Consider the following 72,089-nt stretch of genomic DNA (forward strand, 5'->3'; position numbering starts at 1 on the left):
CTCAGCAGCACCATCGGTGGCTGGCTGTGGTGCGTGAGGCTCGCTGGCCAGAGGTGTGCTGTGAGTGTCTATTCTTGTTTGTTATGCCCTTGATTTTCCTACTTTTTCCTTTCACGCCCTCCCCTTGCAGCTGGGTGGTCGAATAGACATTCCCTGATACTGGCAAAAACGTCTTTGCGGTGTCGTGCGGCCAGCGATGGCAACTGGCTGCGCACCGTGCATGAGCTCAGCCACGTCAGGTCATCCTGGCTGCTCACCGAGGCCTCGTGGACTCTCTTCGCATTTGGCGGCAATTTCTCCTCAGCCACTTGCGATTTTCAGCCAGCTGTTTTTGTGATAACTGAGTTCCACGATCTGCTCCCTGGTCACCTGCTGCAGTGGAAGCCTGATCGAGCCTTCGGATTTTTAGCAAAATGAGAATTCTTTGGGCACACGTTAAAACATTCCCAAGTAAACATCTACGTCCTTTCGGATTTCTGTCAGCATGACTGAGAGGCTTGCATTCATGGCAGGCTTTCGCGGTTCCTCCCTCTCTTTCCTGTCTGGGGCTTCTGCTTTTCTAACGAGCTCTTGAGCTGTGCTCTTTTGTGATTAGGGTTGTGTTTTGCCACGTCTCTGTTACCGTAGCCTTTGTCTGGGCAATTTTATTAGGTCACTGCTATCCTATGAATGACAATTTTGTTAACGTATCCTTTGCAGAAAGGCACTTGTAATTTACAGTTTGTGTGAGTTTGTGTGGCTGTGGTTTGCTACTGTCCTCTGCTGTGTGGTCATGTTGTGGTCATGTTGTGTTACTGTGTCCTTTGAGAGATGGTTGGAGTGTGGTACTGTACTCATTTAGGTGTTGTATTATCGTGTCACTTCTAAGATGGGGTAACTTCAGTGTACGGCAGTATTGTTTTACTGTGTGATTTATGTGCATTGCTGTGTTTTGCTAAAGGCTGTCCTGTATTACAATGCCATTCGTAAAAGTCTGGTTGTGTTTTGCTGCTTGCTTGCTTTTGTGGGCCGTGGAGACTGTGCCCTTTGAGAGGGGGTTGTTTATCTTTCTGAGTTCCTTTTTGGGCAGTGTTCTTTCTAGCGCAGTTTGGGCGGGTGTTTTCTTTGGTACACTAGAACAGTATTCCTGTCGGCTTTGCTAATTGTTAACCTTACATCATTGTACACATTTTTTAAATAAACGTGTGCACCATTGCAACATTTCCTAACCGTAACTACAAAACCATCAAAGGAAAGAAGGAAACCACACACCCCCAACACTGCCATCGCCACCGAAAGAAAGTTGGAGCTAGGGGATGGCCCAAACTACTTATGTGTTTATTTATATATTGCAGACCTATAATTAACGATTTATTAAGGACAGTTCTTATAAGGTCCCAAAGGCGAGACCTGTTGGCTATGCCAATGCTTGTTCTTTTTAGAGGGGGGCTTGGTGAGGGGCACAGTGCCTCTTAAGTTGCTCTCGGCAGGTTGCCCCGCCCCCTCCTCACACTGGGGCATCAATTTGTAATCTGGCAGATATGCCTGAGTTTTTAAGGAACCTTTTTTTCTACAAAGGCAACATCATTTGGAGAGCTGAATTCTGTCACTCTGAGATGCGGAGCTCTCATGCACAAAATTATTGAAAGTTTGTTTGCTTCATTGAAGTTTGGGCCTTTCGGACAAAGTTGAAATCCACAACTTTCCTATAGTAATTATCCTCACTGCCTTCCCTGTTTTATCTTGGGAAGCATGAACAAGATTGTGAGCGCCATATTGGTGCAGGATATACAAGCCTTTTGGCCCTATTTAGAGTTCAGCGGACAGAGCGTTCCGTCAAACGTGGACAATGTCCCATATGAAGTTATGCTACGTGTATCTGTAAAGCGCACTATCATCTGTAAGGGTACCCTGGCGCTGTGCAGGTTTTGACCTTAGTTACACTATTCTTGTTACACCCCAGGGCCCTCTGACAGCGGGTGGGCCTGGCCGCGTTGTGCAGTGTGGCGGCAGCAAAGAACGGGACACAGACACGGTGGTTGTCTGGGCACGGACTGCCATGCGCGGCTCCGCCTATGTTTATAAATACAGGAGTGCTCCGCCTTTCGGCACCAGCCTGAGGGCAAACCTTTCCGGAGCGTGCGCCGGAAAACAAACTAGCACGCTAACTGTCACATCTCATCCCAACTGCGCTCCCAAATGTCTCATGGTTCACTCACGTGGCAGGCGAAGTCCTTCAGGTGAGTGCTCAGCCGGGGGTTGTCTCTCAGGGCATACAGAGACTGGCCTCTGCTGGAGCCGGGTTCAGCAGCTGGGGCTTGTGGCGAAGGGCCCGCTGTCGGGGACTTCTGGATGACTTCTAGAGTCCTCGGTGATGCAGCTGGATCAGGGTGGCATACGTCTACATCTCCGGGCTCGGCTGGGCTGGCCCGTGGCTCCTCTGTGTCATTGGTCCTATCAGCGTACTGAGACGGGTTCTCTACATGCTTAAACCATGATATGATGCGGGTCATGGTCTCCCTTTATTAACAGTCACCATGGCTCTGTTCACATCGATCACTGTCCAGTACCCATGCTCATAGCGAGTCGGGAACTTTCCTCCTGGCCTCCGGTCCCGCATGATGACGGTATCTCTGCGGTGCAGTTGGGGAGACATGGCCCTCCTGGCTTGGCTGGCTGTTTTGTTGCGTTTCTTTCTCCTCCGGAAGGCGCTACCTTCATCGAAAGGAGGGGGTGTCTCTCAGGAACCTTTGGAGGTATTGTTCTGGGCCGGCTTGTTCAGCCACAGCGATGCGAAGGGCTTTGTTGATGGTTCTCATAAAGCATTCGATCTCGCCATTGGCTTGAGGCCATTGCGGGGTGATTCGCCGGTGCCTGATACCATGGCATTGCAGGAACTCCTTGAACACATGTCCTTGAAACGGAGGCCTGTTGTCGCTCCTGAGTTCCTCTGGATACCCAAACATTGCGAATATCTTTTCCGACGCTGGGACGACATGCGAGAAGGCCTTTGAATTGACAACCTCTACGACAGGGTACTTGGAGTAGCTGTTGATCAGGGCTAGGGTGAGTCGGCCATGGGGTAAGTTTCCAAAGTCCACACTCAACTTCTCCCAAGGACACCTCCCTTGCTCTTCCGTGTGGATTGGTGCGGGCCTCTCGGGCCACTCGTCACTTGGCAGGATGGGCATCCGCAGGCTATTTCGTCGATCTGCTCCCCCATCCCCAGGAACCGGACTTTTTCTCGCATGCAGGCTGTTCATCTTCTCCACACCTTGGTGCCTCCCCCATGGGCGAGTTGGGGCGCTCGTAACTGGAGAGATGCGGGGATCACGATCCGGGACCCCCTTAGCCAGATCCCCTCTCGGGTAGCGCTCAATTCATCTCTGACTCTCCACATATGTATCAGGCTCTCTTTCTCGGGGTCAGACCACGAGTTGGCAGATTGTAGGATTTGATGCCAGTGCCCTCCTTGAACGGCCATTCGGACCTTGGCCAGAACTGAGTCCGCTTCAGCGGTGACTGCCACCTCCTCAAGGGTCAGCAGCGCTCGGGGGCACGTGAGTGCTGAGATCATGTTCAGATGTGCCTCTGTGGTGTCAGTCCCCGGTTCCTCTCTTGTGTCTTCTCCTGCAAGTAGATGTCTTGAGAGAAAATCAGCGGGATTTTTGGCGGCCGGCTGATAGGCTATGCCCATATCATACGGTTGGAGTCCAATGGCCCACCGTTCTATGCGTGGTGGTGGTTGGGGTGCCGAGCCTTTAAACAGCGGTACTAGGGGTTGATGGTACGTGATGACCGTGAATGGGGTCCGCACATGTACAGATGAAAATGCCTGCATGCCCAGCGGATGGCTAGGACTTCCCTCTCAATCTGAGCGTATCTCTTTTCAGTCAGGGAGAGCGCCTTGCTGGCATAGGCTAGAGCAGCCCATCATCTGGGCTCTTGCTCTTGGGTGTGGACGGCCCGAGGCCTACTGGGCTGGCATCCATGAGGATGTCTGTCCGCTTAGCGGGATTAAAGTACACCAGCGTGGTGTGGTCAAGGAGCGCGTGCTTCACGGGTTGGAAGGCGGCTTCTTTGCTCTGGCCCCATTGCCACATGGCATCTGTCCAGGTGAGATTCCGAAGTGGCTCTGCGATGGTAGCCAAGTCCGGGATGAACCGGCCGCAGTATGTGGCCATCCCGAGAAAACTGCACACTTCCGCTAGTTTGGGGTGCTGCTGCGTTCTTGATAGCTTGGGACTTCCTGCGGTCGACCTGGATCCCTTCCTGTGTGAAAGTGTAGCAGAAGAATTCTATGCGTTGCTGGAACAGTGAACATTTCTCCCTGTGTAGGGTGATTCCGTGGTCCCGGAGCCTTTTCAACATCGCCCTCGTGTGCTGATAGTGTTCTTCTGGGAGTGGATGAGGATATCATCACTTACGTTCAGTACGCCTAGGAGGCCGACCAGGATCTCCTTGACTGCATTCTGGAAGATTTCAGCTGCTGATGATATGCCGAAATTGAGGTGCTTGTACCTCCTCAGTCCCAGATGCGTGCTGAGCGTGGTTATGCACCGGCCCTCCTTTGCCAGCACTAATTGGTGGTATCCAGCGTTCAGATCCAACTTAGAAAACCACCTGGACTCATTTAGGTTGGCCACGATGTCATCCATGGTTATGTGGCGTTCCAGCCGAATGGCCTTGTTGGGGAGGCGCATGTCAATACAAAGTCTTATTTTCCCTGGTTGCCTGGGTTGTTCCGCTATCACCATGGGAGACACCCAGGGTGTAGGTCCAGATACCTTTTCGATGGCTCCTGGTCCTCTAGCTTCTGCAGCTCTTCTTCCACTAATGGTCGAAGGTGGAAGGGAATCCTCCTGTGCCTCGGTGCTGTTGGTGTGACTGTCGGGTCTATATGTAGTTTGATTGGGGCTTTCTTGATCCCGCCTAAACCCTTTGAACAGATACTCAAACTGATTGAGCAATTCTTTGGTCCAGTCCGCTTGTACACTCCTGGAGAATGTTACCAGTCCTAGGTCTTCTGCTGCATGGCTGCTCAGTAGAGTGTCAGCCTGCTGGTTGATGACGTGAATGTCAATTGTGATCTCGGTGCCTTCCGACCTCACTGGTACGGTCATCTTGCCTTGGAGGGGGCAGAGGCGTATCGCTCCCGTAGGTGAAGATCTTGGTCTTTGACGGCTGGAACTCGGGTTATGGTTTTAATTTGTTATATTGGTGTATCCCCATTACGGTGACTGACGCCCCTGTGTCGATCACAGCGTTGACTTCTGAACTGGCTATGTGTGCTGTGCATCAGGGCTGAGGACTTCGTCGCCTCTTCAGAGCTTGAGTGAAAGAGACTAGGTATGTCTCCCCTTCCTCGTCCGACGATGAGTTGCCTGCGTGGTATACGATTTGTTCTTTCCTTTTCCCCTCTGACGAGGATGACAGCAAGATGTTTGACAGTTGGCGGACCATCCTTCGTACCTGCTTGGGTCCTTTCCCCTCTCTCCGCTGTGCCTTTTTCCTGCACACTGAGGTGAAGTGGTTCGCGATTAAGGGTGGGCGTAGTGGGGTTACGTGAAGCAGCACGTAGTGTGCCCAAATCTACGCACACTACGCGCTTCGCGTAGCCCCACTACGCGCCACCCGCCCGCCCTCCTTTTAAAAGATAACATAAATTTATAATAAAGCAAATTAAAAGGCACTTACCTGAAGCGCGGCGTCTCCGGGGCTCCCTCTTCCTGGTTTCCAACTTTTCTGACAAATGCGCATGCGCGGACGCCCGCGCATGTGCATTTCTTGCGAGAAATGCGCATGCGCGGGCGTCCGCGCATGCGCATTCGTCAGAAAAGTTGGAAACCAGGAAGAGGGAGCCCCGGAGATGCCGCGCTTCAGGTAAGTGCCTTTTAATTTGCGTTATTATAAATTTATGTTATCTTTTAAAAGAAGGGCGGGCGGGAGGCGGGTGGTGGGCGGCAGGCAGCTACGCTTCGCCCTTGCGTGTGCGTAGGCGCTGCCTGCTTCGCCTACTTCGTAAACTGCGAAGCAGGCAGCGCTACGTACACTACGTGTGCGAAGCGTAGTGTCGCGCCCAGGGTTATTCGCGATACCAGAGTTGGTGCACGTCTTTCCTTGCGCCGGGCATGATTGCGGGGGTGTTCTTCATTCCCGCAATACCCACACTGGCCTTTTGGGTGTGGCGGTGGGCAGTCTCTTGAGCGATAGGCCTTGTCTGGCGGCCTGACCGCATCAGAGCGTTCAGTTTTGACGGTGACGCTTTTCTCCGTGTTGTGCATCAGGGCAAGGTCCATCTCTTCTGCCCGCGCAGCCGACAGGTCGTGGGATCGTGCTAGCACTAGTATGTCGTTCATCGGTATATTCGGCTGCCTTAGAATGAGGTCTCGCAGGACTTTGCTGTGGATTCCAAGTATTAGCTGAGCTCTGATTTCCTCTGCGGCTCTGTCTCCCACGAGGTGAGTGCTGGCCAGCTCCCTCAGTCTCGCATGAAATGAGTCAACTGATTCTCCTTCCTTCTGTTTGGTCTGCCTCAGTTTAAAGTTCTCAAAGTCCTGATTCAGTTGAGGGTCGAAATGAGCGTTTAGGGCAGTCACCGCTGCCGCATAGTCCTCAGGGGACCCGGTGTTGGGGAGATGTTTGAATAGCAAATATATCTCCTCTCCTGCATAGTGGAGGAGCAGGGAGCACTTGAGGGCGTCGTCTGTCTCTCGGGTGGCAACGAAGTAGTTCTCTAAGCGGCATAGCCAGACCTGCCATCTTGGAGACGCTGTAGCGGGGTCCGCCGACTCACTGAAAGGAGGCAGGACTCCTGTGAGGGGGTGTTGAATTGCGGCCCTCACTGGGGCTGGAGCCCCTCCGTCCTGATCACCCATGGCGCTGACGGAGCGTTGTGGTCACAGCGCGTGGAAGCGCGGTGCGTAAGCACATGTTCAGGCCTTGTTGAGCAGATGTGGGCTGGGGTTGTGCCACCGCACCTTGTGCACAACTCACCCATAGTGATGAGGGTGTTGTAAGCTGGGGCGTGTCTCTGCAGGGTGCTGTGTGGCGAAATCTACCTCTTCTTGATGGTCTTGTGCCCCAGGAGACCTCCCCGCCGTGTAGCAAAACTCAGCACCGCCCTTGGTGACGGATCTTTTGGCCTCCTGCTGTGCCGCCGGGTCTGCCGCTCATGCAGCTTGCGTGGGCACGGGGTGTGCAGCGGCACCGTGTATCAGGTGTATTGAGGGGCGGGGGTTTCTCCGTCCCTCGTTGCCAGTGTTACACCCCAGGGCCCTCCGACAGCGGGTGGGCCCGTCCGCGTTACGCATCGTCGCGGCAGCAAAGAACGGGACGGAGACACAGTGGTTGTCTGGGCGCGGACTGCCTTGCGCGGCTCCGCCTATGCTTATTTATACAGGCACGCTCCGCCTTCCGGCGCGAGGGCAAACCTTTCCAGAGCGTGCGCCGGAAAACAAACTAGCATGCTAACTGTCACAATTATTATGGCGGGCGTTTTTAACAGACCACCCCTTCCAACAACCCCTAAAAAGGCAGTATTATCACTAATAAAAACAACTAATGAAAAGAGCTCGATGTGAGGGTCTTTTCAAAGCCTTCAGTAAACCCTTCCATATTTAGCTCCTCGGGGTCTAGACCAGACACTAGCTAAGCACCGAAGCCGGCGACGCAAGAAGTCAAAAGTAAACTCCTTAACCCGGAGCAACGGCCCAAAGAAACAATTCCAGCAACTCACAGAAACATCCCTATATCTCAACAAAAGACAGGCTTTGAAAAGAGACATGAAACGAAACTCCCAGCCCCTGTTTCTTACCAGGTTTTCTCCGCTGCTCTCCTGGGGCTTCGCCTGTCACAGATTTGCCTGTGCTGGCGCCGCGGTTGCTAGGTTATTACATGCGCAACTCAAAAAGTACGTCATAATGGCGGCAGTGACGCCTCTCAGCTCATGACGACATGAGGCACCAAACAATCGCCAGGGACGATGGCCTGTCGGGAAATATGAAACCGGGGCATTTTGCAGCAAAGTCATCCTCATTGCTTTAAATGTCTAGGTAGGAACAGTTTTAGTGAAGGTATTAAAAAAAGAATACTTGTATTGTGTATATCTATTTTAGTGTCTCTGCCTTTGGGACACTTTGACCCAATTCAAACGAAGAATGAGAGAACTATGGGGACAGTCAGCAATATCACAAACCCACAGAAAGTATGACTAGTTTGTTTCGATAAAAAGCATATAGTCCATACAATAGTTAGTTAAAGGTGCAGGAACATTGGTTAGTACCGCTACATTTGCCAAACTATTGGTTGCTGTTCAGATTAACACATATTGCAACATAATCTTGTCTGTTTTTTATTAGCCATCCCGAATTCAGAAGTCATAGCTATTTAAAATAATTTGTATAGTAAAACAGATGCAAATAAACGGGAACCAGCAGAGAAATAAAGCCAAGGTGAAAAAACGCTAATGACCCCTTATTGATTAATTGTAAATTCGAAATGGAGGGCAAACATTTGCATCTGATCTCAGATTCTGAGCTGAACTGACCCACGGTCTTCTCACCTCGCACATTTATCCAAACTTGAACTGTAGAAATTCTGAAGGAGGATGTCAGAAATGTGGAAAATATGACATTTTTACAATTCTTTAGCCCCTGTGCTGACGAACTCAGAATAGAGTGACCACCTCACACCAGGACCTTACGGACAGGACACTCTCTACAGTCCTGACTGAACTCCTCACCTACAAATCATTGACTTCAGATATTAGTCTAATACTTCAGTGGAAGCAAAACATGACTACCACACCCAGACTGCATTAGTTTGCCACACAAAATTCCAGGACTGGAAGCAATTTCCATAATGGCCTGGAGGGAGATGGTCAACCTATCTCGGAATAGGGTGGTAAAATAGACATAGAAAATGATTCCACAGCGTGCTGCAGCCGTGTGTCTCTAAGCGCTTTGCGGACCTCAGTTCATGCCAAACTCACAATTAAGGGCTGATTATCCAGGCCAAATAAAAACATCATGAAAAAATACACGCAGAGTTCCCAGTAAAAGCCATCATCAACCAAGAGTAAAATTAATCTTGCCAGGCTCCATGTCGAGATAAGATGATGACTGTAAGAATGTGGTGCACCAATGTGGTAGCAAGTTTCCTAAAGTTCCTGCATTTCATATGGATAAGAAAGAGCACAAGCAGCATAATGGGGTCAAAAAGGAGGTGTCAGGAGGGTACTCAGGTCCGGCTTTGGGGCTGTGCGACCGGTGCAGCTGCACCAGGCTCTAAGGTCGGGGGGGGGGGGCGCTGTGTTTAGAATTAACGTAAGGGTTTAAAAGCACCTGCTGCAGGGTTCCTTGTGGGTTCAGCAGTTTTCACACAACGATGCAAATGCCAAGATAACTCTGATGATTAAAGTTCCTGCTGCACAAAGATCAGAGTTTTGTCAAATGGCAGTTTTGACTCATCATACATTAGCGCAGTGTGTTAATATGCCTGTTGCAAAGGACATGCATCATGCAGATCACAGAACTGTATTATATGTGGATAGCTCAGTCAGTTACTGCTTTTATCACACAGATCATTTTGTTATTTGCAGTTCATAAGTTACAATCCTAATATAGCAAAGTGACCTATGAACTGTCATCAAAGCGCTGCATGCAAACTGCATGGTATAGGTTACAACGTTTTGTTTCTTTCCCCAGTCTTTCATTATCCTAATGTTGCTAATAATAGTTAGTTTGGGTAGATATTAGGCCTGGGCAGAAAAATTCACCCAGCTTGCGGAGCTAGCGGAATTCGGGAAATACCTTCTTATAAGTAAAGCCAGCCTTAACCACTGTAGCCCGTTTTAAATCCTGAGTTTCTTCTTCTCCAGAACAAACACTCTTAAAATATACTGGCTACTGGTATGGATGACATGTGACTCCCACACCTTGAAATCCTCAATGCCTTATGTAACATTTCCTACAGACTGATTTACACCCGCATAATTCATTGTCTCTGTATAATGTGTGTGTGACATAAAGTGCTCTGACTCCCTACACTGATATGAATAATGCTATAAAACAAATGAAATGCACACAAGAGAGGCTATGGATGGATGAGGGGCACTGTTGGAGGGTGATATTGAAAGAATCTGTGGAGGAGGTAATCGGGGTGGCCCTAAAAATATTGTTGCACCAGCTGCCACCAGCGCTGAAAAGCGGTCCTGTGGGTACTGTAATGACCTCAGCACTGCGAGAGTGGTGCCAAAGTGACCTGGAAGCAGCACCCTGTAACACCCTCTGGCCAGGCGTGGCCAGTGGCTATAAATAAAGGCGGCAAAGACCACTCAGTGTCTTCCGCCCATAATAATTCACTGAGCATGTGTGTCCATCATTGTAGCTGTGGTGCGTGACACCCACACATTGGCGAACAACTCCACACTGGCGACGAGGGTGGTGATTCCACACCACCACCAGCCGCAACTAATGACCAACCCTACAGGCAAAGCCAGTGCTCACCTACCATCGGATGCCACTGCGCGGTAGGCATTGTGTCATCAGCCGCACTATCGGTGCAGTCTCCGCTGCGTGGTGTCGGCCTCTATCCGCCGGAGCTCCATTTCACCAACCCAGGGCAGCCTTATCCAGATCTGCAAAGGCGCGCAGCCTGAACCCGCAGGAGTGCCTGCCGGTTGTCGTGGAGCCTCCCCCCAGCTACACGGGCGTGGTCGGCCGCCCCCTCCCTGAGGCTCTGGGGCCTACTGCCTGCCACATGACGGTAAGCCTTCACCTCTGCCAGGGCGAGGCCTGCCAATCATACAGAGGCACACAGACAGTAGCAGGAGAGTGAGACATAAGACAAGTAGCAAACTACCATCAGACAAAAGAAAAAATAAATAATAAAGGTAAAAGGAAGGGGACTTTACACTAAATAACAAAGACCGATCTGCTTACCTGCCAGGCAGCTGCCTGGAACACCATACCCTCTCCACACTCCAAGCACCAGAAGCCAGTCAGCCCTGAAAGTACAAGAAAAAAATAAACCAAGCACGAGCTGCCACAAGTGACAAGTGGGGAGACCCCCGCTGTGCGGAAGCTGCAACAAGTCTCCTACCTCAGCAGGGTGAATAAGTCACTCCACCCTTTCCTCTATATCTGCTTTGTCTTGCAGCCTTGGCGGATGAAGCAGTCAACACCGGTCCTCAGCAGGCACAGCCTCCTGCCCTGCAAGCGATTTTCAAAGGGCGGCCTAGACCTTAGATACCACGCCTATCACAGTATGGGAGTAGTAACAAAGAGTGGTGCTCCGATCAGGGGGGAATAGCCTCCTAATCCCCCATAAATGGAAATTATCCACAAGCTTATGCACTAGAAAGGTCAACACTCACTGTCATTAATTTTCTCTGACTATATGTTTTGATTAAGGCAGTATTTACAAATACCAATATCAAATGCAAAACTATTTGTTCAAAGTGGTTCATGTTCACATCACACAGGTTCGAATCAAATGTATAGAGGCGTGTTGACGGTGGCAAAATTCTTTATTCATATTAGTACAAAAGTGCTCAGCCAATGTAGCCAAAGTGTTTTGTCCCTTTCTCAAGACTTCTTCAGGGCTTAGTCCTTGTCTACTAGTTTTCTCACGTCACTTGTATATATACAAATTCCCAAGATAGATATTGTCCTTAGTTATTTGGCTGATAGTCGCCGGTCTTAAGGAGCAGTCGTGTTCACCAAAGGTACATTCTGGCCCATGTTGGCAGCCAAACCTGGCAGTAGGCTGGCATGTGTGCACCGTCTCGCGACTTGAAGTCAAACAGCCTCCGGCCCCACCCACCATACAACACACACAGGTGAGCATGCTGCCACCTTTCAGCGAACTCGCGGACCCTGCCTCTGCCTCTCCTCGCTAGAAAAAATGGATTGGACAGCTGGACAACTATTTTGTCGTGACCCGGGAGACAGACGGCACAGTAAAAAGATCCCTGCTGCCCCATTACACTGGGGAGGAGATCTACAAACGTTTCGCACACCTACCCAACACAGGAGCATCATACAACTATGATGCTGCTGTCATAGCCCCCAATGCACACTTTGACCCACAAATCAAGGGCGTAACACAGGTCCCCGCATCCCCCGCAGTGCGGGGGGGTCCCAAGCTCCAGTGGGCCCCCTCGGCACTGCACTTCGGCCGGGGAGCTCCTGATAAAGTCCGGAGCAACAGAAATGGACATCGCCATCACACAGCAACCGGAAAGACCTCCCACTATTAAAATTGAACATGCTGATGCACTCCGGGTACGTGGAAGAGGGAACAGGCCGTGACAGACAATCAGTCCCTCGCCCAGATCCCGTTGCGGATACTGTGGTAGAGAAGAAGTCCCCCTCGAAGAATGCCCAGTGCAAGGATGAAGATGCTTCAAGTGTGGCACCCTCAACCCCTTTGTCACTGCATGCAGAGGGGGACAATGAAATAGGAGCACCCGAGGCAGACGGCCACCTTCGAAGTCAGTGCGACAACTGTTTCTGGAACACCCAGAACTCCAGGGAGCATCCAAATTGTCACAACGTCATCGCCACCGCCTAAAGGATTCATCCCCCAATGACGAAGAAGAAATATTCCTCATCTCATTTGCAGGAAACCTCAAGAGACGCAGGCGTCCTTAACCAACATGCATGGTTAAAGTAGCAGGGTCCAGTGTCAAAGCCCTGATTGACACAGGCTCCTCTGTCAATGTGATGGGGATCCAGCAATACTGGCAACTCCATCCATGCCCTTTGTTATCCCTAACTGATGTCAAGATATTCACGTATGGAAGCCAAGCACCTCTACCACTAAAAGGCAAGATGACCGTCCAACGAAGAGCAGAAGGCCAGGAAATCACAAGCACCTTCCACATGGTCGACAGAGAGGCAGACACCCTTGTGGGAAGCCATACCCCAGAAGACCTAGGCCTGGTCACCTTTGCATTTGCCATGAAAACGTTCCAGACAGCTGAGATATTAGACCTATTTCCTCACATGTTCACAGGACTCGGGTGCTTGAAGGCACCCCCGGTCAAACTGCATATTGATAAATCTGTCAAGCCAGTAGCCCTCTGGCAGTGACGAATACCATTTCACCTGAGACCCCTAGTCGAACAAGAGTTACGCAAACTCGAACAACAAGGGGTAATATAAAAAGTTTCTGGTCCTACATAACCCTGGGCGTAGTTGGCGAAGTAGCACTTCGCGAAGCTACGCAAAGTGCAGTTCGCACTACGCGAGCTACGCGTAGCACTTCGCGAACTGCGTAGTACCTTGTTCGCACTGTGCCAGATGTCGTTTTCAATGATTGCACAGTGCGGACAAGCAACCGGCACTGTGCAATCATTGAAAATGGCATCTTGCACAGTGCGAGCTGTAATTTTCTGCTGCTCGAGTAGATTTTTACTCGAGCGGCAGCTTTCTCAACGCGAACTGGTAGTTTCTCATCGCGAGCGGTCGCGAGCATCCGCGACCACTCGCAATGAGAAACCTGACCTCCTCGCATTGGGAATCTCGCCGGGAGGTTTATTTTCCATGCTCGCGATCGCCAACTTGATGTTGCTGATCGCGAACAAGGAAAAAGTCTCGCCGGGATGTCATTTTGCTTGCTCGCGGTCGCCAACTTGACGTTGAGGACCGCGAGCAAGCAAAAAATGACCGCAGCACTACGCAACACTACGCTACGTATGTTCGCACTGTGCTACGTGCAGTTCGCGTAGTGCGAAGTAGCGCGAACTTCGCAAACTACGCGAGCGTAGCGTAGTGCTTTGCCCAGGCTTATCCTGCACCATGGGTATCAGCTATGGTGGTCACCTAAAGGCCCAAACAGCCCGGCAAAATATGATTGTGCATGGACTTGCATCTCCCCAACCAACTGATTAAAAGAGAGAGACATATAATGCCCCGATGGATCACATAATAGCTGATCTCGTTGGCTCATGATGGTTTCTCGAAGTTGAACCTCAACGCAGGATATCCCCAACTAATGCTAGCAGAGGAAAGCCATTACATTGCACCGTTTTTCACGCATTTAGGACTACGCTGGTAGAAACGGCTGAACTTCGGAACCTCATTAGCGGCAGAAGTTTTCCAAGATGCAATCCGAGAGACACTGTCGGGCCTGCAAGGAGTGCTGAATGTCAGTGATGACATCCTAAATCGCTCATCATCCATCGAAGAACATCCCCGGCACCTCAAAACAGCATTGAAACGACTGTCCGACCATGGCGTTACGCTTCACAAAGACAAGTGCTCATTTTTTCAGAACTCCATTGAGTTTTCTGGCTACGTGTTCAGTCAGGAAGGAGTTCAAGTAGATCCTCGCAAGTCCCAAGCCATCAAGCAAGTACCTGCTCCGACCAAAGTATCCAAAGTACGCAGCTGCCTGGCAATGGCCACATACTGCGGCCAATTCATACCCATTCTTGCTACCGTGGCCAGTCCTCTCTGACCCCTGATGAAGAAGATGCCGCATGGAAGTGGGGCGGCGAAAAAGATGAAGCCTTCCGTAAAATCAAAGAGGCCCTGCTCAGGAATACCACCATAGCATATTTTGATGCAAAGAAAAACACAGAACTCCTAGTTGACACCAGCCCGGCAGGCTTAGGAGCAGTAATCACCCACAAAGTAGAACCAGGGAAATGGGCACCCCTTGCATTCACCAGCAAAGACCTCATGCCAATGGAAGCAGGATACTCTCAAATTGAAAGGGAGGCTCTTGCAATTAAGTGGGCAAGCGGCCACTTAGATTCTACATCAGGAGACACCCATTCCGTGTAGTCACCGACCACCAGCTTGTTCCCCTATTCTGAGCCACTGCACCACATCCTCTGCCACAAAATGAAGGCTGGGCAATTCAGTTGCAACACTACCAAATGGAACCAATATGTAGACCAGGATCGAAGAACCCCGCTGACTTTCTTTCCCGGCACTCGCCGATTCCAACAGAAGGGGGCACAGACATCGCCTCCTCCACCGAAGATTATGTAAACATGGTGTCCCAAGGAGCATATCCTCACGCTTTTACCATCAAGGAAATCAGCGAGGTGATCAGGAGAAATCTGGTCCTGATGATTGTCATGGAGGCCTTACAACAAGACTCATGGCACAACTTCCTGCGAGATGACAGCAACTTGTGTGGTCCAGCTAAAGAGCACCTTGGGAAAATGTGGAGAATACGTGATGACTTAAATGCCACGGCAGGCGGTCTTGTTCTACGGGGGTCTCGCATCGTTATCCCTGAAAATCTACAAACCCATGTGACGAACCTCGCCCACGGAGGCCATCAAGGGACTGTTTGAATAAAGTCTCAGATGCGAGAGAAAATCTGGTTCCCGGGGCTGGAAGACTTTGACGTGGATGACTTTGTATGACGATGTCCATCCTGCCAGTTAAGTACTCAAGAACCTCCAGCGCCCATCATCACCGAGGAGCCATGCACCACCACCTGGTCCCAGATAAGCCTAGACATTGGGAGCTTCCCAGACTGAAAAATCACAGCAGTGATGATAAACAGTTATTCCAAATGCCTGATAATTGAGGTTAATGAGTTGACAGCGTTCACAAATGTTACCCCAGTGCTGGAAAAGACTTTCACCTTGTTGGGACTCCCTCAAGAGATAAAGACCGACAACGAACCACCATTCCAAGGGGCAGACCTCGGAGATCTACTTATGTCTCTTGGCATAAGACATTGCCGCATCACCTTGCAGTGGCCCCAAGCCAATGGCGAAGCAGAGTGCTTTATGCTGAACAAGGCACTACGAATCGCGGTGGTGGAGGGTACCAATCCTGAGACAAGTCTGCACCAGTTCCTGCAAGAGTACAGAGGAACACCGCACTGCACTATGCAACGGTCCCCTTGGTCTCTAATGCTCAATGGACATTGCCGAGATACCATCCCTTAGTCCAGCCAGTGGGCACCTATGCAATACAAACCAGCATATACCCAAGCCCAGCGCACTGGGACCAATGAATGCGTCAGCCTGAAACGATGAGCCAAGTCCCGACAGCTCCTCACAGGGGATCTGGTGTTAATTCGAAACCGACTAACTGGTTGGAAATACCGGACGCCCTTCGAGCCAGGCACTTGAACAGTCTCACATGTGAACGGCACCATGGTCACTGCCAAGCAGGGAGGAGCTGTTGTCACCAGGAATGTGTCGTGGATTGCCCTAGCCAAGAACTCACCCTTTCGGAAGAGACGGAAGCTGACTGGGGTGGCCTGAGCCCGCAGCCAGACTTGGAAGGATCTTCCTCTGCTAGCTCTCAGGTTGAGTCACCAGAGGGCAGTGATATGGTTGGTAACAGTTGCTCCGACCCTCAGCGTTAAAACCTGAGGCCGAATCCACCGCTGAGTGAGAGACTGAGGGACTTTGCTTGCTGAACATTCAGGCACAGGTCACCGCCAAGCTGGGAAGGGATGTAATGACCTCAGCACCACGAGAGTGGTGCCAAAGTGACCCGGAAGAGGCACCTTGTAGCACCCTCTGGTCAGGCGTGACCAGAGGCTATAAATAAAGGGGGCGAAGCCTGCCCGGGTTCTACTACCCAAAGTAATTCACTGAGTGTGTCTCCATCATTGCTGCTGCGGCGCGTGACATTCACACATTGGCGAACGGCTCCACGGGTACTAGGAAATTACATGGCAGGCAATGGGATAAAATCAGTCTGTGCCTTTAAATTAAATATCTAGTTTGGACCTAAGCTATTGGGCAAGTTCTTATATCTTACCACAGACACACAGGTCCTTTGTATTACCTTGCATTGAGTTTTGCCCAGGCGTGACTATGGCATTTGATAACTTATGTCAAAAAAGTTTTTGTTACTGTTTGTATTGTTGCGACTTTTTCAGGAAAAATCCAATTTTCTTCATCACATGATCAAACTTTTAATTCAGAAAGTATGGAGCCTCCTTCTAGTTTTAATGGATGTTAAGGTGCTCAAGCCACCCTCTTGTTCGAATGGCTGTTAGGGTGTTCCATGGCCCTCCTGTGATGTTTATTCCTGTTACATTGTTAAATCATAGTTGCCTCAGAATATGGCTGTGCGAACTGTTTTTGAACTTCAGAGACACATCTCCTGGCTTAGGATTCAGATTCATTGGCTAACAATTGCTAAATGGATCCTCTTTGAGGAGCTTTACTTTACTCACTGCATGTCCTATCAGGTCAGTCCTAGTTATCTTCAAGACGCATTCAACTTGGCTATTCTGCTATGCCCTCGTCGCTATCCTTAATGTTCCCCGCTATTAAATAGATGGCACTCTTTTGCCGCGCACACGGCCAGGGAGTAGAATGTTCCTCTCCTTCCCCTTGGGTTGATCTCCATCCGAGTTTCAGGAAAGCATTGAATACTCTGCCTTTTCAAAAGAGCTTTTCTACTGGCAGTTCTTTCATCGTATTCCACATCCCTTGGCTCAATGATTAGAGCGCCAGACCCTGATGCAGAGGTCTAGCCCGGGACCAGGGTTCAATTCCCCGCCTCGGCGGGTCTTGGGCTAAAAAATTCCACGGACCTGATAATTCTTGCCTCGGTGCCTATTCCAATCATGGAGTCCCACTCTGCAACTCCGGGCAATAGCTTGCTTAATCTCCACAACGGCCCCCACAACGCTAAGGATGCCTGGCCTCCACCTTGGGGGTGCCCAGGAGTGGATGCCTCACAGGGAAAGCCAGGATGGGTTCCACAGCGGTATTCGTACAAGCGCCTTGAGACCCTTGCGGGTGAGTAGTGCGCTACACAAGTATCAATTTAAATTTACATCCCTCTGCCACCAAGATACATAACTGGGTAACAGATGCCCTTGAAAAACATTTTAACATTCCATTTCACATATTTGAAATTTGGACACAGAAGGCAGGGCAATACACTCTTTCAATTGGCAGTGTCAGCTCTTTCCCTAATAAAAATGTTTGATACACAAGATCGGGGTGATGTGAGTCTCTAAGAATGGCGACCTTAGAATTAGAATTGGAAATCATACCGTTGCGAGACATGGTTCAAAGTCAAAACCATAAGGGTTTAATAAAATTTTAGAATCATTACAGGAGGCAAAAATGGTTAATTAGACTCATAGCAAAACAAATAATAAATCACAATGTGCAAAATGAAAGGATTAGCATAGGTTTCACCTCTGAGCAAAATATCAACTAGAACCAAAGTATAGTTCAGAAAATAGTCGAACATAGAATCTGCTAAGAGAAGTGAGGAAAATTATAAAATCAATAGACAGACTGATGTGAAGTCTGCTCTCAGGAAAACGCTTAGGAACACATCCCAAAAAGGGCACATTTGAAAAGTAGTTCGAGCAGAGAAACCACACTGTCAACACAGTGTGAGGCAAAACCAATAAACAATCGGAAAATTATGATACTTTTAATTAGAACCACGTACATTAATATTCAGGGCAACCTGTACCCTAGAAACAAGGGAATGACACTGCACTACTGAACACAATGAAAACAATAAGACATTGAGATGACTAAATGAACATCCATTGTCCAACAGGAAATAGCCTTGGAAATGCTGCACAATATGAAACAGTAGGAACATTGCTCATTCCTTCATGGCACACAAGAACATACATTTCAAGATAGGAAATAAACAGCAGCCTAGCATTAAATTCAATTTTACCCATGTTATGCAAATGGTAAAGAACACTAGTTCCCAAACGGGTGCATGTAAAACCCATTCCTGCAAATGTTAAAGTGCAAGTCAGTGTGAGTAAACTGAGGTTTACTCATATCAACTTTGAGGCCTTGTTATGTTAATTGCGGTGGATACATGGTGGCTAAATAAGCCTCCTTTTCTTATTAACAACAAGCACTCTGTCAGCCGCAGTCTAGCTGTATTGTTTTGTTTTCCAATGTTAATTTGACTTTATATGACTTATGAGATTACCATAACAAATACCATCATGTAATTTATGTGCTGAGTATACATTATCAAGGGGCTAAGGTGAGGGTCCGCACATATATGTATGTATGTAAATGTTCCCCTGCAGATAAATCTTTTTCTGGTAGGGTTTTCTGACTCATAACACTCTGGATCTGGATCAGCCTAACTCATCATACAGAATAGTGAGAGACATTTGACTGTTCTCCCTTTTTCAGAAGGGGGTGCAACGGCATTGTGCCCTCGGAGCTGCAGATATCTAATCAGGTCTACCCCACCAAACTGGGAGGTTCATGGCACATGCTTATGCTGCAATTTAAGGTATTGTCAATTTCTTGTATGAAATTATGATGAGACTCTCTTGCAATCATGATCCTGCAGGCTCTCAAGACACTACTTACTTTCAGGACTCTACACTTCGATCCTCAGGTGGTGTGGGGCCGACATGCATACATTAGAGCACTTCACTTCTCAGCCCTGGTTTGCCTAAAGTTCTTGTAGAAGAATTATACGCATCTCTGTCAGGTCACAGTCATTTGATGGCTGTCCTTTCCGAGTACCTTTTTGAGCCATTTGGCTCACCACCTGGGTGATTTTTACTGGATGGTTACTAGTTAGTTGCATTTGGTACAGGACTAATGTAACCACAATATCTGGAGTTGCTGCTTGGCCCCAGAGCTGCTGAACTGATTTTCTACTCCTTCCTTTCATTTCCCTATTTACTGGAGCACTGTCTTCCTTCATCTCTGCTCGTGGTGCTCACCCACAGAAGAAGTAAAGATAAAGAAGATGGCCTAAAGGAAGGACTTTCCTGCCAAGAAAGTGACAAGTGACAAGAAGACACCACCACTGACATCAAGCACTCATCCTTTTTCCAGCTACATGTTTTACCTGTTAACCCTCTTCTGGGCAGGAGCAGGGTGAGAGAGGGATCATACCTAGATCAACAACAGTAGCACCACCACCAAAATCAAAGCCAGTGTTTTTCAGCGCTGCAGTGACTGTAGTCGTGACTGAGAGTTGAGCGTTTCAAACAGATTTTTTTTCAGCAGCAATCCAAACCACAGTCTGCTACACCTTATCTTCCGTTGGTAGGAGCAAACCAGGAAGGTGATTTTGCTGCCAAGGAAGATGCTGTTGTGCCTGCACTTCCATAGGACACATCATATTCACAATCTCTTGCAAGGAAAAGAAAGATCACTTCCTCATCTTCTCCAAGCCCCTTCCGATGATCTTGATATGAATTGGACCCCAACCTAGACTTGCACCCAGAGGCAAGGAAAAAGGAAGGTTGATGAAAGCTTCAGAAATGAAGAAGATAATTGACCAGTGATTGTCTAGGTGGAGCATGCAACAGAGGAAGTGCAGATCACTTCTATTCAACCTACTCTGAGTCATGTATTACCACTAGACACCATTGCTTCCATTTTTTTCAAGAACCCAAAAGCCTGCACTAATCACCGCCACCACTACCGCAGTCACAGCCTGCTTCAGAGAAAGGCGAACAACTTCCTTGCTCCACCTCAGCAAGTTCGTCAGGCAATGACTCAATAATAAAGCTTTCTTCCCCAGATTGGGACTTCTTTGCAGTTAGGCTGCATGAGAAACACATCTCAAAATGCTCACTTTGCCACATGTCAGTGGACATTGCACCGTTTTGGATTAATACTGAGCATTCCCGTGCTTTTCCTGTGGTGCAGAGCAGCGCAGCAAAGTAACTTGCGGCACTGCCCTGCGCCACAATTATCGTAAATACGCCCTTGTATCTGATGGGTTCATATTGCCCTGGCCCGCTGTAGGAGAGTAGGGTCTGCTATCCTATGGTCACCCCAAATTTTTGCTTTTTGCTTCACTGGTTTTTGACATATTGAGGCTGTGGGCCTGCCAATCAGACCCCCAGCCTGCTGTTCTCTCTACTAAATTAAAACTATGCACCCTAGGTGCATAACCAATTGGAAGTGGATCACCCTGTCAGCCCCTGTACCAGTGTACACTAGGTACCCAGGGCATTGGTGTACCCAAGGCCTGCCAGGGGCTGAAGCATGTATTATGCCACCCCAGGCTTGGCCTAACAATTTGACACAACTGGCTGATCACTCAGCTGGGGTAAGTTGGTGTAATCACCTCTTACTTAGGTGTAGTATACCTATACCTAACCTTAAATGTGAGACACATGGTAACCTATAAGTCACTCCTATGGCAGGCCTTAACAATCCTGAAGGCAGAGTGCTTGGTTCCATGTGAGATGGTGCTCTGGCATGAGCTGAGCCTGTCTGCAGTGGTCGGAACAACTTCCTTCTACTGTTTCCAGATATCGTCATACCATATACTCTTAAGTGCATTATGAACCTCGCGGTTAAATGCTATCTTTGGTTTGGCTTTATCAAAACATGTCGAGTAAGGTGTCATACGAATTGGAAAACTAACCCCTCGCCAATTCTGGCGACGGGGTTAGCATTCCACCCTTCTAGAGGGACACGACATGTACAGTACCTGAAACCCGGGTAAAATCAGACATAGCCTCAGCTCCACAAAATGGATGCTGCCACCACAGACACAAGTCTGCCCTCCTGCTGCTGGGAGTCCTTCCAGCTTGGGAGGTGTGGACAAAGGGTTTCCTGCCAGGGGAGGTGCATGCACCACCCCAGACAGGATTTTGTGTATTGGTCAGGTAGGGCTTGAAAGAAACCAGACATGCCTGTGGCTCACAAGGAGCCTCGGTGCATATGCCAGTTCAAACCGGTCCTGGGGCACACCAGTCCCGGGCCTGGGGCGAGCTGGACAAAGGATTGGGGGTGTAACCACCCCCCTTCCTGGTCCCACCCATAGGGAGGGACCTAGCAGGTAGTCCGGCCCCTAGAATCCGCTTAAAGGTAGGAGCTGTGTCCTAAGACTTCAGACATCCTGGAATCAACTTGAAACTAAGAAGAAGACGGGAACTTCGACGCTCTGCTGCACAGAGGACTGAAGCCAATCTCCCCTGTGGTCAGGGAGTGACCACCTTGCTAACGCAAGCACCATCCAGCGAATCAACGTCTGCTTTGCCGCCGCCTCCCGCCGGAGCCCGAGCCCAGAGACTGACAAGACCTGGACCTCCAGACCTCTCACCGCCCGATCCACAGTCCCTGAAAAGAGGAGACCCGTGGAGGCACCGAGACACGTGGAGCCAGCCATCTTGAAACGACCACGACAAGCTGACAAGTGCAACAACCGAGGCTCCCTCCAAGTTGTGCTTTGGGATCTGAGAAGCCCAACTCTCGAGCAGCATCTGCACCAAAGGTGAGCCCTCCAGCATCTCCACGATCTGCGTGGGGCCCTTCTGCATTTTGCCACTCGACGCGCCTAACCGGTTGCTGGCCCGCTGGCTAGTAGCCATCTTGGCGACGAACTTTACAAAATACACCGCTGGTCTGGTTGCTCCAGACTGGCCCTTGCTCCCCTCCAAAGGAGCAGTCCCTCTGACCTTGCTGGTCAGAACCATCAGCTTATTTCATCTCCTACAACAATTGCTTTTGCCAAGGCTTGTTTGCTTTGATCAAGTCGCCGACACCGCCGACAGCGAGAGCCTGCGTGGGACAGCTCGTGAACCGACTCCTGGACATCGTCGACCTCCAGGGACCACGTGGCTGCAGAGACAAGCTACACCTTTCTTCCTGTTTGCACCCGACATTGCCTGGTACCCACCTAGTGCCACGCTGGTCACTGGCTAGTGACTGTGAACACTGTCTCCTCTGCTTACAGGTCTTCAACATCTCCGATCCACCCTTGGATCCACTGCATCTCTCCCGGACCGACCGCCTGCAGCATCTTTGTCTTCAAGCTCCACGGAACAGATAGAAGAAACCCGACGCACTTCGAGGCCTATGCACCCGCTTCCTGTGGGTGAGGTAAAGCTGGCACACCTGTGCCCAAGTGTAGTATTACATCTCTAGTGCCTGTGTTCCAAATCTTGAGTTCCTAGTCCATCCGGAAGATCCTCTTTGCAGTAACTTTGTACTTTTTACGCACCCATTGAAACCTATGGGAGCACGCGTGTGACTATTTGCTCTGCACACGCCACCCGTGGACCTCCTGGTCACTAACTGACGTTAGCTCCTTGTAGGCCCAGTGATTCTAGAGGCCCTAGGCCTTTTCCCTTTTCTGTTCGTGGTACTTATACCACTATTTTAGTATATGGTTTGAGCGGCCACCAGGGCCTATCCATATAAAGTGCAACTTCTGTGTATTCTACTGTAATCTTGTTTGACGATTTGTGCTCCTGTGCTCATAAAGAGACTAGGGGTTACTTTGAGAAATAAATACATATATATTTTGAATATATATCTGTGTGGTGTCCTTTCATTGGTATAAAAGGGGGTTACATTTGGTAAAACAGCTGGCTTAACACGCTTCACGAGTTTAGCCTCAAAGACTGCTTAGCCTACGCTACCACTAGGGCAGCTAGTCCAAAAAGGTTGACTTACAACCACACCATAAGGGTTGCTTGGCATGGTACAAGGTGATCACTTTAACTAGTGAGCATCATATACCAGGCCAACTTCTCACATTGGTGAGCAGCGGTTGGATTTGAGCTTGCTGTGTTTTACCATTGTAATCTCTTGGTTACCAATTGAAAGATCACATAGGTACCTGTAGGTACATATAAAACAAGATTAGATATACATAAGTTCTACTGAACTTAGTTGTTGTAGAGCAAAGGGAGTAGCACACCCTGACTACAACTACTAGATAGGTTTAGTAGGTAAACCCAAGTGTAGGTAGATTGCAACACATCCACCCACACTTAAGAGCAATGGCCGGGGCAGAGGGGTCCACTGTACCCATCTCTGTTGAGAGTGACCCCCAGAGGGCACCATCCAGCTTTGCTACCCTTAACCAGAATGAGCTCAGGCATTTGTCAACTCTTAGAGGCCTTAAACAGCCCAAGAACCCTACCTCTGCTGAGCTCAGAGAACTCTTGCAAAATGATGAGAATCAGAGAGAACTCAAGAAAGCTTCCCAGTTAGCCCCCTTAGGGTCAGGAACAGGAGGCCCCCCTTCTGAAGATGCTACAGAGGTACCCAGCTCCAATAGCCATCCCTTAGATGAGAATCATACTACAGGGGAGGAAAGTGGTGAGGATACAGAAAGTAGTGAGGATGAAGGGAGAACTAGCCCAGTGCCAAGTGTTATACTTGGCCCAGCTAAACTAAGGCTATTGGGGATTGACAGTGGGTTTACCCCATTGGATCTCCCCAGTGGACTTAACACAGGGCTTGGGAGGCAAAGGAATCGCTCAGGTGACTCCAATGCTTCCCATGTCTCTAGAGGCTCTCAAGGTCACTCCAGGAAAAGGATGACCACCCCTCAGAGGAGGGAACATGAGGCCAGAATGCAGGAAGCCCAGCTGAGGATCAGGAAGCAGGAGCTAGAAGTAGCCCTGATGGAAGAAAAACTGAACAAGGCTAGGCAACCTAGAGAGAGTGGATCTATACCCACTGGTGGCAGCACTGTCCCTAAGGACAAAGATAGGGTCTTTGACAATAGGAACCTGTCTAAGGTTGTGCCCCCCTACAAAAGTGGGGATGACATCCACAAATGGATAACTGCTCTTGAGAGAGCCTGCAAGGTACAGCAGGTTCCTGAAGACCAGTGGGCAGCAATCCTCTGGCTCTCCTTTGAAGGAAGAGGCAGAGACAGACTCCTCACTGTTAGAGAAGAGGATGTCAGAAATTACAGAGTCCTGAAGAGTGTTCTGGTAGATGGGTTAGGCTTAACCACTGAACAGTACAGGTTAATGTTCAGAGACACCCAAAAGACACAGACTCAGGACTGGTCTGAATATGTTGAATGTGCCACTAAGGCTTTGGAGGGTTGGTTGCTGGGAAGTAAGGTATCTGATTTTACAGGATTGTATAATTTGATGATGAGAGAACAGATTTTAAATAACTGTCAAAACCAGCAACTGCATCAACACTTGGTTGACTCTGATCTGACCTCTCCCCAAGAATTGGGAAAGAAGGCAGACAAATAGGTCAGAACCAGGGTTAAGCAAAAGAACCAGAACCAGGGCCAAGGGGGTGATCAGAAGAAAACAGACCAAAAGGGTGGAGATCAGAAATCTAAAGACCAGAAGTCTTCAACAGGGCCCCAAACTACTGCTAAGGAGGGTGGGTCCCAACAACAGTCCAAAAAGAAGAAAGAAGGTCAAAAGAAACCCTGGTGCAATCATTGCAAAAATACAACTCACTGGACTAGTGATTGCAAAAAGGGTGGAGCCCCCAACACTGTTGCCCCTAAGGCACCTGCTCCCAGTACTACTGTTAGCAGTGTTGGTCCCCAGACAAAGGGTGTAGTGGGAATCACTATGGGAACTGAAGGAGATTCTGACTTAGACAGAACCCTGACACAGGCAGTCTTGATCTGTGATGGGGACATTGATTTGTCCCTGACTGTGAGCCCCAGTAACCTGGGCAAGTACAGACAGACTCCTTTAATAAATGAAAAAGTGGCTCAAGCCTACAGGGACACATGTGCCAGTGTCACTATGGTGACTCCAGGCTTTGTGGACCCTGGACAGTACATACCAGGTGAGAACTACCTGGTGACCAATGCCAGCAATGCCACTACTTCACATAGTGTGGCAGTTGTTAACTTCTCATGGGGAGGGGTAACTGGCCTCAAAAGGGTTGTGGTTAGTGCAGACCTCCCAGTAGAATGTTTGTTGGGCAATGACCTAGAGAGTTCTCTATGGTCAGAAGTGGAGTACAGGACTCATGCAGAGATGTTAGGTATATCATCACATGTCCTTGCTGTGACCAGGTCACAGGCCAAAAAGTGCCTCACTGAACCTCAGGTCTTGGATCCTGGAACAATGGACCAAGCACCTACCAAGAAGAAGAACAGGAGGGTCACGGCTGTGCCTTCCCCCCTGCCTCAGAGTGATGATCAGCCTTCCCAGGAAGCTGATCTAGAGGACCCTGAAGGAACTGTCCCTGAAGAGCTTGTACCTGATCAAGTTGAGTTTCTGGGGACAGGGGGACCTTCAAGGGCTGACTTGAGGCAGGCTCAGTTATCCTGGCCCTCTCTTGAACCCCTCAGACAGCTGGCTGCTGCTGAGGCTGCTGGGAATGCTCAAGGTACCCATAAAGTGTATTGGGATGAAGGGCTCCTTTATTCAGAGGCTAGAGACCCCAAGCCTGGTGCTACCAGGAGGTTGGTTATACCTCTGCAATTTAGGGGCTTCCTTCTTACCTTGGCCCATGATATTCCTTTAGCAGGACACTTAGGCCAGAACAAGACTTGGGACAGGCTTGTCCCTCACTTTCACTGGCCTCATATGAATGAAGATACAAAGGAGTTTTGTCGCTCCTGTGTGACCTGCCAAGCCAGTGGTAAATCAGGTGGCACAACAAAGGCCCCCCTAATACCACTACCTGTGGTGGGGGTCCCCTTTGAAAGAGTGGGAATAGACATAGTGGGTCCCATGGATCCTCCCACTGCATCTGGGCACAGATTTATACTGGTGGTAGTAGATCATGCCACCAGGTATCCAGAGGCAATTCCCCTTAGGACCACTACAGCTCCTGTTGTGGCCAGGGCCCTGCTGGGAGTATTCTCCAGAGTGGGGTTTCCTAAGGAGGTAGTATCTGACAGAGGTACCAACTTTATGTCAGGATACTTGACAGCTATGTGGAAGGAATGTGGTGTCAACTACAAGTTCACCACCCCTTATCACCAACAATGCAATGGGCTTGTTGAGAGATTCAACAAGGCCCTAAAGGGTATGATCAAAGGATTACCTGAAAAGCTCAGGCGAAGATGGGACATCCTTCTACCCTGCCTTCTGTTTGCTTACAGAGAGGTCCCACAAAAAGGAGTTGGCTACAGCCCTTTGAATTGTTGTTTGGGCACCCTGTAAGAGGCCCACTGTGTTTGGTGAAGGAAGGATGGGAGTTACCTCTCAAAAAGCCCAAGCTAGACATAGTGGACTATGTACTTGGTCTCCGCTCCAGGATGGCTGAGTATATGGAGAAGGCATCCAAAAACCTTGAGGCAAGCCAGGCCTTACAGAAAGCTTGGCATGACCAAAGGGCTGTCTTGGTTGAGTTTCAGCCAGGACAGAAGGTATGGGTGTTGGAGCCAGTGGCCCCAGCAGCACTCCAAGACAAATGGTCTGGACCCCATACAATCCTGGAAAAGAAGGGAGAGGTCACCTACTTGGTCGACCAAGGAACTCCCAGGAGTCCCCACAGGGTACTCCATGTTAACAGGCTTAAAGCATATGTTGACAGGGCAGACATGGGCTTGCTCATGGCTACAGATGAGGGACAGGAGGAAGAGAGTGACCCTCTCCCAGACCTGTTGTCTCAGAACCCTGAAGATGGCTCAGTTGAAGGAGTGACCCTTGGAGGCAACCTCACTGCCCATCAGCAGACTGAATGTAGACAGGTTCTACAATCATTTTCACATATGTTTTCCTTGATACCTAGTCAAACTGACTGGTGTACCCATGTGGTGGACACTGGTGACAGTCTGCCTGTAAAGAACAAGCTTTACAGGCAACCTGACCACGTCAGGGACTGTATAAAGGCTGAGGTACATAAAATGCTGGAATTAGGTGTCATTGAACCCTCAGAGAGCCCCTGGGCTAGCCCAGTGGTTCTGGTCCCCAAACCTCACACCAAAGATGGCAAGAGAGAGATGAGGTTCTGTGTGGATTACAGAGGACTCAATGCTGTCACCAGGACAGATGCACACCCTATTCCAAGGGCAGATGAGCTCATAGACAAACTAGCTTCTGCAAAGTTTTTGAGCACATTTGACTTAACAGCTGGCTATTGGCAAATCAGATTAGCTGAGGAGTCTAAGGCCAAAACAGCATTCTCAACCCCGGGTGGGCACTACCAGTTTGTGGTGATGCCCTTTGGTCTGAAGAATGCACCTGCCACCTTCCAAAGGCTGGTGAACCAAGTCCTTACTGGGTTGGATGACTTTTGCGCAGCATATCTTGATGACATTGCTGTCTTTAGCTCCACCTGGGAGGATCACCTGATCCACCTGAAGAAGGCTCTTGAGGCTCTGCAAAGGGCAGGCCTCACTATCAAGGCTACTAAGTGCCAGATAGGGCAGAGTAAGGTTGTATATTTGGGCCACCTTGTAGGTAGAGGCCAAGTTCAACCACTGGAGAGTAAGATACAATCCATCAAGGACTGGTCCCCTCCAACCACCCAGACTCAAGTTCAAGCTTTCTCGGGCTTGACTGGGTACTACAGGAAGTTTGTTAAGAACTATGGGTCCATTGTGACTCCTCTTAATGATCTGACATCCAAGAAGATGCCCAAAAAGGTTCAGTGGACAGTAAGCTGTCAAAAGGCATTTGATGACCTGAAGGAGGCCATGTGCTCTGCACCTATCCTGAAAAGTCCTGACTACTCCAAAGAGTTTATTGTCCAAACAGATGCTTCTGAGTTGGGAGTGGGAGCTGTGCTGTCACAACTTAATGTAGATGGTCAAGACCAACCCATTGCTTTTATTAGCAGAAGGTTGACCCCCAGAGACAAGAATTGGTCAGCTATTGAGAGGGAGGCCTTTGCTGTGGTGTGGGCCCTGAAGAAGCTGAGGCCATACTTGTTTGGCACTCACTTCAAGATTCAGACCGACCATAAGCCCCTCTTGTGGCTAAATCAGATGAAGGGTGAAAACCCCAAACTGCTTAGGTGGTCCATTTCCCTACAGGGGATGGACTTTACAGTGGAGCACCGGCCAGGTACTGACCATGGGAATGCAGATGGTCTCTCCAGGTACTTCCACTTAGGACATGAAGACGAGACTGGTCAAGGCTAGTTTAATGTCCCAGCGTTTGGGGGGGGGGTTGTGTAGGAGAGTAGGGTCTGCTATCCTATGGTCACCCCAAATTTTTGCTTTTTGCTTCACTGGTTTTTGACATATTGAGGCTGTGGGCCTGCCAATCAGACCCCCAGCCTGCTGTTCTCTCTACTAAATTAAAACTATGCACCCTAGGTGCATAACTAATTGGAAGTGGATCACCCTGTCCGCCCCTGTACCAGTGTACACTAGGTACCCAGGGCATTGGTGTACCCAAGGCCTGCCAGGGGCTGAAGCATGTATTATGCCACCCCAGGCTTGGCCTAACAATTTGACACAACTGGCTGATCACTCAGCTGGGGTAAGTTGGTGTAATCACCTCTTACTTAGGTGTAGTATACCTATACCTAACCTTAAATGGGACACATGGTAACCTATAAGTCACTCCTATGGCAGGCCTTAACAATCCTGAAAGCAGAGTGCTTGGTTCCATGTGAGATGGTGCTCTGGCATGAGCTGAGCCTGTCTGCAGTGGTCGGAACAACTTCCTTCTACTGTTTCCAGATATCGTCATACCATATACTCTTAAGTGCATTATGAACCTCGCGGTTAAATGCTATCTTTGGTTTGGCTTTATCAAAACATGTCGAGTAAGGTGTCATACGAATTGGAATACTAACCCCTCGCCAATTCTGGCGACGGGGTTAGCATTCCACCCTTCTAGAGGGACACGACATGTACAGTACCTGAAACCCGGGTAAAATCAGACATAGCCTCAGCTCCACAAAATGGATGCTGCCACCACAGACACAAGTCTGCCCTCCTGCTGCTGGGAGTCCTTCCAGCTTGGGAGGTGTGGACAAAGGGTTTCCTGCCAGGGGAGGTGCATGCACCAACCCAGACAGGATTTTGTGTATTGGTCAGGTAGGGCTTGAAAGAAACCAGACATGCCTGTGGCTCACAAGGAGCCTCGGTGCATATGCCAGTTCAAACCGGTCCTGGGGCACACCAGTCCCGGGCCTGGGGCGAGCTGGACAAAGGATTGGGGGTGTAACCACCCCCCTTCCTGGTCCCACCCATAGGGAGGGACCTAGCAGGTAGTCCGGCCCCTAGAATCCGCTTAAAGGTAGGAGCTGTGTCCTAAGACTTCAGACATCCTGGAATCAACTTGAAACTAAGAAGAAGACGGGAACTTCGACGCTCTGCTGCACAGAGGACTGAAGCCAATCTCCCCTGTGGTCAGGGAGTGACCACCTTGCTAACGCAAGCACCATCCAGCGAATCAACGTCTGCTTTGCCGCCGCCTCCCGCCGGAGCCCGAGCCCAGAGACTGACAAGACCTGGACCTCCAGACCTCTCACCGCCCGATCCACAGTCCCTGAAAAGAGGAGACCCGTGGAGGCACCGAGACACGTGGAGCCAGCCATCTTGAAACGACCACGACAAGCTGACAAGTGCAACAACCAAGACTCCCTCCAAGTTGTGCTTTGGGATCTGAGAAGCCCAACTCTCGAGCAGCATCTGCACCAAAGGTGAGCCCTCCAGCATCTCCACGATCTGCGTGGGGCCCTTCTGCATTTTGCCACTCGACGTGCCTAACCGGTTGCTGGCCCGCTGGCTAGTAGCCATCTTGGCGACGAACTTTACAAAATACACCGCTGGTCTGGTTGCTCCAGACTGGCCCTTGCTCCCCTCCAAAGGAGCAGTCCCTCTGACCTTGCTGGTCAGAACCATCAGCTTATTTCATCTCCTACAACAATTGCTTTTGCCAAGGCTTGTTTGCTTCGATCAAGTCGCCGACACCGCCGACAGCGAGAGCCTGCGTGGGACAGCTCGTGAACCGACTTCTGGACGTCGTCGACCTCCAGGGACCACGTGGCTGCAGAGACAAGCTACACCTTTCTTCCTGTTTGCACCCGACATTGCCTGGTACCCACCTAGTGCCACGCTGGTCACTGGCTAGTGACTGTGAACACTGTCCCCTCTGCTTACAGGTCTTCAACATCTCCGATCCACCCTTGGATCCACTGCATCTCTCCCGGACCGACCGCCTGCAGCATCTTTGTCTTCAAGCTCCACGGAACAGATAGAAGAAACCCGACGCACTTCGAGGCCTATGCACCCGCTTCCTGTGGGTGAGGTAAAGCTGGCACACCTGTGCCCAAGTGTAGTATTACATCTCTAGTGCCTGTGTTCCAAATCTTGAGTTCCTAGTCCATCCGGAAGATCCTCTTTGCAGTAACTTTGTACTTTTTACGCACCCATTGAAACCTATGGGAGCACGCGTGTGACTATTTGCTCTGCACACGCCACCCGTGGACCTCCTGGTCACTAACTGACGTTAGCTCCTTGTAGGCCCAGCGATTCTAGAGGCCCTAGGCCTTTTCCCTTTTCTGTTCGTGGTACTTATACCACTATTTTAGTATATGGTTTGAGCGGCCACCAGGGCCTATCCATATAAAGTGCAACTTCTGTGTATTCTACTGTAATCTTGTTTGACGATTTGTGCTCCTGTGCTCATAAAGAGACTAGGGGTTACTTTGAGAAATAAATACATATATATTTTGAATATATATCTGTGTGGTGTCCTTTCATTGGTATAAAAGGGGGTTACATTTGGTAAAACAGCTGGCTTAACACGCTTCACGAGTTTAGCCTCAAAGACTGCTTAGCCTACGCTAACACTAGGGCAGCTAGTCCGAAAAGGTTGACTTACAACCACACCATAAGGGTTGCTTGGCATGGTACAAGGTGATCACTTTAACTAGTGAGCATCATATACCAGGCCAACTTCTCACACCCGCTTCCAGACATTGTAGTGCTCCACAGCCCTTATGCTTCTCAATTTTGAAAAGGCCTTTCTCACTGTCGATTGGGCCTTTTTTAAGCCTGGGCGTGGTTCGCGGAGTGGTTTCTCAACGTGAGCGGACGCAAGCACACGCAACCACTCGCAATGAGAAATCCGACTGCCCGCGTTGAGAAATCTCGCCGGGAGGTTGATTTTCCACACTTGTGATCGCCAACTTGACATTGAAGATCGCGAACGAGGAAAAATCTCTCCGGCAGGTGAATTTTCCTCGCTTGCACTCACCAACTTGATGTTGATATGTGCAAGCGAGGAAAAAAACTCTGCGAGCTTCGTGTCACACGGAGTGCGGGAAACTCCACGAGCGGAGGGCAGTTCACCGCCCAGGGTTAGCCTTTTTACATGAGGTACTAAGCAAAGCGGGCCTCTGCAAACGCATTCAATCCTGATGGTTCGTCCTCGTCTGTTGTATGACTCCCAGAATTTTTCCTTCTATATCCCGAACCAATAGTTTGCATCTATCACCTCCAAAGCGCGTACATTCTATGGGCCGGCAAACCACCCATGACCTCCTTTGACGACTACTTTTAGGGCCATCGTGCAGGGGTAGGTGTGCTATATTTGGCGCAGGAGAGAGAAATCATTTTATTGTCTAATGGTTTCGGCCCATAGTTGGGCATTTGATACACAGGGGTGTGATTCTGGGTTAAGCACATGAGTTGAAAAAGTTTTTTGTGCCTTATCTGAGTGAGCTTAGAAAGCAAAAGTGAAATTTGATTTGAATATCAGACCTAAGACAGATTGTGAGCAAAGATGTTTCCTAGGATTCAGGTGAGATCCCTCTAAGTTGAACAAGGCTTTTGGTAGTTGTACTGGCCTTTTAAAACAAACGAACAACAACTAGAAATATAGAAAACGTGTATAACCGGGTGATTGTGAGATGCTTTACAAGAAACTGTAACTTTCTGCTGGGACTTGTTTATGTAGCTGATAAAGGGGGAGAGCTTAGCAATGGATGTTAGCCTGACGACTAAGGGGCATATTTACAACGAGGCGAAAAAAATTATCGCCGCTTTAGCGGGCGTTTTCGGCCGAAAAGCGGCGATAATTTTATCGCTATATTAGCAAGGTCACGCTAACGCGTGAAACCTTGCTTTAGCGTGGGGATTTCTAATGCCCAGCTTTGCATCTCTAATGAGAGGCAAAGTGGGCGTTCCTGACCTGACATGATAGGAGAAATGTCGCTAAGCGACATTTCTCCTATCATCAAGCCCCACGCTATGAAGCATAGCGTCAGGAAAAGTAGCGATAACCCCTGTTATCGCTACTGTCCTAACACCTGCTTCAGGACTGACTTAGCCATGATATCCTATGGAAGGAGGATATCATGGCTAAGTTTGTGAGTCCCTATCAACAAGCTAACGTGAGATTATCGCTGGGTTTCCAGCGATAATCTCACGTTAGCCAGTTAGCGTGAGGATTTTTATCGCTATTAAGATAAGCGTTGCTAATAGCACGCTATCTCAGCGATAAAAATCCACGCTAGCCGACGATAATTATCCTAGCGCTAAGTGCGCTTTGCGATAATTATCGCTGGTTGTTGTTGATATGCCCCCAAGTTCTGTGATAGGGAGCTTACCATGAAGGGGTTCAATCCTGGTTAGGAGACAATTAATTAAAAGCTTTTTTGTGTTTCAGTAATCATACTTGGTTTGCAAGATGCACTTTTCCAATGTGGGCATCGTTAAGTTTAAGGAGACTTTTAGAAGTTGGCTTGGCCTTTTGAATCAAATCAACAACAACTAGAAATAGACGATACATTTGAATAAACAGGTTTCTGTGAGGTGTTTCACATGCAATTGCAACATTCTGCTGGGGCTTGTATATGTAGCTGGAGAGCAGGTCAAGACCAGCAAGGAATGGGAACCTAAAGGTTCGGGTCCTTAACAGGGAGATTGCCATGCAGGGGTTCGGTACTGGGTAGGAGATGATTATTTAAAACCACTTTTTGTGCTTTAGTAATTATACTCAGGCTTCAGGATGTACAGTTTTAACGTGAGCAATAGATCTGAGACTTTGTAAATGACTGGAATGCTCTGGTTGCTGCCCAGATATCTGTGTATGTAGGATAGAGATGAGAACCGCCTGAGGTGTGCACGAGACTTATGAAGCTCCAATTACCGTCTAGCTCAAGTAATAGGACTAGCATTTGAAGATAAATTTACACAAATAGATGTTCATGTGGTGCCTTTCACCTAAAGGGTTATCTTTTTGTTGTTCACTACAATTTACACTACACATGTTTTGTTGGAGGCCGATGTAAGTGGACTCTTCGGATCCGGTCCGGGTTTTGAAACAATCATAAATATTTTAACTGATGACTCCGGAGTCTGATTGGTAGAGGGATGAAACTAATTAGGCAGGGCATTTAAAAGGAATGTATTTGTGAGAACTGTTGACACGCATGGTTGGTTGTGGAAAGACACAGATAGAGTTAAATGTGATGTTGCTGAACAGGCCCAGCGTGGTGTGCTATAAATAACCACACCCCTTACCCACTTGGACACAGTGGGTAAGGGGGTGGTTACTTTCTTACTTAATCACGCCCGGGTCTTTGGGCTATTAATTCACTATGCCTGGCCGTATGCCAGATGATCCCACTTGACACACGGGTTTTAATAAATGTTCACCCCTGTGCATGTGGTGTCGCCCAGGTCATTGCGACACTACATTCCTCCCATGCAAACAAAACACTAAAACATAAAGAATATCAAAACATTATAGACCACATTATTCTAGTCCATCATTATCTCAAACAATCCAACAATTCACTTTAGGGTTACTCACGCATCCGCCTCGAATCAGCCACAGACAAGTCCTTGTACCTTTGGGATGGCTCAAGGTGTGCTTGCAACCGGTACAGTACTAGGCCACTCCTGACGGAGGATTCTGGCAAGGATCTCTCTGTACTCGAAACCTCTGCTGATCTCCAGCTTCCCCTGATCACAGCTGGGGTGGGCTTGGCGTATTTGCTGGATAGGCTAGGGATGGTTTCATGAATAGATCTTCTAAGTGACTGCCTACCTCTTGGCCCGGAACACAGTCTCAGTCTCTCACCTGGTCAGGGTGACCGTCTTCTATAGTGTCCTCCAGCAGATCGATAGATGCTGGTCCTGGTGCTGACCTCGGTGAAACCTTCTTAAACTGGGACACCTTACTTGTTACACACACAGTGCCTTTCTGAGCAGTCACTTTTGTGCCATTGATATTGGTGACCACCCATGGGTCGAGTTCAAAAGGCATTCTGAAGTTTCCTCCAGGGTGAAGATCCCTCAACAACATGTGGTCACCCACTTTGATGGGATTCTCCTTCGCCCTCCTTTTTTGGGATGCGTACTCATTGTTGAGGAGTCTTCCGGAGGCAGACTGGTCTGGAGAATCAGGCCCACTTTCCCATGCGGGGGGATGATGTCCCCATGGATCTGCCAAAACACATCTTGCTGGGTGACACACCAGTTGTGGAATGGGGGGTGAGTCTGTATTTCTGCAGGAATTGACACAGGGCGTATTCAACACTAGTGCCCTCTGCTACCGCAATCCAGATTACCTTGGTGAGAGTCCTCATCAGATATTCCACATCCCCGTTGGCTTGAGGCCACTGGAGGGTGTTATGATTCGGTGTTTGATGCATCGGGAGTTCAGATAGTCAGCCAGCTTGCAGCCATTGAAGGGGGGACCCATTGTCAATGCGGATTTTCACAAATAGGCCATGGGTGGCCATGAGTTTCCCATGCTTCGGGATGGCTCCAGCAGCTGACTTGGTAGCCACAGGTTCGACCTCAGGATAGCGCGAGTAGTCATCCATTACCACCAGCATGTGTGCTCCGTTTGGACGGCTGCCCAAATCTGTGCTGACTTTCTGCCACGGTGTCACGGAACAGAGGACTCTTATCATGGAGTTGCACAGGAACAGAAGTCGCTGGTTCCCAACTCCCTCTCAGAAATCCTTCAGAGACCATTAATCTAACCCTGTCTCAAAAAGACTCCCAGGGGGAAGGGGGAGTGGATAAAATAATAAACAACAGAAGAGACTGGTGCAGAGCGTCTGATCCTCTATCACACTTTTCCCCTTCAGCACCAAACTATCTGGAATGCTGTTGGACTGAGGGTTCCTGAGGAAACTAAACACAAACAATTACTAAACAACCCTAATCTACCCTATCTTTCTTAGTATCTAAATTCACACACTTGACTACCAGCCGCGGCCCGTGGAGGGAGGACTGTGGGGCGGAAAGGCGGGGCGGGGGAGGGGAAGGGTGGGGGTTCTAAAAACCAGAATATGGATAATTGCAGGTAAGTAAACAATAAAATAAATAAAATGAATTTCGTTCCGTGCCCTGCATCGCAAAATGCAATGCAGCGCACGCTACAAAATTCGTTTTATTTATTTTATTGTTTACTTACCTGCAATTATCCATATTCCGGTTTTTAGAACCCCCCACCCTGCCCCTCCCCCGCCCCGCCCCGCCTTTCCGCCCCACAGAACTCCCTCCACGGGCCGCGGCTGTTGACTACCTACCCATTACTCTAACAACTGCGCTCCTCTTCTTTGTATTTTCTTATTGTTTTAAAACTGTCTTTTCCTTTCTTTTTCTTGGCGAATATGTTCAGGAATGGTAATCTGTAATTGCACAGCACAACACTATTACTCTCTCTATTGCATTCTAAAACTATCTACTCTTTCATCTACCTACCTAATCCTTCTGAATATCTTACTCCTCCAATAACTCAGTTAAGTTCTTCTCTTCTTTTTGTTATTTGATGACTGTAATTGGTAACAACACTAATTGTATGTTTCTTCTCTTGTAGATTTACAAGACTCTTCACAAACTTCAGGAACGTTTTTTCTCTTTTATATATACTTAGAAATATGTACAAACATTAGTCTTAATCGGCTCTATTGTATCTCAGCAGAATTGTCAATAGACTTGACAAGGTCTCAACCCAATGTAACACTTACCTCTTTCTTCTCTTCTTTTTGGGAAACAGCTGACGACCTGTAGAGACGCCGAATCTCTTTTCCCAGCCGATTCTGCTTGCCGGGCTTCTGAGGCTCTTCGAAGGAGAACGAAGGGAGGAGCCACGTCAAGAAACAACACCCTTCAGGAATTCTTCTCACCTTGGGGCTGATTTGTGCAAACTCAGAGGCGGGGCTAAAGCGGACCTAATTCCATTCTTTTTTTGTTGGGAATCTTCGGTGAAAAGATTTCACTAGTCTTGGAGCGTGAACATCCGATGCAAGTTCCCAAGAATGCTCCTCCGTACTGTAGCCCTTCCAATCCACTAGGTAATACAGTCTTTCTTTTACTTTTTTATAGTCTAAAATTCCTTTCACTTCAAATTCAACTCCAGATTCTAGCAGGATGGCTTTAGGAGGCGAAACCTTCCTTAACTCTGGGGAAGTCTTTTTTAACTAGGATACATGAAAAGCTGGATGAATTTTTAGTTTAGCGGGCAATTGTAACCGATATGTTACTGGATTAATCTTTTTCTCAATGGGATATGGGCCAATAAATCTAGGTTGAAATTTTCGATTTCCTTTTAGCCTAATGTTCTTGGTACTTAACCAAATGTTATCCTCTACTTCTAAAGAGGGGCCTTCTCTCCTCTTCCTGTCTGCATACATCTTGTATTTCTTTTTTGCTTGATCTAAATGCAGTTTGATGGACGTGAGTCAAGTGCGAGATTAAATCTTTAACTGCTGGGACTGAGATCTTGGTTTGTCTTACTGTAGAATTTGGGTGTCTACCATAATTTAAATAAAATGGAGAGTAGCCGGTGGACACTTTTTTGGTATTATTGTGCACAAATTCTGTTGCCCACAAATATTCTGGCCAGTCTCCATCTTGTTTTAGGAGGAGCAACCGTAAATATTGTTCTGAAATCCTGGTTTACCCTCTCAGTCTGCCCATCTGTCTCAGGGTGGTAACTAGTTGAATATCTAGCTTCTATTCCCAACCCTTCTACGAAGCCCTCCAAAAATGGGACAAGAATTGTGACCCTCTATCCGAAATCATAATCTTTGGAATTCCATGAAGTTTCACTATTTGATTGCTGAAATGAACTGCTAGTTGTTTAGCGGTGGGGACCCCTTTTAGTGCCACAAAGTGTGCCATTTTTGTGAAAGCATCTACAATTACTAGGATCGTATCGAAACCCTGGCTAGAGGGTAAATCAACTATTAGATCTAAGGTAATTGTATGCCACGGAAAAGGGGGAGTAGGCATTGGCTGTAATAATCCCTTTGGTGCCTGTCGTTCAGATTTTCCCTGAGCACAAATATCACAAGTCTTTACATATCTTTTAATGTCTTTATTCATCTGTGGCCACCAATAACTTCTCCTAATCAAATCCTTGGTCTTCAATTCTCCCTTGTGCCCAGCCAAAGGATTATCGTGACATCTGTACATTGCTTGGGCATGTAACTCTTTGGTTGGTAGTGAGGTTCTGTAATTCTCGAGTCTGACTCCATTTTGTTCTGTGCCACCATTTTGTGTTGCCCTCACGTAGGCCTGTGAAGGTAGCCTGGCGAATAAAGTGGCCTGGCCTTCTTAGTTCATGTATACATTAACTAGGTTTCTTTTTGACTCTGAAATGTACTGTAAGAAACTGACCTCTGCACCTGAAACTGACCCCACAAAGCTAATTTCCCTGATCGATCTTTGTCTGAGATTGCCAATCAATGTTCAGGATATTGTTAACTTTTAGTTTCCTTGCACATGCCTTATCTTGTTCAGCATCTGTTACCGTTTCTTTTTTTATGTTTCTTCATTACATGGGTTATGCTTTCAATTATAGGTTTGTCCGGCTTGTGGAGATTGAATTTGGGACATTCATAATACTTAACTTTTGGGTTGGGATACTGTAAATTGAGTTTTTGTTATGTGACACTTTGTTTGAAAATGTACCTTATTGGCTAGAATTTTGTGCAGTGGGTGTACATTTATAATGTGAATATTGGGTATAAAAGGAGACGTCTCGCCTTAGTAAAATGAGCAGTCTCCTGAGAATTTACACCGTGATGTATTTCTAGGATCACTGTTACAAGGTGCAGCTAATAAACTTGGTCTCTGACGCCATCCAGAAGTATTCCGTGTCTCTGTATACCAAGACAGGTGAACTCGAAGATCTTAGGCGTGCCCCTGACGCAGCTGGGTTAAACCCCGGTTCTTCAACTGGCGCCCAACGTAGGGCGACTTCAGCGGTACTGGTCCAAGCCCGAAGATTGTGAGGAGCCCCGTGAGGAAATTCTGGAGGACGGCCGCCACTTCATCGACCCCTGCATGTCGTCGTGGACCGAAGGTTTTTTTTCTGCGAGGCTTCCCCTTTCCGACGGCTGCGAAGGACTGCTGCCCTGACTGTCGCCCTGTCTTGGACCCTCTTGCAATGATTTGTAAGGCGAGACGTTAGACGGTCTTCTCGTGGCGTGACAAACATTTTGGTTAAGTATAAGTGGGTCGCTCCCACGACTTTGTTTTGTTTTTTGTTTTTGATTCGGCCACTGCAATAGTCGAAGCCGGGAGGTTCGTATATTTGCGAGTGTATCATTTTTGATAACCCCTTGAAGTTTGAAGCAAGACTAGTGAGCTAAAAGATGCCTGGTTTTAGCAAATTTAGGAAATGGTTTTGTTGTAGTTGTAATAGGGATTCCCGATTGGAGGACTCGTGTCCGATACCTCCGGTTGGAACTCCAACTTATGAGCTCTATTCAAAGCATGGTGTAGGTCCCATTACCTTTAATGAAGTATGGGTCCGTTATACAAGGAAAGATGGTGTTTTACGATGGCCCCAACATGGTGGTTTTGAATCAGATGTTTTAGATAACCTAGAAGTTGCGCTATTTAAGAAGAAAGCCCGGCCGGCGATGTTTGACTCTTTCCACCTTTGGCGTAAGGAAGCCAAACAGCGAGAAATTAAGCAAGCTAAGAGAGATAGGAAGGAAAGAAATATATCGGTAATGCAAGCTGCTAGGCAGTTTAAGGAAGATTAAGAAGATCGTGTGATTGAAGTGTCAGATAGACAACATTGCATGGCCATTGACAAATGTTACCCAGCTTTGCCACCTCCCCTTTCAAATGTGAGTGTTGACCCTGAAAAGGATCCTTTGATGTCACATTTACTGAGATTACCACCCCCTTATGTGCAGGGTGCTACTGCACCTCCGTTACCTCCAGTTGTTGCACCCCTTGTTCTAGTTCAACCCCCTGTTGTTGTTCAGCCACCCGTTGCTTCACAGGTGGTTCTTCCCCTCCCGGCGCAGCCCCCTCCAGGGCCGCCAGCCTTGCCACCAGCCTTGCCTCAAACTCCTTTGCCTCACACTCCTTTATCTTCGACTTCTCTTATTTCTGCCCTTACGTCTCTGTCACCTCAAAATACTTTGTCTCCTGTCCTCATGTCAACTTCTTCTCCTTCTGCTCGGCAACGAATGACTGAGACTGTCACTAGTCTTTTGTCTCCTTTCTTTGGGTCACTGAATATGACCCCTGTTTCTGAACGTAATCAGAGACGTAGTCAGCTCCCTGGTCCCGAAAAGCGGGCAGTGTTGGATCTATTTGCTCGTAGATGGGTTTCGAATACCTCCAAGTACAGTCCACAAGTGGTTATGGATATCTTCCTACAGTGGGAGGCATCAAAACAAAGGTATGTTTTTGATGTCATGTGTACCTTCCTTCGTCAGGAGTGGGAAGATAATGAGTTGGGTTCAATTCCACTGGAATTGCTTAATGTTCAGTCTGAATTTGCTAAAGGGACGATAGTGGGTTCCGATGTTGAGGAAGCGGTAGAGACACTACTCACTTTTAGGTCTTGACTTCCACCTCAGTCATTGTTCGAACCTGACCCTTCTATTAGGAGAAAAGTGAAGCAGTATCCTATGAGAGAGGTTCCCCCTGTATGGAGAGAGGCAGTTGTGGCTGATACCGCTCATGGTATTGCGGCTGCACCGGCTCATTTTCAGCGAGTGTGGGTGCATGTCCCTTGGAAGAGAGCTGAGGTCCTGGCTCTTAAGCAGACTTTGCCTGACCCCCGTAAAAATCCTGCTGGTTATTATAAGGAGTTGTCGCAGACAGTTGATGCATGTGTTATGAATTTAGCTGACATAGATATGTTGATGGGTAATGTAGTTCCTCAACCCTTGTGGGCGAAGATCCGTCACGAGGATCACGCGCCAGAGTTAGGAGATACGTGGGTTAATATTACTGCTGCAGATGGTCGGCAGGTAGGAGGTGCCAAACCTGAACCCTTAGTTGCAGAACTACCTGTTAGGATTATTAATTTAATGAAAACTATGATGCCTCCTCTGCGGGTGAATTGGGACAAGTTAGCAAAAGAAAGACGAGAGTGTGTCTGATTTCTTCACTACGATTGAGGAAACATTCATTGATCATAGTGGTCAGGATATGAGTATAGAAGGTGGTCAGAGGTTGTTTGTAGATAAGTTTGTTTTTAATTTACTCCCTGAACTTTCTAATAAGTTAAAGGACTCTGAGAGTTCATGGGCTGTTTCTTCTTCGGCTCAGATATTGGCTACTGCACAATACTATGAGAATAGAGATAAAGATGAGAAGGATAAAGTAGAGAAGAAGACTAGAGAATTCTTCTGCAGCAGGCTTATCCGCCTTGCCCTAATCAGCGTCAGTTTCAGCAACATTCCCAGTTTCAGCAACCCCCACAGTTTCAGAAACTATTGCAGAAGCCTGAGTCTTTTGCTTAGCGACTCCCGCTAGGCCCTAATCAGTGTGCTTATTGTAAAGAAGAAGGTCACTTCAAGAATAGTTGCCCGATCTTGCTACAGCGTGCGAATGGTATATCTGGTCTGAGAGGTCGTGGTGGTTTCCAACAAGTACCTAGGGGTAGGGGACGTGGTACGTTTCCCCAGAATGAACGTTCCTTTTCCCCTCAGAATTCGATGAATTATTTTGACCAACAGAATGTTCCGACTGTTCAGTCCGCTCAGTACTACACTGATGATTATTATGTTGGAAGTGAGAGTGCTGGTTTTAATGATAGTTAGGACAGCCATGGACAAAGGGAGGGAGTAGTGTCAGTTCCAGTAGACCAGAGTGGACCTTATGTTGAAGTGATTACATCAGGTGTGGCAGAACCTTTTCTTTTGGATACTGGTGCAGCAAAGAGTTCTATCATGCACTCTAAACTCCCCGGCGCACCTTTGTCTGGCTTGACCAATGTTTCAGTAGGATTTTCTGACGCCCCAGTTCGTAATCCGGTTTCTTGTCCTTTGCCCCTTTCTATTGGTCCCTGTGAATTGGAGGCTCCCCTTATTCTAATGACGGGCTTTGGCGAGAATCTGTTGGGTTTGGACTTGTTGAAAAGATTGCATGCGACATTACATTGTTCTCCTTCGGGAGTACATCTTACGGTGGGTAAGAAAGTGATTTCCCCGATGTATCTGTCTAAGGATCGCCTTCCACTGGAACTGCGTTCTCTCCCTGATACACTTTGGGCTACAGGTCCCAATGATGTTGGTCTCTTGCAGATTCCACCCTACGTTGTTACCCTTAAGTTGAATGCTAAATTACCTCGCATTCCCCAGTGCAAAATTTCCAGTGATGGCGAAAGAGCTCTTTTAGCGATTATCTATGATTTGGTTGAGAAAGGTGTGGTTGAAGAAACGAGAGGTAATGTGTGTAACAGTCCTGTTCTGCCTGTCCTTAAGCGTACTGACTCTTCTCAGCCACCTGTGTATTGGTTTGTGATCGACCTTCGAGAGGTCAATAAGATCGTTGTGCCACAGTTTCCTGTTGTCCCGGACATTACTGCTTTATTGACTATGATCCCTGCCTCAGCTGCTTGGTTTTCTGTTATTGATCTGAAGAACGCTTTCTTCAGTATTCCGATTGCTGAGGAAAGTAGGGATATTTTTGGCTTCTCTTTAGGAGGCCGCAGTTTCCGGTTTAAGCGCGCTCCTCAAGGTTAGTGTGAGAGTCCCTCCATTTACAGTCAGGCTTTGAAAACTCAGTTTGATACTCTTGCATTGCCTTCTGGTGTTACTCTTATCCAGTATGTTGATGATCTGTTGGTTGCTGCTGATGATGAAGAGATTTGTAAAGAAGTTACTCTTTCTTTGTTGCGACACCTGTCTGACCTTCATCATAAAGTGTCACCTTCGAAGGTGCAGTAATGCCGCCAAGAAGTGACCTACTTAGGTCATCTCTTGTCGAAGGAGGGAAGGCGATTGACCCCAGAGCGTATTCAAGCGATTGCCCAAATGACTGTGCCATGCACACAGAGAGGGGTGCATGCCTTCTTAGGTATCACCTCGTATTGTAGACAGTGGATTCCGAATTTTTCTTTGCTAGCGAAACCTTTGTTGGCACTTACTCTTAAGGACACACCACACCCTCTTCCTTGGTCTGACGAATGTCAGAAGAGTTTTTCCGAATTGCGTGATGCATTGTGTTCTGCTCCGGTGTTGGGTACTCCCGTCTACAGTAAACCTTTTACACTTTATGTACACGAGAGAGAAGGTTGTGCGTTGTCAGTGTTGACGCAACAATTTGGAGACAAGCAGCGCCCATGTGCGTATTTTTCAGCTACTTTAGATCTGGTAGCTAGGGCATTGCCTAGTTGTCTAAGAGCTACAGCGGCAGCGGCTGTTTCTATCCGACAGTCTGCTGGTTTGGTATTGGATAATACATTGATTGTGATGGTCCCACATGCAGTGGATACCCTATTGAATAGAACGAAGACTCAACATCTTACCAGTGCGCGTTTGTCAGGTTATGAGTTGACGCTTTTGGCTAGCCATGTGCACATCAAGCGGTGCAACACATTGAATCCAGCTACATTTTATCCGATTTTTGTAGAGACAGATGCTCAGGAACAGCATGACTGTTTTCTACAGACAGAGGAGGAAACGAAGGGTAGAGTTGATCTGAAAGATACTCCTCTTTCGAATCCTGATGGTACCCTATGGGTAGATGGTTCGTGCTTTAAGCTTCCGAATGGAGAGACGACTGCAGCATATGCTGTCACAACTTTGCACACGATTGTTGAAACAGCACGTATTGCACAGAATTCAGCGCAAGCAGCGGAGTTGATAGCATTGACTAGAGCGTGTGCGTTGTCAAAAAGAAAGAGAGTGAATGTTTATACTGATAGCCAATACGCATTTGGCGTGGCTCACAGTTTTGGTCGCTTGTGGAAAGAGAGAGGATTTCTTACTTCCCATGGTACGAAAATTCAGCATGGACAATTAGTGAGTGAACTTCTTGAATCACTTACTTTGCCGACCCAAATTGCGATAGTGAAGTGTAGTGCGCATAAGAAGGTTACGGATGATGTGGGTCAAGGGAATGCGTTTGCAGATGAAGTAGCGAGAGAAACGGCGAAAGATGTCGGATGTATGTTGCAGGTCCTGCCAGATGGGTTGTGGAAGGAGGAATGTGTGAAGATACAACAGAAAGTGTGAAGATGATTCAGGCAGAAGCTACTGAGAAAGAATTGAGTATGTGGAGAGAGAGTACGGGAATGTTGGATTCAACAGGCTGTTGGGTTGAGTTGTCAGAGCACCAGCGATGGTTGTTGCCGGATGCATGTGTGCTTCCGGTGGTTACTATGGCTCATGGGTTGGCTCACATTAGTTCAAAAGGGATATGTAAGTTGTTGGCTCCGGTATGGCAGAATGGTGGAATTCCTAAGTGTGCTGAGAATTTGGTTAAACACTGCATGATTTGCTTGATGCATAATCCTGGAAAGGGAACCCCAACTCCAGCTGGTCATTTTGCTCCTCCAACATATCCGTTCGAGGTGCTGCAGATAGACTATATTCATATGGAAAGATGCAATAACTTGAAGTATGTCCTTGTGGTTGTTTGTGCCTTTTCCAGATGGATAGAGGCCTACCCCCTAAAGGATAATACTGTCTTGTCTACAGCCAAGGTTTTGCTCAAAGAATTATTTCCCAGATATGGCTTGCCGAGGATGGTATGGAGTGATAATGGAAGTGAATTCGTGGGTCAGATTATGAAGAATGTATGTGCGGGTCTGGGTATTAAACAGAAATATCACGCTGCAAATCACCCCCAGTCAGCAGGCCTGGTCGAGTGCTATAAAGGCACTCTGAAGCAGAAGTTGGCCAAGGTGCAAGCGAGCTCTGGCTGAGGATGTCTTACATGGCCCGATGCCTTACCATTGGCACTTTTGTCCACGAGAACGACAGTACATTCTCGCGTGGGACTTAGCCCATACAAGATTGTTTTTTGACGCCCGGCGAATGTCTGGGGTGTGCCGAGGCCTAAGAAGTACAGTGATATCGAGTACCCTATGTTGGTTGACTACTTACATGATTTGACTGCTAAATTGCGTGTTCTTCACCAACAGGTCCATGACACTTTGCCTTCAGTTTCTGTAGACGCAGGCCACACGATTCAACCTGGCGACTGGGTTCTAACCAAGAATTTCCAGAGGTCAAGGAACTTGGAACCAAGATGGACCGGTCCATACCAAGTCCTGTTATCAACTCGGACTGCTATTAAGGTGTTCCGCAAGAAAAACTGGGTACATGGTACCCATTGTAAGAAGATACCTTTGCCCTTACCGTATGATAAGTGGGTCCGGGAAGGTGTTGCCGATTCCGAGAGTGAAAGGGTTTCAAGATTTGTACCTTTTAGCGATGCACATCTGGAATGGACTCAGTCAGAACGTGCGGATGATAAAGTCTTGCAAGAAGCTGTGCCGCCGTGTTTGAGACTTGATACTACGCACCCAGAGACACTCTTTCAGGATCAAACTGCGCCTGGTAAAGAACACTACAACTTAAGGTCTAAAAAGGACAAATAAAATTTGAATTTTTTTGGGAATTACACTCTTTCAGACAAGAGACTATTTTTCTTTTTCTTTTTCGAACCACCATCCGGGTTCAGCTACAGGGTCGCGGTATAAGAACTTAAGGGGTGGCCCGCGTATTGACGAAAAGTCTGTGGTTCTAGGGACGTCTAGGACGCCTGGACGCACACTTGAGTGAAGAAGGAAAATTGCCGTGAGCAGCACGTTAGAGGATGGAGTCTGTTGTAACTGAGAGAGATGTTGAGAGAATAGATCTTAAGACAAGATTTTGTACATTGATACATAGCAAATGTTTTATAATATTGTGCTTTTTGATGTTTTTAAGTATCGCATTAGCTTGTGTGGTTTGGACTGTCTATGCTACACAACAGACATCTGCACCCACCTCCCAACCTATGCTTTCTTTCACTACTGTTTCTTTGCACCAGTTTTATACTTTGCCTGAACATGAACAGACAAGGAGATCAGAATTTTTCAACAACTCGTTTATACAGTTGTTGCATCAGTTAGTAGTAAATACCACTAATTGTTGGGTTTGTGGTCTTATGCCTCATACGACAGATAAAGGTATGCCATATTTGGTTTTGCCTTTTTCTTTTAATGGGTCTGTGTGGGCTTTTCAGACCATGTTTATCTATGCAAATGAGGTACGCCCCTTACGTTCCCTTAAAGATAACTCGAGCAATAGTGCCTTAATAAGGGGAATAGTAGCTATGATCCGAGATATTGATGCATATAATGCTATCCCTAAGGATGAGGTGCAGGCTTACGTTGGTTGGAACGTGACTGGATATAGTACCAGTTTGACAGAGAAGGAGAGATAAAAAAGGTCTCCCCCTATTTGGATTGTACCCCACCGAGGCCACTTTTGTTTTCAAGGTAATGGTCGGAATCCAAACGCTCAGCTAGGTAAGAGTGTATGTGCTTAAACCTATGTCTATTCATCTCGGACTTCTCCACCGTTTGTGCCAGCTAAAGGCACATATTTTGTTTGTCATGACAGAGCCTACACATGGTTGCCACCTGATTTTTCAGGAACGTGTTATGTGGCGTTTCTACTTCCCCCTACATACACTACTGCTTCAGACTATCATAGAACGAGATATGGTAGAGGTGTCTTCAATAAGGAAGATACCGCAGCACACGAAGTAGGAGATTTCTTCAAGGGCTTCTTGCCCTTTCGGGGTCCTATGATCAATAGTAGGCATATTCGACAGCTTGTCCGCATTGTTGAAGCTACTATTAATGAGACAGCAGGTGCTCTTAGTAATGTTACAGCTGAGCTGCAAGCGGACCGCCTTATGACTTTGCAGAACCGTATGGTATTAGACATCATACTTGCAGATCGAGGAGGAGTATGTAAATTGATTGGATCCAGTTGCTGTGTTTACATACCAGATAATGCCCCTACAGTGTACCAAGCCATCTCTGGGTTGTATAAAATCTCTGAGTCTATCCATGTAGACGAAGGAGACAGGTCATTGACGGGATGGTTTTGGGGACTGCTGTCCAAATGGGGATGGAAGATTTTGACATTCCTTGGTATGGTTTTAACCATCCTTTTCTCTTGTTGTCTTTGCATCCAGTGTGGTCCCGCCATTTGTAGTCTTTGTGCTACTATGTGTGTTCGGAGACCTGTCCCGAGAGAAGTAGAGAATAATAAGATGATGCTACAGCAACACCTTGATGACCTAATGAATATCGACATAGGCCTAGATTCAGATTAACATGAGTCTTAGGTTATTGCCTACGTAATGGCAAAAGGCGGGTCTGAGGTTCTGTAATTCTCGAGTCTGACTCCATTTTGTTCTGTGCCACCATTTTGTGTTGCCCTCACGTAGGCCTGTGAAGGTAGCCTGGCGAATAAAGTGGCCTGGCCTTCTTAGTTCATGTATACATTAACTAGGTTTCTTTTTGACCCTGAAATGAACTGTAAGAAACTGACCTCTGCACCTGAAACTGACCCTGCAAGGCCAATTTCCCTGATCGATCTTTGTCTGAGATTGCCAATCAATGTTCAGGACATCGTTAACTTTTAGTTTCCTTGCACATGCCTTATCTTGTTCAGCATCTGTTACCATTTCTTTTTTTTATGTTTCTTCATTACATGGGTTATGCTTTCAATTATAGGTTTGTTCGGCTTGTGGAGATTGAATTTGGGACATTCCTAATAATTAACTTTTGGGTTGGGATACTGTAAATTGAGTTTTTGTTATGTGACACTTTGTTTGAAAATGTACCTTATTGGCTAGAATTTTGTGCAGTGGGTGTACATTTATAATGTGAATATTGGGTATAAAAGGAGACGTCTCACCTTAGTAAAATGAGCAGTCTCCTGAGAATTTACACCGTGATGTATTTCTAGGATCACTGTTACTAGCTGCAGCTAATAAACTTGGTCTCTGACGCCATCCAGGAGTATTCCGTGTCTCTGTATACCAAGACAGGTGAACTCGAAGATCTTAGGCGTGCCCCTGACGCCCCTGGGTTAAACCCCGGTTTTTCAGTAGGTACAGGGTTCCCTTATGGTAAGGTAGTTGATCTTAAATTTCTCTTCCAGGTTCCTGTTCAACCCATTCTTGCATTTCTTCTGGACTTAAGGCCTGGGAAACTTGTTCTTTTAAGTTTCTAGGAGTGGTTGCACAAATTATCCTTGATTCAGGTATTATTGTTTGGAATTCCTGTTGACTCTTTTGATTTTCTGTATCCAGTCTAGATAATGCGTCTGCCTTTCCATTTTGAGCTCGAGGCCTGTACGTAATGACAAAATCATAATCAGCAAAATATAGTGACCATCTGAGTTGTGTGGGAGGTAAGGTTTTAGCTGATTTCAGGAAATTTAGATTTCGGTGGTCAGTAAACCCTGTTACCTTGTGCTTGGCTCCCATAAGGTAGTGTCTCCATTCTTTAAAGGCATCTTTGATGGCCAGTAACTCCTTCTCAGTAATCGTAAAGTTGGTTTCGGCTGAAGATAGCTTTCGAGATCTGTAGGCGACTGAATGGAGATGACCCGTATCCTTATGTCTTTGAGATAGCACACCTCCTACAGCTTGATCGGATGTGTCCTTTTCTACATAAAACGGTTCAGAGGGATCCGCGTGTAAAAGAATTGGGGCTGACGCGAAATTTTCTTTTAAAGATTTAAACACTTTTTCTGCTTCCCTTGTCCATTCAAAGCAAATTCCTTTCTTAAGCAATTGAGTAAGAGGAAGTATTTTTCGTGAGAAGTCACTGATGAACCTTCGGTAAAGGCTTGCAAAGCAGATAAAGCTCTGGACCTCTTTCACACAAGATGGTGACTTCCATTCCGTTACTGCTCTGATTTTTCATTCATCCATATTTATTCCAGTTGGGGAAAGGACGAAGCCCAAAAACTCCACTTGGGTAACGTTAAAAGCGAATTTCTCCAATTTCACAAACAATCTGTTCTCTCTGAGTTTCTGTAATACTCTTCGTACCTGTTCCTGGTGCTTATTCTTGTCACTCAAATCAATTAGGATATCGTCGATGTATACGATAGCACATTCATTGATAAATTCGCTGAGGATGTCATTAATAAAATGCTGGAAGGCAGCTGGGGCGTGACACAAGCTGTTAGGCATCACATGGTATTCAAACAGCCCAAACCTTGTTCTAAAAGCCGTCTTCCACTCGTTGCCTTCTCTCATTCTAATTAGATGGTAGTTCCCCTGCAGATCTAATTGTGTGTAGATTTGCGCTCCTTTGACCTGGTCCAACAGGACAGATATGAGGGGAAGAGGCAGTGCTTAATTTGTAAAATATGAAGTGCAGGTGCTCAAATCTTTGTTGGAGGCCACACCTACTTTTCTCTGGCTCCACCCACTTCCTCCATTGGCTCCACCCATTTCCTCTATTAGCTCCACCCACATCGTCAACTGGCACTGCGAAAAGACAGATGAATTTCAGAAAGGGAGCCTTCCTCATAGTAAGGTTTAGATAGGAGGTTTCCCTGCCCTGTGAACATTTTGAAAAAGATTCAATCAAAAGTGCATTTAAAGCACAAGTTTGGAATAAATTAGCTGAGATCACTAATGCATTGAAAAGGGACAATTCCAGTGCTCTATGTGCTGATTTGGGGAAAGGACAATACTGGGGTAGGGTATGCCCTTTTTAATAGCGAGTCTATGCAGTGACTGAGTGAGTCTAAGAGTTCAAAAAGATGCAACTTTTACATAGCTTATGTGACAAAATAAACCAAAATACACTAGTCTAAACAGATAAGCGGAATAAAATCATGAAATACACTTGAATGAGTCACTTTGTCACTTCCAGTGGCCGAAGGGGTTTGGGATTTCTAAATAGCAGAGTTAGTATTCTGTTACAGCAATTACTTTTAGAGAAACAATTAAAAAAGATGATTAACAATTGGGCATGTTACTATAATTTACTCCCTGGCATGGAGTTATATGTGCATTTATTAGACATTCAGAATAGTAAAAAAGATGGAACTTAACTGGCGTTTCCAAATGTAGTTCCGTAGCAAACAGACAAGAGAGATGAGAAAAGAGGCATTTATTCAAAATATTACTTTTTATTTAAAGATTTGTATCTTAACAAAGCACAGAAAAATGTAATTGACCCCAAAAAGTCCTATAGGTAAACAAGCCAAAAGAATAGGTAATTGCTGGTTGGGCAGTGTCTCAAGTCATACCTATTAGTGCAACATGACTATCGTGCCATACAAATAATAAATAAAGACAAAATAACTAAAACTAAAATGCAGATAAATACCGTCAAATAAATACATGTTCTAAAATGGAAAAACGAAAAAGTATTGTCTTATAAAAACAAAATAAATAACATATATACAATAGAACAATAAATATAACATCCAAACAAGGAAGAGACATAAATATATGAAAATATTAAATATACTGACACTCTCAACAAAGTGTTATAAATGCAAATAAATAACCTATATAAACGAGAACAATAATTAAATATCCAAACACAGTAAAGCCTAACTTTTTCAAAACATTGCAATGACACGTTTTGCCAGTTGCAATTGGCTAGCATCTATTTTTCTAGAAAAGCCCACAAACAGTCCAAATTGCTTGTGCATAAGTCTTCCTCTTTCCTTGCTTTACTCCTAGTGTCATCAGCTGCCCTTCGTCCTTTTGCAAGCCATGACTCAACATAGGGGATGGGGTTGAATCTGTTCAACGGTGGGCCAACATGATTTAAAAACATTAAAGAACATGTTGTTTCAGTCAGCAACGATGCTCTTGTAGATGTGCAAATGAGATTCATTTGAGAAAAGCCCCGCTCACATTCTGCAGTACTGATAGCAATAGTGTGTAAGGCCATCAAAAGCTCCTTGAACTGCCTTTTAATTTCTTTTCCTCCAGATTTCTTAAACTCTCTGTAAGCACGTATGGTTTCTCTACTGGCAATGTTGAATCTTTTACACAGAGACTCAATTTCACTTTCACCATAAAGAACGGGTAGCTCATCAGGCCAGTACTGTTTGTATAAAACTTTCACTTCGCTAATCAGTGTATCATACTCGCCATTTTGTCAGTAGAATTAGTACCTCCTGTAGACAACAAACGATTTCTTAGATTTTCTGCAAGGCTACGAAAAAACTGTCCCTGTTCAATGATTTTGTCAGTGGTCTTTCCTTTGTGCAGCATCACACCTTGGAATATATTTTCTTCTATGCCCTTTTTACACTGTGAGAAGTGGTTCCCTTGCCTGTCTACCATTGCCTCAAACACTGCAATTTGCCGACAAATAGCTCGATGAGCATCAATGATTGTAGAGTCACGCTTCTGTAACTCGAGTGATAACTCTGATAACTCCTGAAGAGCATCATACATGAGGCCAAGATTAGCAACAAACTGTATAGATGATAACCGCCTTCCTAGGCCTGTGTACATATTTCGTGTGGAACTGTCTATGGAACCATCAACAGCTGCTCTAGTAAAGTGCTTGTAGAGAGCAGGATAAGCGTTCCAAACAGCCTCTACTGTTCTGAAGCTTGATGCAGCCCAACGAGTATCTAACACTCGACCTATTCTGCAAAGCTGAATGTCAAGAGCTTCTGCACATTCTTTTAGCTCCAAACGGTTTTTTACAGATGTGGCAAATAGAGAATAGAGCTTATCAAGTAAGTTTTTGAAATGATTTGTAGCGCCAATATCTTTCATGATATCATTAACGGCAAGTTCCAGGCGATGTGCTGAGCAGTGCCAGGCTACAGTATTGGGAGAGATTTTTTCTTGCAACCTCTTTACAACACCACTGCGGCGGCCAAACATCACTGAAGCGCCATCACAGGCAACTGAAACCAGGCATTTGGAGACAAAGTCCTCACTGATGTTAACTGTTTCTTTTTTTAGTGCAGATAGTAAACTGTTTACTATGCCGTCAGCTGACAAATCACTCAGCTCAATGAGGTCAACAAAAATATTAGCTGGGGAGTCCATGCCAGGTAGCTGCATTCGCATGTACACAATTAAGGAACTTTTCCTATTTAATGCAGTGGCTTCATCTAGTAAAAGACTTACTTTTGGGGAAAGTTCAATAATTTTGGTAAATATCTTCCTCTTCATTTCTGAGGATATGTGGCGCTGTATGTTTGAACAAGCTACATTGGAGTGCAAAATTCACCCCATATCAAGTCCATTCAACTGGTGGCAGTCTATCTCGGTTTCAAAACCATACACTGGTCTGTTCCGCTTTGCTTCCTTATAAGCTACTCGGAATATTCTGGCTGTTGCTGACATTTGTAAAGATTGCGCTTTTGCAGTTACTTGTAATAAAGGATCTTTTTTTGCATTTTCTAAGATTTTTAAAGTTGCAACATGAGCCTTGCTTTGTGCATGTTCTCCAATCTTTTTCCTCAATGATTTCTGCTGTTGGTCTATATTGGTGCCATATGCCTTTACAGTAGACTCAGTCCATTCTTTGGACAATTTCATTCCCCTGGATTTTTCAGCACCAAGATCACGGAGTTGGCGACACACAGAACAGCCAAGGTTAGGTCCCTTAACAATTAGCCACGGATGCTTGCGTTGGAAATACATTATTTGGTCATGTTTCCAACCTTTAGGGAGAATGCCTTTCCTAAAAACTCTGTCTGAATGTGGCTTAAGGGATCTGTCAAACTGTTTGCTAGTGCTTGGTGTTTCCTCTGTCTATACCAATCTCCACAGCATGATGCTGCTCATCTCTAAGAGGACTAGCTTGTGTCTTTCCTTCTGTAGGGATTATAACGCTGCTACTAGTAGTGGTGTCACTCTCATCTAGTGCCTTCGCTCGCACTTCATCATCTTCCTTGTTCCCTTCATCAATTGGAAGTACATGATCTTTTCTAGCAAGTTTGCTAGCAGGCTCCTCATCATCTTTGGGCTTGACTTTTGTGAAGTAGCTTGAAATCTTCTTCTGTCCAGTATGTGACATTCTAGAGAAGCAAAGTGAAAGAAAACACGCTAGACATGTGCGAAGTGTGATGTCAATTCATCTAGGTAACAGGCACAATTAATATTTATTTGCAGTTTGCACAAAGACATTTATCTCTGCATCTGTACAGCTATTACCATGACTGATTATAAGAACAACCCAAATGGATCCTACTTTGACTACCCAAATTCAGGCTTTTTCCAACTCACACATACCCCTGCCTCCCCTGCAGCGCTCACCAAAAGACATACAAAGTCTGTAAAGTTTGCCTCACTTTTAATTTTTGGCCTTTGGTGGTATTAGTACAAAAGCAGGGTGAGGTGGCAATGTGCAGAGTTAGTTACACACTGTGATTCACAAAAAAGATTGATTAATTAACACTCAGGGATAGACTGGGAACCCAAAGCAGCCCTGGCAAGTTTTGTTAGACCACCAGCGGGGTGCAGCAAGAAAGCGCAGCGAGCTTCAAGACTGCTAGAGATGTTTGGAAGAGAATTCTACCCTCAATAACATTTTGTAAAAAGAAAGACAAAAATTGCGCACAACACATTTTACAGTACATATTTCGCTGTATTAAGTTTCAAAGCATAGTAAATTGCAAATGATGACCTAACAACCACCCAGGCCAGAAAGCATGTAAATGTCACACAAGCACCCAGGCCATAAACCGTGGAAATGTCACACATAAGCACCCAGGCCATAAACCGTGGAAATGTCACACATAAGCACCCAGGCCATAAACCGTGGACATGTCACACATAAGCACCCAGGCCATAAACCATGGAAATTTCACCCATAAGTACTTAGACCAGGAAGCATGTAAACGTCACGCAAAGGAACCCAGGCCGCACCGCATGAAAATGGCAAATAAAGGCACCCAAGCCAGTGGCGCTGGAACAATTTTCAGAGTGTTGATGCTGCTGAAAAGTCCAATCATCATCACACTAAGTAAGGACAACATAGCAAATGAGCCTGGCCCATTTCCGCGGAAGTGGTGAGACTGAGTGTGTGGTATGTTGCAGTGGAGCATTTTGAAGCCCACTAATTGTTGTGGTGTTGAACTGTATGAACCAAATCTTTCCACAATCCTAAACTCACCAACCCCACGTGCCTCAACTTCCTGCTCTATCCACTCCAGTGCTGTGGTAGGTAGAATTCCAGCATATTGGCTGATGCTTTGGACAGTTGAGTAGCTACCAGACATTGCTAGTTATTATTTGTTAATGATATGTGTGTAGGCATAGGCAAGCTCTATGAAACAGTGGTAACGATACAAGATGGCTCGACATGGGTCTCTGAACTAGCAAAGTGAGTCCTGTGAGGAAGACAGGTTGTATAGGGACCCTACTCCTGCTGTCACATTCGGTATGGACATGGTACTTATAGGGCCTCTCTAGTCTCTGCCTCTCTTCTCCTTCAGACCCCCTGGAGCCTGCTGCAGTGCTCGCTGCCAGAAGTTTGAGGCGAACCTCTTTGCCCAGGGCAGGTGCCAGCAGTGCTTCCATGGCCTTCCGCTGCCGCCACCTGCGCCTGAGGTACCACCAGCTGGGCCATGGAGCTCAGCCTGGTAAGGGCTGGCCTCAGCCCGATATGAATATTTCAGCAGGAGCAGACAGGGCCGTTACTATCTCTTTCACTGGGCAAAAGTAACTACATAAAAAAAAAGTGTGCGTCGTGCGAGCAATTATACATGCCGCCGCTCAGTTCATTGAATTATACATTTATTTTTACCCAAGCTAAAGATGGACTCCATAACACCCTAGTATCACCCCACCACATGACTCAGAATCCGGTCTGTAATGTAATAATGCAAATCTTGCAAATGAGGGCAGGCAACTGCGATGGCCCAGGCTTACAGAGCATTAACTTCATACCATCAACAGGCGCTCGGCTGTGCACTCTGCAGATGTCAACAACTACATAACACAAGAACAATAAATGATGAGCACTGAACCCGCGAGAATCAATTAAAAAAGTAATAGATTGCATTGCATCACACCTGTTGCAACAACAACGCCACACCACCACACCCGAAAAAGAAAGTGAAACAATTACCAGCATCGGGATCGGCTGCGCGCACCAGCCGCCATGTTTGGACAAGTAGTAAGCAAGCGGCTGGGCGGGTAGGCTAGGGCAGCAGCCTGGGCCTAGTTAGTTTTATCTCTTAACCCGGGCCCCAGCCAGTACAGTACTGCGGGCCACGGCGCCAGCACGACTATATACCGCTACGGCCGGTGGGCTCTCAGATAGGGACTGAGGGGGCTGGGCATGTTCTCCACCCAAGTTGTAAAGCAGCCTGGGTGAAGAATATGCTAAATGCGCATGACTGTTTGGCCCGGCCCAAGACGGCCTACCAAAGCGTCATGCACACTTCAGTGTGCCCACCACTCCCTTGCCCTGCTCTGTGAGGAAAGCAGTCCCGCTCAGCTCCCATGCGGCCACAGCAGGAGCAAATAAAATAATAATAGCATAATAATCCACATTTGTAAAGCGCGAACAATCACCCGTAAGGGTCTCTAGGCGCTGTGGGCCGTGACCGTCGGGAAGATTAAGCAAGCTATTGCCCAGAGTTATATGGTGCTGGGCTAATCTGCCGATCAAACCGTGATCCCCAGATTCCGGAGTCAGTCGCCCTGGCCGCGGCGCCACACCTCTTCCTCGTTCATTCATTTTATTTTTCCTTCAACGCAGTGGGGGGAATGCTCCTTCGCCTTAGCAGAGGAAGCGCCACTGCTACATTTCAAACATAGGGTCAGCACCTCCTAGGGGGTCTGCTGCTCCACTACTAAAGCACCATTTTAATTCTAACTGCTAGTTACGGCTAGTCGCAAAACAGCTGCCTAGCGATTCGACTGCAGTAAGTCTGCACGAAGGGGCCCACAAATGTAATCCATGAAATTATCCTCTGCTTAAAATCTATGATACAATTTCAAATTCAAATTTTGACAACAATGGAAACGGGGAGAACAAGTGGAGTCCTCAATAAAATGAAAGGCATTAACCTAAAGTGTAAGGCCTCTTCACATATTTCCTGCAGTTAACTCCTGTCTGGCCAACTAATCTCCAGCTCTTCCAATCACAATCCAAAGCCACCTCTTGCTACTGGCCCATGACAGAGTGCAAAGCATGATTAGAAAAAAGAAATCAACAAACAATGGGCCTCTCTTATTAAATACACCAAGGCGAAGACCGACCGGTCGCTCCTGTGCTCAAACAGGCTCATATTAAAAGGGAGAAAACAATATGAGAATATTTCATTCCCCACAATAAAAATCAGGCACCCCAGAACATCCTAGTGGGACATTTGAAAGATCTAAGTGGAGATCTACTAGCCATGAGATCTTTAAGCAATAGCGTAATTACGTTGGGTATGGAAATAGACAATATTTTTTTCTGTCTCGACTTCAATGAACTTACCGGATCTATATCTTTATTTCATCAAGGACGTCAGTATAATTGAGCACACCCCCTTTCCGTGCTCCCAAAAATGAAGTTACCCACTTTCCACTGAAATCAAGTTAAGAAAGTATCCAGGGCAGAAGTGCGACATCTGTACATTAACTGGCCAATGTCATATAGATTCATTGCAAAAAATATAACCCCAGGCAGACCAACAAAATGAATCATTGATATGCGCAGAAGGCTCTTTTATCACAGATCATCCTCTGCCTGACATTCGTAGCCACTCCTGTGCAGGCATAACACAGGATCAAGCGGGGGCTGTACTCCCTGCTCAAGACCTAGCCCAAGTCTCAGAGCAAGAAAAGGCGCAGATTATTGTAAAAAGAAAGGAGAGGAGGCAAGTTGCAGACCGAACATACTCCAGTCATCTCAGTCAGGGAATCAAAGAATGCACAAATGCTGGAGGATCACACATAAAAGTAAGATTTCTGATGGGTAAAGCGAGTTTGGAACACAGAACAAGAAAGAACACGCGAACGTTGATGGGTTAGATTGGAATAGGTTTTATAGAACATTGTCTGCAATAATGACCCCAACTATCATGAACTTTGACAATTTGGACATAAAGATAACAGTCCTACAAACACTGGTGTCATACACAATGTCAATTGGCGCCAAAATGGAAAGAGTCCCGAATAACAAGAGCTCAAACCCCTGTAGGGGGTTGAGTAGAGTCTTGCAGCTATAGCCCAGTAACTGGCTGTATTATCAGACATCATGGAACACATGATAGAGGAAATACAGCAGGCAGTATCACTTCATGAAAATCAGAAACCAAAATCAAATGCCTGGGGCACTTCGCAAACAAAGGAATCTGATTTTAAAAGTACAAATCAATCATTTAGTCTAACACAGGGCCTGTAGCCCGCCACCCCAAGAGCTACTACTGCAGCCACAAGCAGAACAAAAAATAACTCAATCAAGACCAGCCCGTAACACCACAGGTAATCCAACTTGAAATGAGTCAATTGTACATTCAATAGAAAGCGGGTTAGGAAAAGCCAAATTCTCGTCAGCTCTGAGAGCCCGTTCCAAACTGTTCTCTCAAGAAAAAAAAAAAAGGCTGAGAAAACTCAACCAAAAACAAGCCTGAAGTGTTGGGACGACCAATAATCTATCCACTCATCAACATCAACGAAGTACAAATGAATATCATAGGTAATGGAGCAATTGTGCATGAAATTTCGCTACAATCCATGGCCTGCGAGCAGTGCATCACAGGACCTTGTGAGCTTGCAGGATACCTTTGATCTGGACCTGTATGATAAAGTAATTAATACACCAAAATGGCCTTAAAGATCAAAGTGAAGACCAACCTGCCATGGCATGCAAGGAGTGCGCACATAAACTATAGGACTATATGGGCACTGGGCAGGCAAATGCCTAGCCAGTCCCATCCTCCCCAGACGGCGGTACACTTGGTGACGCTGCGCACCACCCGAGTAGGAGGTGAGGTGTGAGACAATAGGCAAAGTTGAAAAGCTAGCTGACTCATAGCAGCATATTAACCGGCGGACCATCACTTGACTCAAGTCACACACACACTACCAAATAAAAATACAGCGTGTGTTGTTTTTTTTGCACGCACACACGGTATTCAGTAGTAGGCAAAACAATGCCCAGCCAGTCCCATCCTTCCCAGACAGCAGGCAGCGGCACACTTGGTGACACACCAGTGCCACCCGACAGCAATGCACCATATTTCATAAGTAAGGTGCATTCCTGCCCTTTCACATTGGCGTAGGGCAGCGCAGAAAGAAAACGTGCAGCACTGCCCTACGCCAATGCCTCATAAATTAGGCTTGTTGTTTTTGACCAGACCCCCACGCTCACTGACCTTTGGTTTGCTAAACACGGTTTAATTTATTTCCTCAATGTAAAAATGATTTGCTGTGGGAATTGGGGTCCTCTATGGTTTTCAATTGCTGGCAAAGATGAGGAGGACGAAGTTCTCGAAATTTGTGTCAGGAGGGGTCTTTACGCCTACTTTACGTCTCGACATCAAAAAGTTTAAATACCTCTGGCCTAGAGAGAGCATGTAAGACTTATTTGCTCTCCAGCTCGCTGCCCACCAGCATGTATTTCACTTCATAAACAAATAGCAAACCCTTGTGTTTTAATTGTAGAGCAGTTTGAAACGAGCTCTTCTGGGCACATTCGTTTCCTCGCCAGACTTATTATCCATTCAGGGCAAGCAAAACAACATCGGCCTATCAGGTTTCATGTTAACAAAAGTTAAATGTCAATATGAAAGTGCTTTGGACTTTCTCAAGCTCTGAAACCATTTAAGATAAGTAGATCGATATATTTATCAGTGAAACGGTCAAAGGAGTGTGAATTTACTAATTATGACCACCTGTATAGTACACAATAAAACACACTGCGCTATGCTACATAAAAGGCAACTATGTGATTTACCTTACACGCAACCCTCTGCAGCAGATACATTAACCGTCTAAGCTTCTTATGACGATTCAAATGTGTGACCAGAGATTACAAAGAAATAGCTGCAGGGATGCATTCATCAATACCTAAACCATCGTAGCTACATTACACCGAGACTTGCTGGATACATATACATCTCTTTATTATATCATTTGCCTAAGCTATATTAAACTGCATCCGGTTAGTGGCAAAGTAACCTAGAACAACATTACTGACTTTTTTCCTTGTCTAATTCTTCGGACGGCGGAGTTTGTAAAAATAATGCATATGCACCGGAAGACCATATTATTCTGCTTCTGCTCACGACACTGACTTCATAATGGCTAAGCCTCCCCATTTCCCCACCTCTTTGCGGTCAATCTACTTCCAAAAAGGAGGTTACCGCCGGTCCATTCGTTCCATTCCCAGCACTACTATCATTAATACCAATGCTTTTAAATGTGCATGCATTATCTGGTACGGAGTACTTTAACTTTTTCTTAATTGGAAACAAAAAAGTAAATGAACTTTTGAGCAAGGGTGCAAAACTTTGACTTGGAGAGTACCAGCACTTCTCAGTAGCAGACAGGTACGCTGGGAAGGGGAGTACCTGCACTTACTTTTCTCATTCCAAGCACTATTTAACACACCCTTTGATGTACGCCACGGTCTTATACTAATATGTATGCCATGATATTATACTAATCACATGTCAGCATCTCGTTCTTCGCCTAATCTCCTTTACAGCGAGCATGACCATGTTCCCCTTTCGATTACACCAAACTCGGTTATCACCCCACCCGAGTAGGAGGTGAGGTGTGACCGTGTGAGACAATAGGCAGGGAAAGTTGAATAGCTAGCTGACTGCCTGACTCATAGCAGCATATTAACCGGCGGACCGTCACTTGACTCAACTACTCAAGTCACAGTCACACACTAATACAGCGTGCGTTGTTTTTTTGCACGAACGCAGGTCGCACTGACACGGTATCAGTAGTAGGCAAAATGCTCAGCAACTTGCAGTTCCTTCAATCTTACCGTGTTACTCGTGGTGGGCCGTGGGCAGTCCGGCTCAGTCAGTGGAAAATAACTGATTTTAGGCGGCCGCGGCCTGGTGCACTGAACCGCAGTGTCCCAGACTGATTAGCAGTGGGCTGCAGTTGTTATGCTAGGGCGTGGTGGCAGTGGCGCGCGTGGTCATGTGACAAAAAGCTGCCACGCGCTGCGCGTACAGTGGCCCCTACCCCCCTATCAGAACAGTCAACTCAACTCAGAACCGAGCCCGACCCAAATCCAGCCCGCCCCTGGCGCCCCAATAAATCAGTGTGACGCGCACGCACAGTCAACTGTGTTAGTGCACGCACGGCCCACTGAGCCCACCCCACTCACTGACTATGTAAATAACAAACCGAAACCGTTACCAGGCTGCGGCCTCTGCCGCCATGATCGATCACACTACGCCACCAATAAGATATTCTCTTTCGCACCGTGCCCGGCAGGCAAGCAGCAGCTAAAATAAGTCCTGCAGGCAGCAGGCTCTGCCAGGCTGCATGATTGAACACGCTGAGAGTGAGACAGAGTACAGTGAGTACTTTACAGTAAATGTTAATTTGAAAAAACATCAATGACGCACGGGCGAGATGCGTAGACCCGGCCCTGTCAATTAAGTGCTGGTGCTAAGCACCGGCAAGCACCGGCACAAATTAAGCCCTGGGAAGAGGGTACGGATTCTTCTTAGTCATTTTGTTGATGGCGCGATAATCGATGCACGTTCTTAAATCTCCCTCCTTTTTTGGCACGAAAAACAGAGACAAAGAGACCGGGGATTGGGAGGGTCAGATCAATCCGTTTGCCAGATATTTATCTAAATATTCCTTCAAGTGTTGGTGTTTTTTCTCTGTCAGAGCGTAGATCCGACTGCAGGGCATATTCGTGCCAGGTTCTAATTGAAACTTGCAGTCGTAAACCCGATGCAGTGGCAACTGTTCATCTTCCTTTTCGTCGAAGACATCTTCAAACTCTTGGTATTGAGGAGGGATTTCTATCGAATCGATTATGCACACCGATACTCCCGTTGCACACAGAGAATGGGCAGGGTTACTTCCACAATTCTTTTCTGATTCTCCAAAACAATTTCCCTTATAGTAATCTGAATCCATAACAATTGTTCTGGCACTCCAGTTGATGGTTGGATTAAGCTCTATGAGCCAGGGAAAACCTAAAATAAGCTACAACTGAGGTTTACCTGCAGTAACTGGGGTTTACCTGCAGTAACAGGACATCACCCATGTGGGGGGTGCTCTGTTTGTCCGCAAACCACCTATACAACGACGATTGATATAGGATCTAACAGACCTTGGGTACAAACCCACTTTACAAATTGCAATAGCAGTAATTTGATTTACCTGCTTACATGCCCTTGCCGAATTCGTTACGTTGGGATGACAACTCGAAAGGTCAGGGCGCGCATGCTGGAACATAAAAGCACGTTCAGGTGCAAGAAGCTGACAACCAGACTCACCAGGCACTTTGTAGAAGAGAGTCACGGGGCAGAAGATTTTCATTGGACAGTGTTAGAAAAACCGATCATACCTTCCCACATCAGTGATGTCTCTAGGTATCTGTTCATTAAGGAACAAAGATGGGTCCACAGGCTCCATTGTGATACTCTGGGTCTGAATGATGATATACCTTGGACCAGCCTATAGGGACCTCTCTATAACGACATCGGATACCTGGCATACTCTGTCTAAATAAAGGGTATTGCATACAGAAATGAGTCTAATTAAGGATATTTAGGGGTTTACTAGCCCCTTGGTGACAAACTGTTCTAAGATACTAACGTGGTACTCTAAATTACAACACTCTGTCATAAGTGATGGCTCGCGAATACTGGTCCCCCTCTGTATGGATGTGACACCTCTTAATGCTTTATAGATTTAACATGCGTTATGTTAACTTGAATGGTCGGTGTCTATGTATGCTGATAGACTAGCCCTGATCCTTTCTTCTCAGACCCTTACTTCTCATTTCCTTTCTATAAAAGTAAGATGGATATTGAGATATGTTCATAATGTAAGTGGCATGACATATTATCCTGTTTTTCCAAAATTGTAAACCAATAAGCAGGATACTTGTGAACAGAGTTTTGATCTATTGGTTTTTTCAAGACATTTGAGTTTTCTCTCTGCGCTCAAAGGACCCATAATACGCAACAAACCACTGGCTTTTGGCGCATTGATTATTTCTGATTCTGTGATAATTGATTTTGTTCCAAGTAACCTGTTATATGGCATGGGTGCACTAGCGCGTTGGACTACAGATGATTCCACTGCAATTTTAATAGCGGGGACACCCTTGTTTAAATCTATACGTATGAGGTTTGCTGTAGTCCTTTAATATGATGAAAGCGAGGACGTAGCTCGCCCCATTTTGAAGTGGCGTGAGCTGCAATTAGAGTGTAAATTATAACAATATGTGGATTGTGTACATTTTGCAAAGATGGAAGAGATTGCATAATTAATCGGTGGTCTCTTAAGAATGAGTGGCGGTTAGCAAGCAGAAACTACAACTCCATTTTGGATGACATCATCCTGTAGCTTCTGAACAGACGCTACTCTCATATAGTTCTTTCCACAGAGGGGCACGCTTACATTTGTTTATGTGTGAGCTAGAAGAGTGTACACCAGACTAGGACTTTGGATAAGATGCAGGCTGCGTGTACTGTATTGTATTTTATTAAAGATCTGAGAGAGTGCATGATTAATCGATGGCTTCTTATCAACGACTTGCGGTGAGCAAACTAAACTACAACTCCCATGCAGGAGGATATCACCCTGTAGTTTTTGGATAGACGCTATTTGCATACAGCGTCTTCCGCAGAGAGGCACGCTTACATTAGCGTAGGCCGGCGTTTTGTGGCCGTACGTCATGCTATTCTGACCCCGGTAATCACCAATTGATTTCAGCTGTGCTGGAGATTATCATTTAAAGCGCGCTTCCGGTGTCAGTCTTTGCCTCCCACCCTGTTCAGAGAGACCTGGGGCAACGACGGATAGGTAAGCGCTGATGCATGGATTGAGCGCAGGTCTTTGCTAAGGCTTAGATCGGTCTGACTTTGAAGCCATTAGTATTTGTTCATTTTGTGAGAACTCGTTTAGTTTAACATGGGTTGTATTGATATGCTTAGATAACGTTTTACTTTATTTGTTTTGACCAGTAAGGCCATTGGTCAGTGATTATACAGTCTCTAGATGAGTTATATGTAGCTTGACAGGGACTATGTATTTTATTGCGGGGAAGGAGCTCGCCCTACAGAATTGAATGGTGTACTTTTTCTAGACACCTTGTGTGATATGTACTAAGTTGGACTATATAGATATTCCAATGAGTTTTGGGTTTTGATGAAGATTTTCTTCTGTTACCCTTATTTCAGAGCGGGGCCTCATTCGCCTGAGACAGGTTCCAGGGTAGGTGAGGCGCAATCGCAGATTACGTTGGGTAAGCAATATGTATATGCTTTTACGTAATGAGTAGGCACATATAATTGTTGGCCTCATTCACGATAGCGCAGGTGTTTTTAGAGTTGTTTGTGACAATTGTCCTATTTTTCTAGGTGACGATTGCACCCTGTGATCCAGAGGATTAGAATCTACTGAGGTTGTATTTATTCCGACCTTGGTTATTTATTGCATTTTGTTTGCATTTGTTTTTTCATACTTCACTATTGGTAGTGTGATTACTGATTGCAGTAGCATGCTTTTGACAGACACAGGTCCTGAAGAAAGCCGTGGGTAGTATACCCGTATGGCTGAAACATGTTGACCTACGAATAGCAGTCACCAGGAAGTACTGCTACAGTTGTTCTACACTATTTTAATTAAGGTGTGTTGAGTAGATGTAATACTTAGGATTTTTCTCGCAGCACAACCTTTTTTAGATTTCACTCACCTTTTTGCACTGCACTGTATAGGATTATTCATCTTGGACACAACTATCTCTTGTTCTGTATGTGAGGTCGATACCCACCAGTCTAAATTGAGCAACAGAGCTTCTGACCAGTGAGGCAGTCTCCGTGATCAAGAGACAGACCTTCGTTACTGGATGGATGACCAAATGATATGAATGATCAAGAGAGCTAGTTTGACACAAATCCATGCTCCAATTCAAGAGTAAGATTGATGGGAATCCATGCTCTGCTTTAGGATTGGCTATGTTGATCCTTTGAATTAACATCCTTCTCTCTTTTCCCCTGTGCTGCCTGATATTAGACCCCCAGTTCTTTTTTGTGTGTGTAATTGAGTTAATAGTGGGGATTGGAACTTTGGTAGGTCGATAAAAATTTCCCTTAGACCCTAGTTATTTAATAGTATTTTTGATGTTCTTGAGCAGCTTCTGAGCTGCGGGTCTGATTGAGTACTACACCTGTGCACGGGTAGTCAATGCTTTTCTTTCTTTGCAGATTTTTATAATTGCATAGATTTCTTGTTTTGAGGGTTTACTTCTTTTCCTCTCTTTAGTATTAAGTCTTCCTGTCGGTCTACACTGTATATTCTTATAATTGAGTAAAGATGGCCGAATTCAGTGGCCTAGCATATGACGATGCAGTATACCAATCTATTCTTGACAATACACCCAGTATCCTCGATGGACCTAATGCCCCCTTGGCAGATGTAGGCAATGAGTGGGGCAGAGTACAACTGAGGTGCATCAATTAAGTTGAATTGGATTACTTCTCTGCGTCCATCTCGCAAAATCATCTGTACTTGCTCTGTATGGCTTACTATGGGGCCCGACATGAGGTTAGTCCCATCCACTGCTCGCACTGGTTCACTCTTGGATTTAGGTGTAGCTCTCAAACCCACCTTGGCTGCAAAGTTTAAGTTGCAAACATTTCCGGTGGCTCCCGAATACACCATTACAGAAACTTCTGTCAAAGTCACTTGTCGGAATTTTATTGTCATGGATAAAACTAAGTGCGGTGAAGACGACTGCAAGGTATTTGCTACTTGATGTTCGGTTGGAGTTGTTTCCAAATTAGCATCCACCGGTACAACTCCTCCTACTGGTGGTGCTGCAAGTTTTCCTTCGGCTTTGATGGGGTTTTAGGTCCCTTTGGACAATTTCTCACAAAGTGACCACTCGATCCGCAGTACAAGCACAAATTGCCAACTCTTCTTTTGTCTTTCTCTTCTTTGGTTAGTGGACCTCTGATGGTTCCAATTTGCATGGGTTCTGTGCCTGATTGTCCTTCGGTGACTTTTCCGTTTTTGGGTCTGGCTCTATCAAACCTTGGAACTACCGGCCTAAATTCTCTCCGTTTTTGTCCTTGCCGAAAATCAATTTTCAAAACCAGATCCACTAATGCTGGGATCTCTGTGGGGCGGTTTGGAATCTGGGCTAGGACATCCTTCAATTCATCTCTTAATCCTCGTTAAAAGACTGCTGCCCTTTTGCTCTCTGGCCAATTTGTTTCCACCACCAATTTATTAAATTGCGCCAAATAGGCCACAAGGTATTTGTTTCCTTGTCGTAGTTCGAGAAAGCCGTTGTCGACAGCTTGTGAGATTCTTCACCTGTCAAATATTAGAAGGAAATCTTGTTTAAGTTCTTCATAATTATGCAGAATTGCATCATCCCGGGAGACCAAGGGCATAGACCACAAGGCCGCATCTCTACTTAAATATGATAAGATAAACGCTACTCTTTATTGCGCATCAGGGAAAATTGAAGGACGACACATGAAATGCAACGAACAGTGGGTGAGGAAAATGTGCGCCTTTTGTGGATCCCCACTAAATCTTGGGGCCAGCGGAATAACTGCGGACAATGAATGAACCACTTGCGTTGTTAACCTATTTGAACTCTCTGGGGATGGACTTAAGGTTTCACTTCCTGAACTAAACGATTGTCCCATCCAAGAGGCTAGTTCTGCAATTTCTTTCCTAGAACTTATCATCTCTAAAAGAAAAAAAAGTGGTTGATTAGAGACAGTATAGACAATAGTAATTGGTAAGAACCTTTGTATTGATTATATTTAATGTGGTTTAGAAAGAAATAGCATTTGAAAGGAGTCAATGTCCGTGGGGATGTTTTATAATTAATAATAGAAAATTCTCAGCGAATTAGATCCTATTCGTTGTCCTTCCAGATAACTATGGATACTGCTAATTCTATTTTGGCTAATAAAGTGTACAGTCTAAATAGCCACACAACGTGTTCACTAGAGTGCTTATACTGATGACTAAGAATATTATGGCATGCATGTAAATAGTTTCTCTGTTTTCGTTATTTTAGCCCTGAAGAAGCAGCATGTATCGCCGTGAAACACGTGTTGGTTGAAAGCAAGAGAAGGAAATAAGTAAATATTCTTTGTGGAAACAAGTCATTGTATTGCCTACATAGGCTTTGGACAATGTTTTACCTTTTGTCTGTTTTGTAAATATATGAATGGTTACACATTCTTTGAAAATGTTTTGTTATTAGGCTAGAATGCATGGAATAATGCTCTTTTGTAAATTTACAGTTTTTAGTATCATAAACAAAGAGTTTGGAAAACAATTTTAATGGTAAAGCTATCCGTTGGTGTGTACTTGCACATCCGAAATTTCATGAGCACTAAATCTCTCTATGAAATTAGATTGTTTCCTTTTGATAAATGCATTGGGTCCACATTTGAAGGAGGTCTAGCCATGGTGGATATCAGCCTCGACTACTGGACTGCACATACACTGTTCGTGGACGACTGGATACATGTCAACTAGGAGGACCCTGCCTTCAGGAAGGAGGTCTCAATGATTGGTCCAGGTAATTCATGGCCATTCTATATTCCCCAAGCGCTCCCTAAAATCACTAGGAAAGTCTTCAAGACCTTTGGGTCTGTGCTGCAGTGCATAGGTTAAGACTATTGAGTGATGCTGGAGACCCCCCTCTATGTGGGGAGATGGTTGTTTGAGTGGCACCACTTAAGGGGTTCCGGGATGGAACCGTATAGGTGTGTCAAGGCTGGAAGATGTTGTTTGGGAGGCTGATCACATGAAAGCCTTTTCTACCCTCCAAACTGATTTCTGCCTACATAAATCCCAATTCTATCACTATCCCCAGATTAGGTATGCTCTGTCGGAGTCCATGCCAGCATCTGCCACGCCTCCGGACTATAACCCCCTAGAAGCACGACGACTTATGGGTCCACTGGTCAACTGAGGCATCTCCCATCACGCTTTCGAGCCTGCGGAAATCATTCCCTTCGAGGAGGTGGCATGGCGGGAGGCATACACGATGCCTCATACCCTAGCCATTTCGACATGCCTATGCCTCATTCAACTTAACTTCCTTTCCTGCACATACTTCAAATCTCTTTGATTGTGGAAAGCTCAGCGAATATTAGAGCTCACCAGTTCCAGATACTGGAAAGAAACGGGAGACTTTTTCCATATGGTGTGGGGATGTTCAATTAACTAACGTTATTGGGTGAACATATTTAGGCTACTCTCAGAAGTGGTGGGTCAGACATTAGAGGCCTTTCCCAAAATTGTCTTGCTTGGTATCCTAGACGTATTTGGTGGCCCCAGGGGTGACAGAACTTTGGTCGGCCTAGGAGCTCTATTGCCGAAATGGGACATCGCAAAAGCCTGGAAAGTGATAGATGTCCCCCCCCCATCCCGCGCTGTGGGAATGATGGGCTGGTGTTATGGACCACTGTGGAAAATTAGAAGAATCAATATATACCACACGCAAATTCCCCCCAAAATTCTCCAGAATCTATGGTAAATGGTGGGGTATTACTGACTGAATGGGGAGAACAAATAAAATGGACGGGTAGGGAACAAATAAAAAACAAGAGAGTATTGCCATTTTTCTTAAAAGCAATAAAATGTTATGAATCAAAGAGAAGTTTTTTTTTTTCAAAACTTTATTAGGATGTCAGCATTACAAGTTATGCATATGATTCTATAACACTCTCCAGACATAAGGACCAAAAAGTAGATAGCAACATCAGTGGACATTTATACATTACAACATGTCCAGAAGCTGAGCATGAAAGCCATGGTCAGGATTTACTGTGTCATGTCTGCATAGGGGTGTAACTATCCCTCTCCCTCTGCATTTGGATCTGACATAGAGGAGTGAGATGTAGCGTCATCATCGTTTCGGTGAGCGTCAATGGTCCACTACAGGTAGGACACTAGGGGGGCCATAGGTCGTGTGGTCTGCTAGCAGGGGGCATAAGACACCAATATTCGCTTAAATGGGTTTGGCAATGGGCAGCATCGGCCAGCCAGACCTTGGAGGATTGAGCCAGCTTGCGGCCCCAGTGGATTACCAACCGGCGTCGAGCAAGAATCAACAGCATTGCGTCTAATCGGCAGCTGGAGTCTGGGATCTCCTTGATGTACCCCAAGAGGCAAGTCATGGGAGTTGGTATAATTGTGTTCAGGGTGATTACACGTATGAAACAGCAAACTTCTTGCCAAAAGGAAGCAATTCTGGGACATGTCCAGGCTAAGTGTATAAATGAGGCATCAGGGGCGGAGCATCTTACACAGTTTGCGTCTGCAGTCAGTCCCATTTTATAGAGAGTAGCAGGAGTGTGGTAAAATCTATGTAAGTATTTAAAGTGTATGAGGCACAGCCAGTAGTTAGGAGATAGTTTTTTAGATTGGTTACAGCAATATTGCCACAGTTCAGGTGTTGGCTCATCGCCTAGATTGGTGGACCAGGCCAGACGCGCCCATTCAGTGTCATCCGGGGACGCCGCAAGTGACAGTGCATAAAGCCTAGTAACTAGTTTACGTGGGGAGGTGGCACTGTGTATGTGTTCTAATGCTGCACACGGGGGGGAGCTGGGGAAATAGTCATTCACGGCCGTACAAGTGGCTCTAATTTGATAGTATAATAGCTTGTCTAGTGGAGTTGCGCCCACTGGGAGGGAGAGAAATTGCCCGTTGGGGTAGAGTTTGGCATTGGTGTTGATGCCAAATGCAGCCGCGCGGCATGCCATGCCCATTGTCTGCAAGGGGGGGAAATAAAGGGTTGTTTGCCAAGTGCATCCCTGGAGCATACAAGACTTTGACTTTAGTGTGTTTACGAGTCCCTTCTCAGGCCCATCGCATGCACTCTACAGTGTCAATTTCTTTTTTGGGGGCAGTGTACGGGAGGAACAGGGCTGTCTGCAATGGCCAAGGTGAGGCAAGGTCGGTTTCGACCGCCATGTGAGGCTGGAATGACGTAGGATGTAGCCAGAAGTGGAGGAGTGAGCAGTGTAAGCGTAGAGTTTGAAGTTGGGAGCACCCAGTCCCCCGTTGGACAAGGGCAGCATCAGTGATTCGTACGATATGCGTGGATGGCGGTCCACCCAAAATAGTGAGATCATGTTTGATCGTAACCTTTGAAAACAGTGAGATGTGAGCGGCAATGGGATATTGAGAAAGAGATAAAGGAATTTAGGCAGGATCCCCATTTTGGCGATAGCTATTTTACCCGCTAGGGAAAGTAGGAGGTTTTTCCAAATGAGAATTTTGGACTCGAGCCAGTCCATGGCTTTACCATAGTTTGCTCTCCACAGCTCTTCTGTGTCCTGTGTGAGCCAAATGTCCAGGTACTTGGTCAGGCCAGATGCCCACTGGAACAGGTAGTCCGTGGGGAAGGGATGAGTGGTATCCATTAGAGGAAATAGTACTGATTTAGCCCAATTGACCTGTATCCCGGAGAATCCACCAAATCGTATAACCTCTCTGGTCATCGGACCTAAGTTTTCCTGAGGTTTGTGGAAAAAGAGTGTCACATTGTTCACGTACATGGACGTGACTAGTGCACGGCATGAGAATCCAATACCTCTCTATGTGTGATGTTGCTGCAGCCGTGCAGCCAGCGGTTCCATGGCGATAGCGAAGAGCTTGGGGGACAGAGGACAACCTTGTCTGGTGCCTCTGGTGATGCGAATAGGATCGGTGAGCTGGCCATTTATGCGAATACACGCTGCTGGTAGTGTATCTAATAACTTAATTTTATGAATGAAAGGTGGACTGAAACCCAGGCGGCTTAAAAGGGCAAAGAGGTAGGACCACTCTAATGAAAGAAATGCCTTAGTGGCATCCAACAAGGATGCGACAGCTGGTAGTTCCGGGTTGATCTGGTGTATTATGGAGAAGATGGTGCGCAGGTTGTGCGAGGTGGCCCGACCAGGGATAAAGCCGGATTGGTTCGGGTGAGCGATGAGGGTCATGAGGGGGAGAAGGTGGTTGGCGAGTAGTTTAGCATAAATCTTGTTATCTGTATTGATTAATGAGAGCGGGTAATATGAGTCGCAGGATTTGGGGGCTTACTGGGCTTAAGTAGCAGAGTGATTAACGCCTCGCGGAGGGCAGGCGGTAGAAGGCTGGTCTCGACAGACTCGTTATACATTGCAGCGAGGTGCGATACTAGGGTGGGTGCATATTCCTTATAAAAAGCTGCCGTTAGCCCATCTGCTCCAGGCGCTTTATCGCTAGGGAGTGAAAGGTTCATCGAAGTACTCACGGCGTGAGTTACTTAGCCACAGCAGCTCAATGGTTTCAAAGAAATGAGTGAGTTCATCTGTGGGGGTTTCTGTGCCGGCAGTGTACAATTTAGAGTACAATGCAGTTATTTGCTCTATTATGCCTTGGGGAGAGGTAATTCTGGCCCGCCCTCATCGGGCAGCTCAGTAATGTAGGAGGAGGCATGTGGCCTCCTAACCAAATTCGCAAGGGTCTTGCCGGGGCCGTCGCCCTCGCCATAGCGGCGCACCAGTGTCTCACGGCTAAGGTGTGTCACCTCGCCTTCAGCCTCGGATTCGTATTCTGTAATTTTCTGACGTACAAGTGCAAGTGTGGAGGCGAATGGATTACTGGCTTACTGTTGGTCTAGTTGTTTAAGCTCTGCCTCCAGTCTCTCTAAAGTGCCCCGAAGAGATTTTAGGACCCCAGATTGTCTCGTAATGCACTTGCCCCGTATAACGACTTTAAAGGTTTCCCAAATGGTGGAGGGGGAGTCCACAGATCCAACATTTTCTTTGAAAAATTAAACCATGGACCCCCGGATTTCTTCTCGGAACACTGCATCGTGAAGCGCATGTGGGGGAAGGCACCATGCAAACATGTGTTTTGACGTGCAAGGAAGCTGGATATCAAGAAGTACAGGTGTGTGGTCCGAGAGTGTGCGTGCTAGGTGTGAGGTGGAGGTGATCCAGCCCAGAACATCCCGGGTACCCAACCAGAGGTCAATGCGGGACCAGGAGTTATGAGTGGTGGAGATGCAAGTGCCTTCACGTTGCTCGGGGTGGTTATGCCGCCAGCAGTCTATCAAGCAATTATCCTGTACAATGGAGCGCAATGTGGAGGTAGCTTGTGGGTGGGTCGTGCGTGGGCCGGAGCGGTCTAAGGTGTTATGTGAGGCAATGTTAAAATCTCTGCCCCAGAGCAGTGGGAGTGGCCCAAAGGAGGAGATGTGTTTCCAGACATGAGTGTAGAAATGTGGATTCTCGATGTTGGGACCATAAACAGCTGATAAAATCATAGGTGTACAGAGTGCCCATAATAATCACATAGTGACCTTCGGTATCGTTGACGGTGTGCGCAAGGCACAGGGTATGCCTTTTCTAATCAGGATTGCGATGACTCGCGCGTAATATGAGTAATGGGAGGAATAGATGTCATCCCATTGCCTGGAGTGGAGCCTAGCAGCATTTTGTGCTGTTAAGTGAGTCTCTTGGAGAAAGCAGATCTTGTGTCTGGTCAAGTAGGCATTTATAAGTCGGGCTTTATGGAAGTCATTCATGCCCCTAATGTTCCACGTCAGTAGCTTAAGCTCAGTCATGAGGCTGGTATAGTGCCATTATGTAAACGTTGCCATGTGCATACATGCCACTGATGAGAGCAGAACAGTGAAAGTGTATTGTGTGCGTGCTGTCCCAATGTATGTTTCAAGAAGAGTGTAGTAATAGGCAGACATTCCTAAACGTGTCATTGCAGTAAGACATGACAGGAGTTTTCAAACCCAGAAATAACCCGTAAACCCCGCACGCACTCCAACCACCCAATCTTGTCGAGACAGTGCCCACCCACCACCCAGGGAGCCCCAACTAGGCAAACGAAAACTTGTGGAGGGATTTATCCCAATAGGGGTACATGGGCTTAGCCAGACAATCCTGTTAGGATTTGCGCCATAAACATGGCTAATCCTCATACTGTGTATTAGAATTGACCTAATATATGTAGCATGTTCTGTCTTTATTTTGGTTTGCTTTATGAAATTGTACAAGTGTGAATTTTCATGCTTTTATTTTTCTTTTATAAATTGGTATGGTTTGCTGTAATACTGTTATAAACTTTAAGTAGTTCTTGGTATCTGAATCCATTTAGCTTGAAACAACTTTGTTCAGTAGAACTAAT

The 72,089-nt window shown here is 46.6% G+C and overlaps 1 pseudogene; it reads right to left on the reverse strand.

Annotated features, from left to right (window-relative positions):
* Positions 1 to 50,406: 50,406 nt before the first annotated feature.
* On the reverse strand, positions 50,407 to 52,418 carry LOC146805939 (E3 SUMO-protein ligase KIAA1586-like; annotated as a pseudogene).
* Positions 52,419 to 72,089: the final 19,671 nt, after the last annotated feature.

Source organism: Triturus cristatus, chromosome 8 (genome assembly GCF_964204655.1).
Source record: "Triturus cristatus chromosome 8, aTriCri1.1, whole genome shotgun sequence".
In the NCBI taxonomy this organism is placed as follows: domain Eukaryota; kingdom Metazoa; phylum Chordata; class Amphibia; order Caudata; family Salamandridae; genus Triturus; species Triturus cristatus.